Raw genomic sequence first — 72,089 nt, 5'->3', positions numbered from 1 at the left:
CCCATTTTCAATGCCCTGGCTGAGGGAAGGAGGTTCTCACCCAAGATTTGACGGTACATGGCCCTGTCCATCGTCCCTTTGATGCGGTGAAGTTGTCCTGTCCCCTTAGCAGAAAAACACCCCCAAAGCATAATGTTTCCACCTCCATGTTTGACGGTGGGGATGGTGTTCTTGGGGTCATAGGCAGCATTCCTCCTCCTCCAAACACGGCGAGTTGAGTTGATGCCAAAGAGCTCTATTTTGGTCTCATCTGACCACAACACTTTCACCCAGTTCTCCTCTGAATCATTCAGATGTTCATTGGCAAACTTCAGATGGGCATGTATATGTGCTTTCTTGAGCAGGGGGACCTTGTGGGCGCTGCAGGATTTCAGTCCTTCACGGCGTAGTGTGTTACCAATTGTTTTCTTGGTGACTATGGTCCCAGCTGCCTTGAGATCATTGACAAGATCCTCCCGTGTAGTTCTGGGCTGATTCCTCACCGTTCTACTGATCATTGCAACTCCACGAGGTGAGATCTTGCATGGAGCCCCAGGCCGAGGGAGATTGACAGTTATTTTGTGTTTCTTCCATTTGCGAATAATCGCACCAACTGTTGTCACCTTCTCACCAAGCTGCTTGGTGATAGTCTTGTAGCCCATTCCAGCCTTCTGTAGGTCTACAATCTTGTCCCTGACATCCTTGGAGAGCTCTTTGGTCTTGGCTATGCTTTTGGAATCTGATTGATTGATTGCTTCTGTGGACAGGTGTATTTTATACAGGTAACAAGCTGAGATTAGGAGCACTCCTTTTAAGAGTGTGCTCCTAATCTCAGCTCGTTACCTGTATAAAAGACACCTGGGAGCCAGAAATCTTTCTGATTGAGAGGGGGTCAAATACTTATTTCCCTCATTAAAATGCAAATCAATTTATAACATTTTTGACATGTGTTTTTCTGGATTTTTTTGTTGTTATTCTGTCTCTCACTGTTCAAATAAACCTACCATTAAAATTATAGACTGATCATTTCTTTGTCAGTGGGCAAACGTACAAAATCAGCAGGGGATCAAATACTTTTTTCCCTCACTGTACATACTGTATGTCAACATATGGCCGTAATGGCTGCTCCCTGTGCAGTTATTACTCTATGGAGGTAATTTGTTGGAACAGTTGTCAGATGTGTTCATAAACACACAGAATCATGTCACCCACCTCAGGCAGAGGATAACAGGCAGATATGATTCACTGTGTCATTCCATTGTTATTTTCTTACCCCTAAAAACACATGCAACACATCTAATTCTCTCAGCATATTTAATTATTTGCTTATTTTTGCCAGTGAAAAATATAATAACTATGACACGTACAATCACAAGCCATTTCCATGGGATTATGCAAGCTTCTCGGCTGCTAAAGGGATTTAAGACACGATAATAAAGATAAGGAAGAACCATTAAGAATTTTTTGTTCCGTTAATTAAAGGCAAGAGGATTAGTAACAACGCAGAAACAACATGTAGGGGCAACAAACAGGCAGGCTGAGGCTACGATAATGTTTCAGAGCCATTCATAAAATGTGCCTTCTGTCTCTGTTGTGATCAAACAAGTTCATCTGGGAGCCAAAAAAACAAAGATTCTCATTCCAGAAGTGTACCATAAATAAGTTTGAATTCCAGAATCTCAGAGCAAATACAGTCAGTGCACAGAATGTGCCCTTGTTACTTCATCAAATATTATTGTCTAACCATTCTCTTTATCTGTTCGGTTGAATAGGCAGGAAAATTGTCTACCATTGTGGCATTCGCTTGATTGCAGGCTTAGCAACCCCAGAAATTGATCTGCTCCATGTATCATCCCACTAAAACTCACTCCTAATCCCACTCGTGTGATGCTGCTGGGAGCATGACTTCTGGCTGCTGGAGGAAGCCACGCACATAGCCTAGCCATTCAGAGTGTGGGGGCTTTCTCTCTCTCTGCTCTGCTCTGTGCGTCACAGGGATGATGGAATGGGCGCTATAAATACTGTGGATAAATAACATTCACATTAACAGGCTGGCCAATGATGACTCGTAATCTTCAGCATCAGGGCTATGCCAGCACCCCGGGTGTAGGATTGCTGTAAGGCAGCCTCTCTGAGAGAGAGGGAGAGCCGAATGGTGTGAAACTCACACTTCTGTACTTTGCATATTATGCTTTCTCCCTGCCAGAGAGGGGCTGGGGCTGGTATTAGAGTATTGTACTTTTAAAATGGCCTCCATTTTAAGGGGGTTATTGTATCAGGATGTATGAAGTAAATGGTTGGTGTTTGATAAGTAAAATCTGAGGATCACTGTGGAATGGAGCTATTTCTAACGCTACCGGAATGTGTAATAGGTCCATGTATCACCTCTACATTTCATCTCTATAACAGAGTCTAAAGTGAGGGATTTAGAGCAGCCTGTCCATGTGAACCATTACAATGCTCTTCTGAACCATTACAATGCTCAACCCTGCATCTTAGAGGCTGCTGCCCTATGTACATAGACATGGAATCACTGGTCACTTTAATAATGGAACACTAGTCACTTTAATAATGTTTACATACTGCTTTACTCATTTCATATGTATATACTGTATTCTACTGTATTTTAGTCAATGCCATTCTGACATTGCTCATCTTAATATTCATATATTTCTTAATTCCATTATTTTACTTTTAGATTTGTGTGTAATGTTGTGAATTGTTAGATACTACTGCACTGTTGGAGCTAGGAACACAAGCATTTCGCTACACCTGCAATAACATCTGCTAAAAATGTGTATGTGACCAATAAAATTTGATTTGATTTGATTTAGGGTGGCGAGGAGGTGTGTGATGTCTCTCTTACTGTACTCTGGCCCAATCAGAGGGCAGCCTAACAATGACAACTCCTTCTCCTCCTCATTATCACTTCTTCCCTGTCCTCTTGTCCTCTCTCTCTACCCTCTCATTTTCTCTCCCATCTTGAGATGAGAGAGTGGCTTTGACACAGCCTCGAACTCAATGTGACCTTCCATCACAATGCAATGGTGAAGGGCACCAGTGGTGGCTAACAGGGCTCTGTGTTTTGGTAACCCCAGATAGTACTGGATGTTAAAGGGTCAAATATACGGTCAGAGCGATGGACACATATAGTACCTTCAGAAAGTATTCACACCCCTTGACTTTTTCCACATTTTGTTGTGTTAGAGCCTGAATTTAAAATGCATTACATTGAGATGTTGCGTCACTGGCCTACATACCCCTTAATGTCAAAGTGGAATTATGTTTTTAGAAATGTTTACAAATGTATTAAAAATGAAAAGCTGAAATGTCTTGAGTCAATAAGTATTTAACCCCTTTGTTATGGCAAGCCTAAATAAATTCAGGAGTAAAAAAAATGCTAAACAAGTTACATACTAATGTAAGTTGCATGGACACACTCTGTGTGCAATAATAGTGTTTAACATGATTTTTTAATGACTACCTCATCTCTGTACCCCACACATACAATTATCTGTAAGGTCCCTCAGTCGAGCAGTGAATGTCAAACACAGATTCAACCACGAAGACCAGGGAGGTTTTCCAATGCCTCGCAAAGAAGGGAACCTATTGGTAGAAAAATAAAATATGAATATCCCTTTGAGCATGGTGAAGTTATTAATTACACTTTGGATGGTGTATCAATACACCCAGTCACTACAAAGATACAGGCGTCCGTTGTAACTCAGTTGCCTGAGAGGAAGGAAACCGCTCAGGGATTTCACCATGAGGCCAATGGTGACTTTAAAACTGTTATTGAGTTTAATGACTGTGATACGAGAAATCTGAGGATGGATCAACAAGATTGTAGTTTCTCCACAATAGTAACCTAAATTACAGAGTGAAAAGAAGGAAGCCTGTACAGAATAAAAATATTCCAAAACATGCATCCTGTTTGCAATAAGGCAACAGAACTTTATGTTATGAATACAAAGCATTACGTTTGGGGAAAATCCAACACAACACCTCACTGAGTACCGCTCTTCATATTTTCAAGCATGGTGGTGGCTGCATCATGTTATGGGTATGCTTGTCATCGGCAAGAACTAGGGAGCTTTTTAGGATAAAAAGAAACGGAATAGAGCTAAGCACAGGCAAAATCCTAGAGGAAGACCTGGCTCAATCTGCTTTCCAATAAAACACAAGGCCAAATATATACTGGAATTCACAGGAGGTTGGTGGCACCTTAATTGGGGAGGATGGGCTTGTGGTAATGACTGGAGCGGAATCAGTGGAATGGTATCAAACACATCAAACACATGATTTCCAGGTGTTTGATGCCATTCCATTTGCTCCGTTCCAGTCATTATTATGAGCCATTCTCCCCTCAGCAGCCTCCACTGCTGGAATTGCTTACCAAGACGACATTGAATGTTCCCGAGTGGCCTAGTTACAGTTTGGACTTAAATTGACTTGAAAATCAATGCCAAGACTTGAAAATGGCTGTCTAGCAATAATCAACAACCAAATTGACAGAGCTTGAAGAATTTGAAAAGGAATAATGTGCAAATATCGTACAATCCAGGTGTGCAAAGCTCTTAGAGACTTACCCAGAAAGACTCACAGCTGTAATCGCTGCCATAGGTGATTCTAACGTATTGACTCAGGGGTGTGAATACTTATGTAAATGAGATATTTCTGTAATTCATTTTCAATAAATTAGCAAAAATGGCTAAAAACATGTTTTCACTTTGTCATTATGGGGTATTGTGTGTAGATGGGTGATGTGGTGGCAGAATTTGAGGCTAAGCTAAATTGGAACTCTTCCAAGTATTCTGTCCTTGCATGAACTGCATTTCATAGACTCCGACGCCTGTTATCTGGATAGGCCTATGAGAACCCCAGCATCCCCTCCATGTGCTATCCCAGACCTGCATTTGCTAGATGACACTATGATGAAGTACTCTATAGCTCTGACTAACTGTATCCGAGCTGTTCACTCACAGCTGCCCAAACTCCCCCGGACGACAGTCCCCATCACGATCTCCAGCCTGGAGATTGGGTAATGGTCCGGAGGCACGACAGAGGTAAAGAACCTCTAAAACCCAGATGGAAAGGACCACATCAGATCACCCTCACCACCCCAACGACGGTAAAGTGCCTAGGAAAAGACACCTGTATCCACACCTCCCATTGTAATGAAGTAGCTGAGCCGGAAGAAGATGTTGCTCCTGCAACCAAGCAGGGGTACTTTGCTCACCCTGGGGAATGCAGCCACTTTGGCTGTGAGTCTGGTTGGTAGCAAACGTTGAGCCAGAGGCGGGTGAACGTACTAGTAACCTCTCCCCGACCTCTCCCCGACCTCTCCTCTCCAACAATGCCCGGCTTCCAGATGGGGAAACCCAGAAGCAGACGAAAGTGACCTGAACTCCGCTGAACTAAATAGAAGGAAAAGAGGACATGAACATTATGGGGGTTTCACTGGGTCAAACACTTTCTTACAATTAGCTAGTAATGTCTCTGTACTACAAAATGTATCAGATTGTTGGGTTTGTGGGCTATTACCAGATAGTGCCGAGACTATGCCACTGCTCGCAATACCCCTTAATGCTTACGAAATATTGATGTGGACCAAAGCAGGTAACCTAACAGGTTGAGAGCTTGGTCGGGTAGAAGATTAGGTGTTTTATATGAGAGGATTTGATTTGACTAATCACACCTCCCTGCCTAAACAGCCAATCATCATGGCCTATTCGGACCCAGATTATTTGTGTTATATAGCAAATGGAACCGGTCCCCGGTTGGGGGTAAGTCATTGTAAGTATAATCTTTCCATCTACAATAATCTTACCCTACCCCTGCTGTTGAAAAATATAACATTCCACCTTAACATGTCATTGGGAATACATTATAAGTTTAAGTATACCAATGTGTATGCTAAACCTACTTCCTCGATAAATGGAACTATGTATGTGTGTAGGGGGAAAGCTTATTATTATCTGGTCAGGATCATGCTATGCTGCCTATGTTGTTCCTGCTGTTCGTGATACCCCAGAACCCCCAAATCATCCTTTCTCCCACTTGTACAGGAGGACCATTGTAGCCGGCTCTGCATTAATTCCCAATTATGGCATTACAGCTGTGCTTGACTCCATTTGAGAACTGGCTAGAGAAGTAGAAATGATGGGTAATGCTACTGCTAAAGCTATAGAGCTGACTGCTGCATTAGTAGCTATGCATACTATGGTGTTACAAAATAGAATGGCTCTAGATATTCTCTTAGCATCTAAAGGAGGGACTTGTGCGGTGGTGGGTCAAGAATGCTATGCCTCCATCCCTGACCCCTCCACTAGGCTGGCTGAGGCGGTTGCTACTATCAGAAAGGCAGTAGCTACTGTGGCTAAGAGCTCAAGAATGGGTCAAAACTAGCATGGGGAACTTTGGAATGCTCACTTTGCAGTGTCTCCTGGTGCTGGTTGGATTCCTTTTGCTGTCCTTCTGTCTGTTCTCATGCCTGACGGCCTTGGTGAGGGGATTGTGTCAAACAGCGATATCTCCTCCCAACCAGATGGTCATGATCACAGTAGTGAACTTAAATGACCTGACTGATCTCGTCACTGTCTCCCCCTTCATTGGGGATCCAGATTGCCCAATGGGAGACGATACTGCCTACTGTCATTGAAATGAGCCCGATCCCTACGCCCCTCCTTCTTTCCCAGATTATTATTACCTCCCTAGAAATTGCTTGATTAAAGGTTTACTATTATACTCATAGTCTTTGCCTACTCTTTGGATAAGTTTTCCACAACAGCGAGAAAAACATATATTTAATTAATTTTGAATTCAGGCTGTAACATAACAAAATGTGGAATAAATCAAGAGGTATGAATGCTTTCTGAAGGCACTGTACATGTGTCATACGTTGGTGTCAGTCATTACAGTATATTGCCTTCTCGATCCCTTTCTGTAGCTTTGTGTCACCTGACATGACTGTCCATACTCTACTAACATACCTGAACAGCTAATCATGGCTACCCAGACTATTTGCATTGTCCCCCCACCCCACCCCACCCCACCCCACCCCCTCTTTTACGCTGCTGCTACTCTCTGTTTATTATCTATGCATATTCACTTTACCCCTACCCACATGTACATATTACCTCAATTACCTGGACTAACCTGTGCCCCTGCACATTGACTCTGTTCCGGTACCTCCTGTATATAGCCTCCCTATTTTTCTACTTATCTATTTTTTACTTAACACGTATTTTTCTTAAAACTGCATTGTTGGTTAAGGGCTTGTAAGTAATCATTTCACTGTAAGGTTGTATTCGGCGCATGTGGCAAATAACATTTGATTTGATTTGATGTACTACATGGAGGGCTAAAGGCAGATTGAAATGCTAGCTAACTGACGTTACCAGAGATGAATTGTGCAATAGACGACCCACTGTAAGAAATGACCGATTCCACTGCGGCTGCCTCCCTCACTCATGATGTCATGGCTAAATGAAGTTCCACACAGTGACAGTCGCTTGGGGGGCTATGCTGGGGCTGACATATGAGACCTTAGCTGTATGATCCACTCAGAAGTGACCTCAGCATTTGAGGGGTTAATAGTCCAGGCCTGAGCCTGGTGCTTTCCTGCTTGTTCAAGGCTGATTGATATGTTAAATTGATTTTTCATTAGTTAGCATAATGACATGGACTGGTTTAGAGGATTTCGGGCAGTTTGATTATTGACAGTGAATAGCTCATGAAAATTTAACATGGAGAGCTGTGTTTGCTGACCCTTGGAAACTAAGTGCTGATTGCAGACAAAATGGGGCGTCCACCCAAGCTACCCAACGGAGGATTATATCAACTTCCACTGATGACACCACTCCGGATTGGCTGGAGGTTGGAAATGGATGTGCTGTGAGTCACACCAACCCTTCCAAACTGATAATGGCTTCGTGAAGGGCGAAAAACATGTCTAATCTAAAACTCCATTCGGCAAACGTTAGGAGTATCAGATAAAAAAAAGGAGCGAGAGAGAGGAGAAAAAACACATTATGATGAAGGGGCATTAATGATGTTTTGCATGGAGGCTTCGAATATTGGATGCTTAGCAGATTTACATTTCTCAGATGGATTTTGGAACCAGGCTACAAAGACGTGCTATTATGTTTAATTGATTTCATTTATAGCCTGTGGTTCTGTGGTTGTTAAAACTTCACTTTGCTTTATCTTGGCCAGGTCGCAGTTGTAAATGAGAACTTGTTCTCAACTGGTTTACCTGGTTAAATAAAGGTGAAAAAAAAAAAAAAAAAAAAAAATATTATCAGAGAGAGAGAGAGAGAGAGAGAGAGAGAGAAATTGAAAAAATGAATTGAATTGAGAGAGAGAGAGAGAGAGAGAGAGAGAGAGAGAGAGAGAGAGAGAGAGAGAGAGAGAGAGAGAGAGAGAGAGAGAGAGAGAGAGAGAGAGAGATAACGCTCATTCTTTTATTAATGTTGTGAGGAACAACCTGACCCTGGGCCTGTGTGGAGTCACAATGCTGGCAGTGTAGATGAACAGCTGTGCTTGTTCAGAGAACAGATAATGTTATTGAAATCCCATTTACACCTGGGCAGTGGGCGGCCCTCTCCATTTAAGTGGTCTTAATTTCCCTGCCATTTGAATGAATGTCAGAAAAGCTCACTGCATAACACTACTCTCCAGGAATGGAATGTCTGCCTAGCTGGAACAGCTGGCACAGAGTGCTCATCAATGTGCCACAGCTGATTACGCCCGGGCCTCCATCGATCTCCTCTTGCCTTTTTCAAAAGCGTTGGAAAGGAGGATGGTTCCCCCCACATCCCATCTCTGCCTCTGGCTGAACTGCACAATGAGTAAATAGGCAGCACATTTGTCTCCCCACCATGCTATCAAATTCAGGCAGCTAGCCTAGCCTGTGAGGCTGAGAGGAGAGGGCTATCAGGGAGTGGGTATCTGATCATGGAGCACGACACGGTTAATGGTAAAGTTGCTGAGGAGTGGGGCCAAGAAGCAAAGAGGAAATGACTTAATCTTGTGGTGGGGGGAGGTGGGTCCGGTGGGTGGTGCAGCAGGGACTAAAGCCAGATGGTCAGTAGTGAGATGCCCCTCCAGGGAGCAGGGAGCACCCCCCCGCCCTGGACATATCCATAAAATGTATGAAAAATTATTAGGCTGTGACTAATTGCCCGTTTAGTGTCGCGGAAAGTTGTTAAACAGACCATTGGCTTTTAATACCTAAAGTAAGGAATGGGATTAATTAAGCAGAAATGTATTATTCTAGCCTGCCAAGTACCTTTCTCTACACTCTCTAAAAACACTGTGTGATGGGACTCCTCAGACCGGACCTTGGGGAAATAGTTGGTAATGGTCTGAGAATGGATCTCCACCAGTCCAGTCAGGGTGAGGGGATGAATGAGGGAAATAAGTACATGAGCCACTGACACTAAAAAGGTAGAGGAAGCAGAAAATGAAAGTGGAAGCGAAGGATGTAGAATATATTACTATCCATTTCCTGTTCCTGTTCCCTATAATCATAATCCATTAATTTTGATAGGAGAGAAAAGAGAACATGATACACAGAACTGCTTCAAAGAGACAGGCCGGAAATAAACAGTGATTACTTAGGAGAGCATTTTACAGCATGTAAAAATGAACACAGAACAGCTAGGCTAAGATATATTGTAGAGTATATTAGTATTTTGAGGAAACAGATTATTTGGCATTAAACCCAGGTCAGAACATCATGGTGAGAACCTTATGAATTAGACCCAGCTAGCGCATAACATTCTGAGAACCATATGTTTCTTAGAGTTTGGTGAGAGCATGGTTGTCCTATAGTTATTTTGCATACAACCTTCCCACAGCATTCTGGGAATGGTGCAGCATACCCAGCTAGTACATAACATTCTGAGAACCATATTTTTCTTGGTGGGTATTTCAGTACTTAGGCATGACGTTTTCTACAGGTTTCCTCATGGTTCTATTTAAAGTCATGTTCTCAGAACGTTCAGTGAATGTTAGGAAACAACGTTCTTCTGTGGGAATTTTTGTACTTCAGCATAATGCTTTCTTCAGGTTTCCTCATGAAGGAGTGGGTATCTGATCATGAGGGAGTGGGTTTCTGATCTATTTAAAGTGATGTTCTCAGAACATTAAGAAAACATTCCATAAAAAAAAAAACACAAGAGAAAGTGTGTAACATTCAAAGATAGTTCTAAGAATGTTATAAAAAATTATATACACTGCTCAAAAAAATTAAGGGAACACTTAAACAACACAATGTAACTCCAAGTCAATCACACTTCTGTGAAATCAAACTGTCCACTTAGGAAGCAACACTGATTGACAATACATTTCACATGCTGTTGTGCAAATGGAATAGACAACAGGTGGAAATTATAGGCAATTAGCAAGACACCCCAAATAAAGGACTGGTTTTGCAGGTGGTGACCACAGACCACTTCTCAGTTCCTATGCTTCCTGGCTGATGTTTTGGTCACTTTTGAATGCTGGCGGTGCTTTCACTCTAGTGGTAGCATGAGACGGAGTCTACAACCCACACAAGTGGCTCAGGTAGTGCAGCTCATCCAGGATGGCACATCAATGCGAGCTGTGGCAAGAAGGTTTGCTGTGTCTGTCAGCGTAGTGTCCAGAGCATGGAGGCGGGTGCGGTTGCCCTGGGTTCCTCCTAATGCAAGACAATACTAGACCTCATGTGGCTGGAGTGTGTCAGCAGTTCCTGCAAGAGGAAGGCATTGATGCTATGGACTGGCCCGCCCATTCCCCAGACCTGAATCCAATTGAGCACATCTGGGACATCATGTCTCACTCCATCCACCAACGCCACGTTGCACCACAGACTGTCCAGGTCTGGGAGGAGATCCCTCAGGAGACCATCCGCCACCTCATCAGGAGCATGCCCAGGCGTTGTAGGGAGGTCATACAGGCACGTGGAGGCCACACACACTACTGAGCCTCATTTTGACTTGTTTTAAGGACATTACATCAAAGTTGGATCAGCCTGTAGTGTGGTTTTCCACTTTAATTTTGAGGGTGACTCCAAATCCAGACCTCCATGGGTTGATACATTTGATTTCCATTGATAATTTTTGTGTGATTTTGTTGTCAGCACATTCAACTATGTAAAGAAAAAAGTATTTAATAAGATTATTTCATTCATTCAGATCTAGGATGTGTTATTTTAGTGTTCCCTTAATGTTTTTGAGCAGTGTATAACTATACATTACGTTCTCAGCATCAACAAAACTCTCTATCCTCTATCTTGTTACGTGTGTTCAGGTGTGTTGGCCGCGCCCACTAATTGGCCACACATGATCTTAATGAGTGCCTGTTTTCTTTAAAATGGGGTCTGCCTGAATAGACAAAAATGAATAGCTTTGTATGAGTTTTCTTTTTTTTTACATTCTAGCACATTCCTCGTGGCGCAGTGGACTAATTCCATGATTAGAGAACAGAAAATCACAGGGTCGAATCTCACTGATGCTGTAAAAAGAAATGTGCTTATATTTACATTTTAGTCATTTAGCAGACGCTCTTATCCAGAGCGACTTTACAGTTAGTGAGTGCATACATTATTTTTATTTTCATACCTAAGCAAACTAATTTCCATGTGTCCTATCTGTGCTTGGAGTTCAAAACAGTTAACCTAAGCTAGCAGTCTTATTGAAACATTCTCAGAAGGTTATTTAATTACCGTCAAATAACCTATAATTTCCGTTCTCAGAACATTAATAAAACTTTCAGGGAACCATAGTAAAATGTTCTCAAAACCTCAATGCAACCTAAAAAGGTGAAATTTTCACTCCCGTTCTCAGAACGTTTAAAAAACATTCTGTTTTACCAGTCAGGAAACTTATGGCCTCGTTCCCAGAACCAATGGGAAACCAAAAACGTACGTTCCCACAACTTCCAAGGAGCCAAATGTGCTAGCTGGGGAGACACAAAAAAGGCTAATTGAATTTTACTCTGCCTAAAAGTGCTGCCAGTCTTCATTCATTTTGTGATTTGATGTTAGTCTGTAGTCTTTATCCTTGCAGTGAAGCACTTAAGGAGAGTTTTAGTGCAAGCTCTGTTTTTGCTTTTGTGGTGTTGCTGTTGACCTTGCAGTTTCTTCAGCCTCACACTCTGACAGCTCGCCTTTGGTCTTTTCTCATACTTTATTTGTATATGTGGTAGACACTCTGCCTTAAATATTCCCCTTTCTTCCCACAAACTGCCAGTGACAGTTTTGTGACACATTCACAGAGGACTAAAGCTTTAAATGGCACAGTAAACCATTATCCAAAGTGAATGTTCCACAGTGTCAGGAACACTTTGCTTTGGTTTTAAAACCACTACATATGGACTTATGTCGAATTTGAAGGATTGTAAGTCTTGTTTGAATGATCAATGCATGATTGTTAAGTGTCTATTGCGCGTAAAACAATTATTGATCTAATCACTCCGTGTTGCTTGGCATCTAGTGAGGTTGACCTCTCACTGCCTCTCTCTGTGCAGGTGGTAAATCCTAGCTGGAGACATGGGAGATCAGTCAGTCAGCCTCCAGATTTACACCTGACATGCTCTTAAACCCACTGGCCTAACACTGAGGGTGGCAGAGGGCTTGATGCCAAACACCAGGCCTACCCAGACCCACAGAGCAATTTAACTTTATAGGTTTTATAGGTGCATCAGGCTCAGGCTGAGGCTGATGCCGGGGCGCCGCACTGAGCGACGACACAAGCAAAAGAAAGCATTGATTGACCAATTCACTAGAACACACTTTTGAAAGGGTGCCAAAACGCCATAACTTACAGCTGCTCTCTGAATGCCTTTCCTTAAGGTGACATTCAGGGTAAAGCACTATAGTACAGTGCTGGGAGTGGAGACCATGTTGATCATATTAAAATCAGGGGCATTTTATAGTGTATTTTATGATACTATTAGCATTTCACTACAACCCTGTACTAGACGGGTATATGGGTGTATCAGTATTGTCTGGCTGCAGACTCAGAATAGGTCGATGCCTCTGAGTGTTCAAATGTCACCGGTGCTCAGTGGCTAATTATGAAAGAAACTTAGGAGACATTATTTATTTGTTTATTCGTCCCGTTCTATTGAAGCAAGATGACTTAATGAAATCCCACAGCTATTAATCTTTAGACATACCTCTGAGCGACTTTGTCAGCAAGCCACCCAGAGAGTGCGAGCCGGAACCTGACATTTGACTAATTGCTCTCATTTGAGAATAATCACTGCTCTGATGTATTGGCGATGCACAGCAGCAACAACACAACACACAGGAACCCCTGTCAGGCTGGTGACCTGCTTCACTCCCTGAATCCAGGAGAAATGTCTAAAACCACCAAATTACACCAATAAAGAACTGCATTAATTAGATAGGAAAATAGCAGAAGAGGTGAATAGAATGGAAGGGGGCCCTGATGGTGGCCCCCCTGGTTGGCAGTAATTATTGCAATCACTGGTTATTTCAGGGAGATTCTCATTGGAGCCCAGCCTTGTCTCTGTGTGTATCAATGAAGAGCGAGGCTAATCCATACAACAATCATTAATCTCCCTGTAACATCTGCTAGTGTAGAATACTCAGCTATACCATCAACCTTCTTTCTATCTCACCCTCTCCTCTCCTGTCCTTGGCCCCCTGTCGATCACTTTATGTTTGATGAAGACCTCAACGATGGCCTCTAGAGCTGGAATGGAGGACACATTAAAATGTGAGGAGGCAGTAAAGTAAATGATGTACTATAGAGAGGGACAGACAGGGGTGTACAGGAAAACATTTGAAGTAAGAGATGGGGAAAGCCCTCTCCTTCGAGGTGAACATAAGGTCCACTAGGGGAGTGCATTGTACATAGCATCTGTCTTCATCATCATTTAACTCTTGTTTGCTGGTCTTACTAAACTGTCAGCAACGCTCTGCCCTCCTGGCCTTTACCTGTAAATGCCATGAAAATGCTGACAGTCTGCCAAAGCAGAGCTCCCAGGAAAGAACTGCTGCCTGCGTCGTCTTAGAATTCTACAGTGCTTTGTCAGAATTAGAGTTGCCTACCTGCACTTACTATAGCTGCTGCTGCACTTAGCTGGTCTGGGCATTTATATTCTGAAGTCATCTATTCCCATGGGCCTATTGAAAATTAATTTAGTAGTGGTTTTCTGTTAGTGAAATTGACTGTGTATTTAGGTCATCCAGGTTCCACTCTTTCTCATTCAGGCCTAATACAGGAAGTTACTGGCACACATTACTAGACCACCATATAGTTGTTTGAGTGTCATCCATTTCTCATCTATCTCCTCTGTTATTTAAAGTCAAGGACGTTCCATGGGGACTGTGTGTCTGTTCTTTGTTGCAGTTGTACTGTTTTTTCATGATGTCATCATGCAACTGTTGCCTGGCTGCTGAATATAACATTATGCCTGATTTTTTAGCAATTTCATGCAATATATAACTTATATGCATCTGTATGGCTGGATAATTTGAGCAGGTACTGGGGGTTCATCAGTTGCAATCATCTTTCTCTCTCTACAGGAAATGGCTTCTGTAAATGACTCCCCACTTTTCTCTCTTACTTGCTTATTCTGAATCATAAATGCACTGCATGTGATTTTTTGGAATTGTCAGTCAGAGAAGGTCCCAGTAACTTTCAAACATGAAATAAATTATACCGGTTCAGTAAATATATTCATGACAATCAATTGATTACGTGCAGATGAACTATCCAGAAAGAAACTGAAGTCAGTGCCTAGTAGAAATAAAATGCATATTGTGATTGCTTTGAGTACTCAGTTGATTTTGGTACTCACTTTACTTGACACCTAGCACCATAACATGTTATGACACGGTCATAACCATGTCATAATATGGTCACAACACTGTCCTGACACATATATGTAAACCTATATTGCATTATTTTATGGCTGGTTATAACACCTACATAGTTCAGGTTCTGAGGTGTATTTTTTCAGTCCTTTGTTTTGTGGCTCTACTGCTCTACTGATGCAGTCCATCTGATTGAGTTCTGTTGGATGGGTTTTAGGCTTTGGGTCCAACATACTGTAGTGATGAGGCTGAGAAAAGCATGGTTGGGGCACATTGTTTTTTTAGAGCTCAGTCTCTCCACTCCCCGATGCCAACAATTTTTCTGCCATTCCACCACTGAGCTGAAATGACACAATTTAAATCTATCTGTGTAACAGTGTATTTACAGGACTTCTGGAGTGATGTCTTTGACAATATACTTGTGGGAAAAAAGTATTTGATCCCCTGCTGATTTCGTATGTTTGCCCACTGACAAAAAAATTATCAGTCTATAATTTTAATGGTAGGTTTATTTGAACAGTGAGAGACAGAATAACAACAACAAAATCCAGAAAAACGCATGTCAAAAATGTTATAAATTGATTTGCATTTTAATGAGGAAAATAAGAATTTGACCCCCTCTCAATCAGAAAGATTTCTGGCTCCCAGGTGTCTTTTATACAGGTAACGAGCTGAGATTAGGAGCACACTCTTAAAAGGAGTGCTCCTAATCTCAGTTTGTTTTGTTACCTGTATAAAAGACACCTGTCCACAGAAGCAATCAATCAATCAATCAGATTCCAAACTCTCCACCATGGCCAAGACCAAAGAGCTCTCCAAGGATCTCAGGGACAAGATTGTAGACCTACCAAGGCTGGAATGGGCTACAAGACCATCGCCAAGCAGCTTGGTGAGAAGGTGACAACAGTTGGTGCGATTATTCGCAAATGGAAGAAACACAAAATAACTGTCGATCGCCCTCGGCCTGGGGCTCCATGCAAGATCTCACCTCGTGGAGTTGCAATGATCAAGAGAACGGTGAGGAATCAGTCCAGAACTACACGGGAGGATCTTGTCAATGTTCTCAAGGCAGCTGGGACCATAGTCACCAAGAAAACAATTGGTAACACACTACGCCGTGAAGGACTGAAATCCTGCAGCACCCGCAAGGTCCCCCTGCTCAAGAAAGCACATATACAGGGCCGTCTGAAGTTTGCCAATGAACATCTGAATGATTCAGAGGAGAACTGGGTGAAAGTGTTGTGGTCAGATGAGACCAAAATAGAGCTATTTGGCATCAACTCAACTCGCCGTGTTTGGAGGAGGAGGAATGCTGCCTATGACCCCAAGAACACCATCCCCGCCGTCAAACATGGAGGTGGGAACATTATGCTTTGGGGGTGTTTTTCTGCTAAGGGGACAGGACAACTTCACCGCATCAAAGGGACGATGGACGGGGCCATGTACCGTCAAATCTTGGGTGAGAACCTCCTTCCCTCAGCCAGGGCATTGAAAATGGGTCGTGGATGGGTATTCCAGCATGACAATGACCCAAAACACACGGCCAAGGTAACAAAGGAGTGGCTCAAGAAGAAGCACATTAAGGTCCTGGAGTGGCCTAGCCAGTCTCCAGACCTTAATCCCATAGAAAATCTGTGGAGGGAGCTGAAGATTCGAGTTGCCAAACGTCAGCCTCGAAACCTTAATGACTTGGAGAAGATCTGCAAAGAGGAGTGGAATAAAATCCCTCCTGAGATGTGTGCAAACCTGGTGGCCAACTACAAGAAACATCTGACCTCTGTGATTGCCAACAAGGGTTTTGCCACCAAGTACTAAGTCATGTTTTGCAGAGGGGTCAAATACTTATTTCCCTCATTAAAATGCAAATCAATTTATAACATTTTTGACATTCGTTTTTTTCTGGATTTTTTTGTTGTTATTCTGTCTCTCAATGTTCAAATAAACCTACCATTTAAATTATAGACTGATCATTTCTTTGTCAGTGGGCAAACGTACAAAATCAGCAAGGGATCAAATACTTTTTTCCCTCACTGTATATATACTTTTTTTTATGGGCAGGGTTTTAATTATAGTGTGCCAATTTAGTAGAATTGTAATCTCCCCCCCCATCGCCACCACCACTACCACCACAGCCCCGCCACATGTCCTTCATCACCTGTGAAGGTCTAATCTTATCTGTGGCTGCTCCATGGCTGTTCATTAATCACTCAGAAAGCCTGTGGCCTTGTCCAGTTCCCCCTCCCCATATAGGCTCTGACTGGGCTGGTTGGAGGGAGCCCTCCATGTATGGATCCAGTGCCCCATTGTGGCTGTCAGATGCATGCCCACCTCCCCACCTCCTGGTTCCTCCCCTATATGGGCTCTCTGTATGCCAATCCTGTGCCCGTGGTTATCAATCCAAATGCCCTTCCTTGGTTCCATTTAATGCGCTACTGCAGCCCTTATCCGATTAGTATGTAGTATTTTCCAAGATATGGGCCTAGGGCACTTTATATTGGAAAATTACCTGCCACACGGGTAGCTGTCTGATAGGAAGAGAAGGTCTTAAGTTGAAAGCTTTCCCTCGTTCCAAACTCTTTCCAAGGCTTTTCTCCAAACTGTAGGCGATATCATACAACGATATATGAATTGGACATAGTTAAGGGGCTCTGAATTTGATGGCTGCTCGCTGACACATTGCAATGTCTTTGTTCTTGTTGGACCAACATTGCAGTCTCAATTATTCTCTTCTCACTGGTGAGGAGGGTAAACGTGAGTCGTGCGGTGACTGAGTGCCAAATTCAAAGATGTCACAAATTGGAATGGGTGGGCGGCAGAGGAGGATGGAGGGAAGAGGGAACAGAAATAGTTTGTTCTGGAAGCAGCAGGACATTTATGACACAGAGATTAAACAAATCGACCCTCAGTATCCCCAGCCGTTAGCCAATCTATAGTAATCAGTGTGACTGTATTGAGCGCTCCACTTCATGGACCCTTACCAATCAGAAAAGAAAACACAGATCTGTCATCCGTTTTCTTCAAGGGACCTTCAAAGAGAGAGAAAGTGTGTGTGTATGTGTGTGTGTGAGATATATCTGTGTGTGTAATTTCACTAGGGTGGCAAGGTAGCCTAGCAGTTAGAGCATTGTTGGCCAGTAACCAAAAGGTCGCTATTTTGAATCCCTGAACTGACAAGGTGAAAAATCTCATGATATGCCCTTGAGCAAGGTACTTAACCCTAATTGCTCCAGGGTTACTGTTGATAATTGCTGGCTGTGACCCCACTTTTTGAGGGTGTGTCAGGGCGAGTTGGGATATGAAAAGAAAAGACATTTCCAATTCACATGTGTATAATACACACTTGTACATGTGAAATCAGACAAATATAAGCACCCACCAAATGAGTATTATTAAGATCTACAGTATCACATCCTATTCAGATTGTCTTAAAATGGTCAGGTCAAATATTTGCATAGTGAAACATGGAGTAGATTTATCTTACCCCAGTGTAACAGTGCTAATTTGTGAGCTTGTGGTGATCATTGAAACAGAAACAGTGCCCTCTGGGCAGTGATTAGAGCATTGATCAGGGTGCTGCCCGGCTCTAAGATTGATCTGCTGGTGACGTCAAATCAAGTCCTGTGACTCGCGCACACACACACACACACACACACACACACACACACACACACACACACACACACACACACACACGCACAGTATCGCCATAATTCCTCACATTCATTAAACATCACCTCAGAACAACCTCACCTGCTTGTCCAGGAAGCATTGGCATCAGTGTGCTTACATTCTTTAACCTTCGGATGCCGCCGCAGTTTGTCCTAAAGAGGACCAGGGACGATGAGATGCCCTATTATAGATAAATAATGAGCCTACTGGCAAGAGAAACATTCCTAATGTTTTGTCCAAATATCTAGCATTCATCCTCAATGATAATGTATTCCGCTCCAGTGCCAAACAGCTATATACTTGCAGCCAGGGGTGATTTCATCATGGATATGATTTATAAAAGACTAGAAGTTCAAATTCCCTCCATATAAATGAAATGTCCCGGGGCTGTATAGGCATTACAATAAGGGCTTAGTTTGTTTTGGTCTGATTGATGCTTTTTCTGTGTACCGCTCCAGCTTTGTTTGTTTATGCTAATGAGTGTGATGACCTGTTGGTGTTCCATCTAGCAGTGAAATGGCAGCCAATGCTGCGGGAGTCATCCATTGATCTCTGTTCAATGCATCTTTCTCATAGACAGACACAGACTGTTTCCTGGATTAACAGAGCAAGACGGAATGTGAAAGCGTGCCACAAGACAAGTGCGTCCCTGCTGCTTAGATAATTTATACATGATTCCATCCTCTCCATTTTCTCTCAGCATCACATTTGAAATGATCGTTGCACCGATTAAAGAGGCTAATTTCATTTCTCACTCATCACCAAGATGTCTGTGCCCGTTGCCAAGTGGGTTTCAAATGTATCCTGACCTCAAGGAGAGGATTCCCATAGGGAGAAACTGCTGTGTTTATACTGTATGCTGTGGCTATCACCTTCATTTAATGCAGTGCTTATCAGCTGATATCGGGTTTAGAGTAAAGACATAGGCCTACTATAAACTTATATTTTTCTCAGTCAAAACCCACAACCAAAATCACTGTACGTGTGTGAGCTTGGACAAAATACCTATGCATTCTTGCTGGACTCAGACTCTAACTGATAAATATTTCTGCATTGCATTATGCAAATGCTCATTTTTGACCTTACCTTGCAGTCACTCAAAGTATTCTCAGCTGATTCACCAAATACAGGGAGGGCACTTGTATGCCATATAATAATTATTTTAATTGACGTTTTGCCAGAGAGTGTATTATAATGGGTAACCATTTAAAATAGCATGATATTGTTTCCCTTATCTTTGATTATTACGCTGCATTACTCACAGTCTGTTAAGTGTGGCAAACTACAGTTCAACTTTCACTTGCTCACCAGCACAGCGCTGAGACTAGAGGCATGACCATGTTTCTCCTAGCAGGGGACCAGCCTAGATGCTGTGCTTCACCGAGCAAAATATTTGTTTTTGTCTCAGGCTATGCTTCCTTTACCCCAGCCTACAGATCAATAATCAGTCTTTCTTTAGTAGGAAAACATTATAGATGTGTTCATTATGTGTGTTTTAACAACATCCCTTTACAAAAAGATAGTGAGATGTAAAATATGTGATAAATACATGGAATGTGTAGCCAAGGATAGGCCTTGAAAGAGTCCAACCCAGAATATGTGCGTGTTCTCTTCTGTAGCGTAACCTGGGGCCCAGGGCAGTTGGGGGCCTATTGACAGTAATAGATCTGTATCTGAGAGGAAAGTTCTCTCTGGCCATCCTCAGAGACATGAGTCAGCACCTGGTGATTAGAGGGGAAATGATTGTGTTCCGAGGGTTGATTAACAACAATCTAGCAGCACATTTTCTTTGTGAGGTCAGCCCTTTACCCTCTCCTGCATTCTCCAATGCGTTCACTCTCCCCCCTCTCTTTCTTCCTCTCTCTCCCCCCTCTCTCTCTCTCCATCTCTCTCTTCCTCTATGTCTGCCACCCACACTTTTACGTCCTGGTGCACATTTCTTAAATGCCAATCTCTTTCTTGAAGGCTGTGTCTGTCCATGTCTGCCACTAATAGCAGAGGAAATAGATGGAGGTCTAACTGTGAGTTTTTGTTGTGGGCCCCCAGGAGCAGGGTCTGCCTGCTCAGCAGAGAGACCTCTCACAGCACTCTCTCCATCAGCCCTATTGATCAGCACTGCTATTGGCATAATCCCTGTGAATAAAATGCTGCTCTATTGAGTCCAAATCCCTACTGGGATTCAGAATGGAGAGACATAACCTTTTGCGTCTTGGCTTTGTGCACTTCTATTCAAGTCGTCACCCCTAACAACCTTGCAGAGAGGAACAGATAGATAAAGTGGAAATGTCACAATGTGGAGTTGGAGTACAGCCTTTCACAAAAATACCTGTTTTTTGCCTTACTTTCCCCAACTACAGTCTCAGCAGCAGACCAAGAGATCAATTATTGAAATGATTAATAAAATCAAGGGCAGGTCAAACTGTGTTTTTCTGGGCCTTGACTCACTAGTGATGACATCAAAGAGAGAAGAAGGCTTGACTTGTGCATCTAGATACACTCCCTGTTGTTACACCAGGAACCCCCTTGACATTTATAATCATTGGAAGATGAAAAAGACAATGTTTATACAGATTCTCAGTGTACAGAATGTGCAGTGTTTTTTAACCACATCTTAAAGAACAAGCATTATATCTTCTTATGATTTATACTGGTGTACGAGGAGGGAAATTACCTCTTCACACTTACTTTCCGATTTCAGAACAATTTCAACTTCCTAGAAAAAAGATTGCTTTAGTAATCTCAATAAGTGTTGCAAATGATTATAAATAGGGAATCCATTCGGTCCATTTCGTAACATTAGCAGGCTCTAGCCCTTTGGTCCTTCAACATCCCTTTTCTTTCTTTATCCTTTTATCTTTATTTCCCTGAGCCTCAAAATGACTTTAGGTAGTCGAGTCATTTCCCATATCATGTATTTATTTAGGAATTAATATGTATTTATTTATTTGTGTATTAATCTATGATCTATGTATTTAATATTAAATAGTACACAGTCCTTTTTCATTAGTTCTGTTGTTGTAAAGTTACTGTTTCTCAGTGGTCCTTTGTTTTCTGTTTTGCTGGAATATAGGGCAGTACAGTTTGGGTGCTTTTATCTGAAACAGTCTGTGTGCTACTGTTCCGTAGCAGTTTTTTCCGGCAGCTTGCCGGATTGAGAAGACCCTTTCTGGGCAGCGTGTGAGTCCCCGCTGCCACGATCACTGGGAACGAGACATAAGAAGGGTCCAGACAGTTCTGGAGGACGGAGTGCTCTGAGGAGGAGAGCGGCGGTGTGGGCGAGCCGGCTTGACTAGGACTGGGCTCACTGTCGTCAGTGTCTGGGGTCGCACAGCCGCCCTTCTTCTCCTCTCCCTCTTCTTCATCCTCCTCGTCATCATCACAGCACAACGCGTGGTATAGGATCTTGTCACTGAAGCGGACCCTCTCTCTGGTGCCGGACGTGCGGGATGTCTTGTGGCTGTACGTGGAGCTGGAGGCCTCTTCGCTGGCACTGGACGAGTCTGGGGTGACTATGAGAGGTCCGTTAGGGATGGGCAGCCCCCCGTTCATTTGGGAGTAGGCTGAGGCGGTTGTGGGGGGCGGGGTTGGGGTCTGGGTCTGGGTGGGGATGCACCCACGCCCCGCCCGCTCCAGCCCTGCATCCTCGGGCTGCTCCGTTGGCGCTGCTTTGTGGGCGGCGTTTGCTGCAGCGACTGAGGCCTCCAGATAGCTGCAGAACTCCCAGCTGTCTGAGAGCACGTCAGGGTTGAGGAAGTCCAGCCTGAAGGCCTCTCCCAGGCCCCTCTCGCTGCTGGACGTGCTGCTTGCTGTGGCCACCGTCCAGTCATCTGGCTCCAGGTCAAAGTCAAAGTCTGACGTCAGCTTGTCGATCTGACCCACCACCTAGAAGAGTAGAGAGAGTAGAGCAGATGTTTAGAAGATATGGTCTACATCATTATACATTATGTAGTTGACTTAATATGCTGTTAACTATACATGAACATGCTTTCCACTATGAAGACAAATACTTTACACACCACCTGTGACAGCAAAGAGGGAGGCGAGACGGGGTGAACAGATGATTTGAAGTTATAGACATGTTTTTAAACACTACTTTACAATAATGTGATGTTTTAATGTCCACTATGAAGACATACAGTGGGGTCTGAAATTATTGAAACCCTTGATAAAGATGAGCAAAAATGACTGTATAAAATCAATAACTCAAATACTGAGCTATATTGTATTGTTAAAACAATTGGGAAATTATATTATTTTATACTACTAGAAATGCTCAGAGAAAGAAATAAATCTCTAAAAGGTATGGACACCCCTGGTTTCAATACCTTTCGATACCTCACCTTGCGAGGATAACGGCACTGAGCCTTTTTCTAAAATGTTTTATGAGTTTGTGAACACATTGGGAGGGATCCTAGACCCTTCCTCCATACGGAATCCTTCCAGATCCTTGATATTCTTCGTCTGCACTTATGGACTACCCTCTTCAATTCAAACCACAGATTTGAGTCCGGAGACTGTCCAGAGACTGAGATGGCCATTGCAAAATTTTGATTTTGTGGCCAATTAACCAATTATTTATGAATTTTGTTGTGTGCTTCGGGTTATTGTCTTGCTGGAAGATCCACGGCCAAGATACAGCCTCCTAGCACAGGCAACCAGATTTTTTGCTAAAATGTCCTGATGCCGTTGACCTTAACAATGGCCCCAGGAACAGTGGAAGCATAACATCAAAGATGCCCTGAACCTTAAGACACTGTCACTAGGTGCCTACCACCCGGTACTATACCCTGCACCTTAGAGACTGCTGCCCTATGTACGTAGAATCATTGAACACTGGTCACTTTAATAATGCTTACATACTGTTTTACCCACTGTATATGTATATACTGCATTCTAGTATTGGCTCATGCTGTATAACTACTGCTGTACACACCTTTTTGATTAATATACTGTCTATACTGTCTATACACACCATTCACATACAGTGGGGAGAACAAGTATTTGATACACTGCCGATTTTGTACGTTTGCCCACTGACAAAGAAATGATCAGTCTATAATTTTAATGGTAGGTTTATTTGAACAGTGAGAGACAGAATAACAACAAAACAATCCAGAAAAATGCATGTCAAAAATGTTATAAATTGATTTGCATTTTAATGAGGGAAATAAGTATTTGACCCCCTCTCAATCAGAAAGATTTCTGGCTCCCAGGTGTCTTTTATACAGGTAATGAGCTGAGATTAGGAGCACACTCTTAAAGGGAGTGCTCCAAATCTCAGCTTGTTACCTGTGTAAAAGACACCTGTCCACAGAAGCAATCAATCAATCAGATTCCAAACTCTCCACCATGGCCAAGACCAAAGAGCTCTCCAAGGATGTCAGGGACAAGATTGTAGACCTACACAAGGCTGGAATGGGCTACAAGACCATCGCCAAGCAGCTTGGTGAGAATGTGACAACAGTTGGTGCGATTATTTGCAAATGGAAGAAACACAAAAGACCTGTCAATCTTCCTCGGCCTGGGGCTCCATGCAATCTCACCTCGTGGAGTTGCAATGATCATGAGAACGGTGAGGAATCAGCCCAGAACTACACGGGAGGATCTTGTCAATGTTCTCAAGGCAGCTGGGACCATAGTCACCAAGAAAAAAATTGGTAACACACTACGCCGTGAAGGACTGAAATCCTGCAGCGCCCGCAAGGTCCCCCTGCTCAAGAAAGCGCATATACAGGCCCATCTGAAGTTTGCCAATGAACATCTGAATGATTCAGAGGAGAACTGGGTGAAAGTGTTGTGGTCAAATGAGACTAAAATCGAGCTCTTTGGCATCAACTCAACTCGCCGTGTTTGGAGGAGGAGGAATGCTGCCTATGACCCCAAGAACACCATTCCCACCGTCAAACATGGAGGTGGAAACATTATGCTTTGGGGGTGTTTTTCTGCTAAGGGGACAGGACAACTTCACCGCATCAAAGGGACGATGGACGGGGCCATTTATTTACATCCGGACTCTTACATTGCTCATTTTGATATTGCTCATTCTGATGTCTTAATTTATTGTTCTGGGTTTGGCGTCAAAATAATAATGTATAATCAGGAAATAACCCCATACCTCCTAGAAAATATGATGGTGGATCTTTGATGTTATGGGGCTATTTGCTTCCACTGGTCCCAGGGCCCTTGTTAAGGTCAACAGCATCATTAACTTTATTCAGAACCAGGGCACTTTAGCCAAAGACCTGGTTGCCTCTACCAAGAGGCTGAAACTTGGCCACAAGTGGATCTTACAGTAAGGCAATAACCTCAAACACACATCAAAATCCACAAAGAAATGGTTAATTGGCCACAAAATCAACATTTTACAATGGCCATCTCATTCTCCGGACTTTAAACCCAATGAAAACCTGTGGTTTGAATTGAAGAGGGCAGTCCATAAGCACAGGATATCAAAGATCTGGAAGGATTCTGTATGGAGGAATGGTCTAAGATCCCTCCCAATGTGTTCTCCCAAAAAAAATTTAAAGGCTCAGTGCCGTTAACCTCGCAAGGTATTGAAAGGTATTAAAAACAGGTGTGTCAATAATTTTGACCCCTACCTTTTTTGAGAAATAAAATTATTACTTGTTAAACAAAATCTCTTTCTCTGAGCAATTGTATTAGTATAAAATAATATAATTTCCCAAGTTGTTTAAGCGTTTGCCTACAATTTAGCTCAGTATTTGAATTATTTATTTTATACAGTCATTTTTGTACATGCCACGCTAGGATGATTCGATTTAAGAGACCTATACATTCTACTAGTATGAAGAAAATGTACTTCACACTAAATCAAGCCATAATGAAGCTTGACTTTCACCCACTGTACAGGGAGTCCAACTAGCAAGGTGGTTTATCAACCTGGCTTGGCAAAATCAACCTCAATACTCCTCATCAGCACCCACCCATGCTGTATGAGTGTTTATGGTCTCATGAATAGAAAGCACTTGAGCCCACAACACCATTGATTTTGTTGATTTGCTGATGGCACATAAAATTCGAGCCTCGAACACTTGACATTTGAGCACCTTAATCAACACATTGCGCTCTCATAAGCAATCTATTATAAAATGAAAAAATGCTCAGCATTCCTGTAGTTTCTAAGTGATACATTTCCCCAAACCGTTCCACAATTAAGACTAGTGTTTCTCAGATCATGTAAATATGGAATTGGAACAAAATTGTTGTTGAAGAGCTAAGAAGGTGTTAGCTGTACCTTGAGATTTGCTGTAAATTATCCCTTTTTTCCACCACTATAATTCTGCTATTCTCTATTTGCCTCTGTGCTTTCAACTGCTCATTGTGACATCAAATGAGCAGTATCAGAAAAACAATCCCCTGTCTGCATGAGGGATTAAAACCTTAATTAATTATTTCAGCACAATGACTTTAAATGAGCTATTAACAGTCCCAAAGACCTGACTACACAAATACCCTGATTAAAAACCCAGTATCATTCAGCTGATGTGCTAACTGATTGCTCAGGTGATTTCTAGTGCAAACACAGCCATTTGGCATCAAAGAGCTTCCTAATCTCTGACAGATCGCGACAGGACTGAATCGTACATAAATATGTACAGTGTGTATTTAGAAAATAGAAAAAGAACAAAGCCTTGCATTGCCCACCAACAACTCTTCACAGATGGAGGAAACCATTTTTGAAGGTCTCACAGGGACTATCTGGAGGCTACAGTACATCATACAGCAGAGGAGGGATGGAGGGTATTTTATTTTATTATTTACAAACCCAAAGCGTCCTGTTCTTAACATACGCCATATCGTGGTAGTGAATTCAACCATCTGCATTTGAACCAGTCTTGGAACAGCCCATTCTCATTTTCCTGATTTCACTCATTCTGTTTCTTTGTAGTATATCTAATGCAGGCATGTGACGTGTGTAAGGGCTTTGGGTAAACAGATTGCCAGGTTTGTGTATGGCGTGCATAGGTTTCTGTGTGGGTGTGCCAGGCCTGGCCGGGCAGCATTGCATGCCACAGGAGCTTCAGTACCCGGGCTATGTTTTCCTCTATTGACAGTCAGCCCTGTGGGAGCAGATTCTCTGTGGGGGCGCTAAGCAGTGAGCTGAATGGGTAAACCAACCTGTCTGTTGAATGATTTGCAGACTTTAAACTAATGCAAGATGATTCTCACACCCAGAGGGAATGGAATGGCTTTGTTTAGTTCATTACTCATCCTGAAAAAAAAGGGATTTAATTTAATCAATGTGTTTAGAAAAGTATGGTCTGTCAGAATCATTTCACGAGTCCGCCTGAACGCCTGACACTGACCTAATTTAACTGCCTTAATTGGGTATCAATTAATAAAGCACCCAATAACAGAGGCATATAATTTTCAGTCATAATATGTTAAACAAATCCCTTTTGTAAAAAACGAAATGGATTTGAATACAAAATAATGGCAAACACTGACTAGCAACCAAAGCCCTTTTGAGTGACACACATCCGCTAGGATAAGGTACTTGAAAATTGTACAAATTACGTTCATAGTCGTTAAACATCATTTGAGTTTTCATCTCCATCTCCATGGTGACCCAGCTCACATCCTATCATGAGATATTCTCCCCAGGGTTAACCCACCGTGAGCCCTCTCTCCCAGGCACTGTTACACCGTCATCAGCCTCCAGCATGTAGGCTAATTTAGCTTGATAACAGTCTGAGCTTGAAGGGTCTGCTAAACATTTATAGGTCACAGATGGCCTCAATGCAGCAACAATGATCAGTAATCTCTGTCTTTTCTTCCAGGAAGAAGAAAAATGTGTGATGAGTGAGCTATGGAGTGAATTATTGGGTAAACAGATTGCCTAAGCGTAAAGGATGAATGAACACATCAGGAACAAGTCATTAGCGAGGGACACACTGTGTTTGAAATGGAAGGAGCACAATGAGTACCAGCAACAGTAATCACAAGCTTTAGAGTAAAATCACATCCTTTTGTTGGGTTCCATAGCTCATGATGTCACAGCAGATTGCAACTGGACCACGACACAGAATCGGCTTTGAAACATTGTTTGCCTTAACACCTGACATGATGTAGGAGTAAATGCACTGGTAAAAGAGCACTTTTTCTCTTGAATAGAGCTAGACACGTTTCATATTTACACATAGAATTTAACAGGCAACCTTGTGGCACAATTGTTGGACCTCCGGGTGCAAGGTCACTGGTTTCTATCTATCCCTCGCCCTTTTCTACAGAATTGTTATTTGGTCCTTTGTAGCTCAACTGCAATACAGTTGTAGCTACAGTGACCTATCCAGGCCACTTATTACTGTATCAGTAACAACATAATGACTACAGAGAAGATAGATGAGTTGTTTTCTTTCTTATTTCGGGAGATGCATCCACACTCTCATTTTATCCGTTGTCTGTGCCGGCATGATTGTGGCGGCCTGTGGCTGTGACTGACTCAAAACAATCCCAGCTCGGCTTGAAGCACATGATCGTAATTGTGCCAAGTACTCAAAACTGAGCCTAGTCATTTTGGAGTGCTCAAAGGTGGTTTTGTGAGAGAGGCTGTGTGAATGTCAGCTGAGGTTTACCACCCCGACTCTCCATCTGCCATGATTGGCCTGCTGGGTAATTGATGGTCAGGCTGAAGAAGGGCACTTGCAGCACAGCCTGTGACAGAGCCTTACAGTGAGGAGGGGGAACCAGGAGGAATGTATTGGAACATGGAGTGATGGTTGATGATGTGATTCTCTGTTAAAGCCTTAGCTCTGCTCTGTTCTGCAGAGAGCTGTCCGAGACAGTGTAGCGGTGATCTCTAAATTAGATTCAGTAGTGTCCTCTATTAAAAGGCCAATCTTCAGTTGAAACAATGAACAAAGTGGACACCCCGCCTCTGTTTTGGTAAAAAGCTGAGGGATTTATAGACAGAACTATGGAAGCAAGGACCAACAAGCCATGATATCAAAATTATAGTTTTAACCATGTTTTGAATCTATGCAGTGTTTGTTTACATTTACAATGTTTGCAAACATTTGAGTAAAACAAGCTTATATTTGGGGTTTGGCTGTAGCTACTGCAGATTTCTCATTTAAACCTCCCCTGCTTTCCTAACGCTTCCCGCTTCATGTAATGGTAGAGTAGCCTATTATATATCAGTGGTGTTGAAGCTTTATTACTTCTACCTGTCTGTGTGTAATGTCCTGTCTCGTAGTTGTGCTCATTTTGAACAGTTTGTCTTGTTGTTCCGATCATTATATTTGAAGTAGCAACACGACCAAGCTATTGAGGTCAAAACCAGCAAATGTGATAATGAGTGTTTGAATTGGCTGTTGACAAGGAGGCTGATATTTACCGCGTGCTCTTATCACTCCATTGATGTTTAAACAGATGTTTAATGAGGTACGTTTGCTTCGGTATGCATTGGTGGTTTTAATGTAGGAAAACATTCCAGCTAGCTGTCTGTCTAGCAAATGGAGGAAATCCCTCATCTCTTGTAAGTACTGTGAATACATGTATTCTAAATAGGTTATACTGTATGTGTTAGTTTTGTAATTCACTTCATAGACCAATATGAATAATTCCAATGTAATGTCTACAGACCATTTTGTATGATTGTTGGTAGTAGCAGTGTAGAATGACTTACGGAGGTCAGAGTCTGGAAAAAATTATAGTGGCTGCCAGCTACTGCCATGTTTTCAACCAAAGGCATCATTCCTCTATTAATTTATCACTATAATATCACTTCTATAATCTACTACTACTACTACTACTACTACTACTACTACTACTACTACTACTACTACTACCACTACTACTACTTCAAGTGCCAGTTTTATTGCAACTACTGTACTACAATTGCGGCTATGCAATCAATGCAGCATTCTTTTGAGACATGCAAAAACACATTAAATGTAATAACCATCTCTGAGTTTTCATGAGACAGACACGCATGCTGTATCAGTGAATTCTTCCTCTGTGATGCAGATTGTCTGTCTTGAAACCATTACACAATATTTATGTGACCCTCCATCTGTTCCTGTGTCTCTCTCTCTGTATTTCCCCCCGTCATTTTGAAAGTTTACTGAGAAAAGTTTGCAGCGCTTACTCGTTAATTATGCTACATCAAGCGTCTGGCATCGATTTAATTTTCCAGAGTGAAAATGTGAAATGTGTTCAATAGCACAATTAAAACATCTCAATGTCATTTTATTCTCAACATGTCACAATGGACTCCCAGCCTGTCCTTGTGCAGCACTTCTAGTGTTGGGGAGCAGTTCATGCCAATTAGAAAGCCTCTGCAATTACCAAAATGGCCTAGCATGCTGGCTCTGAAGTGAAACGTTTGCAAATATAGTTTTAATGTATTTAGCTCCTGCAGCTTCCCAGCTCCTCCTCACCAAGTGCCCCATGCCTGTTTCCACTTAATTTAGCTCTCCTCAAGACAAGGATCGCCGAGCGTCCTGAAGTCGGAGTATCTCTGAGATACTGTTTGTCACATCCCACTGAAACTAATTCATCATCATAGCTCCACTCTGAAAGGACATGTTTACTGAATTCCCTTGAAAAATTGCTTTTCATTGTCCAATGAAAATTGTAGGTCGCTGCCATTGCTGTGCTTCTGAAACATAAATAGTTCTGTATATCATAAAAAAAACTCCTAAAGGGCACCTTACTCACAATCTATACAATCTAAATATTTACTTTTCTCTGGTAAAGTATTTTGTCAGCAAAATGGCATAATTGACCATGCAAAGTGTGAGGTTTGATAAGGAAGAAGTCACAACAGCCATGTCAGAAGGACCTGCCTGATTTAGGTCAACCTGATTGGTGAGACTGTGATGTCACTTGGTGTTGGCGCCCACGGGATAAACAATGTCTTTGAAATGCTCTCTGCAAGCTGTAATTATCCTGTCATGAGAGAGGACTATACGCCTGAAAGTTCACATGCATGCATGCCACCCTCCCTCCCTCCCTCCCTCCCTCCCTCCCTCCCTCATTACACTTTTTAATATTTCCCTCCAAAACACTCATCTTCATGGAAGCCTTAAAGTGGCTGTGCATATTCACAAACAACACGGTCGCCGTGATGAGGATGAGCGCAGAGCCGGTGATACTTCCTGACAACTCGCTAATCAAAAGCAGCGTCACAATCTCACTGCATAATGGACATCAATCAAGACAGAACAGAACCAAGCTTAGGATTCCGACTGCAGCCAGAGTGCAGTCCTGGAGGGCTGATACATCACATCAACCACAGTTTTTACTCTACTGCTCTCAATAGCTCAATCCAGGTCATTATTTTGGCCGGCTGACTCCCCCCATCTGCCGTTTGGTATGTAACTAATTGGGATGTTTCTGTATAAACATAGTGGGAGATTGTAGGGACCAGAGATGTAAATACTGAAACACTCTGTGGAGGAACAGACCGTGCTTTTAGTAGTACCACAGAGTAGTGTGTTCCACCGACCAAGGCACGGCAGTGTAGCAATGCATGCTGGACATTTATGGAGGTTCTCCTTCATTGGTTCTATCTTTGAGGAGCCCCAGCGCTTGTAATGACCTGAAATAGATGGAAGCGCCACGCTACGGGGCTTCTCACTCTGTCTGCTTCCCAGAGATAGCGCTTGGATTAAGCACCAGGCAGCCTGTGTGGCATCAGGTCACGCTAGGAGCAGCCTAGGAAATGAGTGTGCTGTGAGAAGCAGCCAGGCCAAGCTGACACTTTTAATGACTTGGTTGCCGAACAGTTTCTACTGTACCAGGCAGACACATCACAGACACTGTCTTTCTGTAGGAGAGACAGTAAAGGCCTGGCTGTCAGTGATAGTTTGGGGTGTGTTGGACTAGAGACATAGGGGATGTAGGGATAAGGCAGGGTGTTGTTGGTAGAAAGGACGATCAAGCCTATCTCAAAACTAGCTCAGTTTAATGGTCTTTCGATGAGAGAGATTGTCTGTGGTGGTGGGTACTGGGTAATATTTTTACATTGTTTACAGTACAACAGTGTGTGAGTGTGTACGAGTGTGTTAATTTTTCAATGTAAAAACATCACCATGAGAAAACATCTGATCCATACATTGAGCGTCCCTAACCCTATTCCTCAATGAGACCCTGCTCTGTGTGTGTTCTCATTGTTCTCGGGTCACAGGGGGCTCTAGGAGCCATGCCCAAGAGAAAGACAAGCAGTATGCACTTTCCTCTAAATACAGGGCACACGATCGATATGCTACTGGCATCTCCAGGTTTCCTTGGCCCGCTGCGCTTATCTTAATGGGAGTGCGGTCCCATTTTATTTTAATGTGTGAACCCCATATATCATTACCCGACAAATGTAGCCTGCTCGACCATACCGAAGTAGAAATATTGAAGCCCAGAGAAATACTATTTATGCAATTTATTTTTTGTTTCACTGTGCACTACTACATATCTGTGGTGAATCCATTTCTATTCCATCTTGTTTGTCTTTGTTGTGTTCTCTCAAGTAAAGGTCTCTCTAGTCATTTCCACGGCAACACTTACAGGAACATCCTACAATCAATGATATGTCACTAGTCAGAGGAGCAAGGCATGGTTCCCATACTAATCAGATGAGTTTCCATCTAGGCAAATACGCTTATGTTTACAATGCCTCAGTGCCTTTTCCCATCAGTTCAGAGAGTTCTTTACCAGCCTATGAACATGAGTCTCTCTGCATGGACAGCAATTAACTTATTGGTGGATAGATTGATAGGAAGATTTGAACATTCAACAAAGTGTAGATACCACGATGTCCAAGAGGTCATTACAACAGAAAATGAGGCATGATGGGTACTCTGCATAGGGAATTCAGAGCTCTGCTAGATGGTGCACTCCTCACCATAGTGATGTAGGACATGGATATATTGGAATGACTTGTTCGTATTTCTATTTCTCAAAACAATTTGTCTTTGCTTCCAGCTTTCCTCCATTTCTATATGTGACAATCTACAGTGAGGGGAACAAATATTTGATCCCCTGCTGATTTTGTACGTTTGCCCACTGACAAAGAAATGATCAGTCTATAATTTTAATGGTAGGTTTATTTGAACAGTGAGAGACAGAATAACAACAACAAAATCCAGAAAAACGCATGTCAAAAATGTTATAAATTGATTTGCATTTTAATGAGGGAAATAAGAATTTGACCCCCTCTCAATCAGAAAGATTTCTGGCTTACAGGTGTCTTTTGTATAGGTAACGAGCTGAGATTAGGAGCACACTCTTAAAGGGAGTGCTACTAATCTCAGCTTGTTACCTGTATAAAAGACACCTGTCCACAGAAGTAATCAATCAATCAGATTCCAAACTCTCCACCATGGCCAAGACCAAAGAGCTCTCCAAGGATGTCAGGGACAAGATTGTAGACCTACACAAGGCTGGAATGGGCTACAAGACCATCGCCAAGCAGCTTGGTGAGAAGGTGACAACAGTTGGTGCGATTATTCGCAAATGGAAGAAACACAAAATAACTGTCAATCTCCCTCGGCCTGGGGCTCCATGCAAGATCTCACCTCGTGGAGTTGCAATGATCATGAGAACGGTGAGGAATCATCCCAGAACTACACGGGAGGATCTTGTCAATGATCTCAAGGCAGCTGGGACCATAGTCACCAAGAAAACAATTGGTAACACACTACTCCGTGAAGGACTGAAATCCTGCAGCGCCCGCAAGGTCCCTCTGCTCAAGAAAGCACATATACAGGGCCATCTGAAGTTTGCCAATGAACATCTGAATGATTCAGAGGAGAACTGGGTGAAAGTGTTGTGGTCAGATGAGACCAAAATCCAGCTCTTTGGCATCAACTCAACTCGCCGTGTTTGGAGGAGGAGGAATGCTGCCTATGACCCCAAGAACACCATCCCCACCGTCAAACATGGAGGTGGAAACATTATGCTTTGGGGGTGTTTTTCTGCTAAGGGGACAGGACAACTTCACTGCATCAAAGGGACGATGGACAGGGCCATGTACCGTCAAATCTTGGGTGAGAACCTCCTTCCCTCAGCCAGGGCATTGAAAATGGGTCGTGGATGGGTATTCCAGCATGACAATGACCCAAAACACACGGCCAAGGCAACAAAGGAGTGGCTCAAGAAGAAGCACATTAAGGTCCTGGAGTGGCCTAGCCAGTCTCTAGACCTTAATCCCATAGAAAATATGTGGAGGGAGCTGAAGATTCGAGTTGCCAAACGTCAGGCTTGAAACCTTAATGACTTGGAGAAGATCTGCAAAGAGGAGTGGGACAAAATCCCTCCTGAGATGTGTGCACACCTGGTGGCCAACTACAAGAAACGTCTGACCTCTGTGATTGTCAACAAGGGTTTTGCCACCTAGTACTAAGTCATGTTTTGCAGAGGGGTCAAATACTTATTTCCCTCATTAAAATGCAAATCAATTTATAACATTTTTGACATGCGTTCTTCTGGATTTTGTTGTTGTTATTCTGTCTCTCACTGCTCAAATAAACCTAGCATTAAAATTATAGACTGATCATGTCTTTGTCAGTGGGCAAACGTACAAAATCAGCAGGGGATCAAATACTTTTTTCCCTCACTGTATAGGGCAGTCTCCTCAGCTAGTGACAAAACCTGTCACAACGCGTCTCCTTCACGCTCTCCCTCCTACAAGCAGCAGGATGTCTTTGAAGCTGCAACACCTTCATCAGACATGGCAGTTCCTAAAGCTCTCTCTCCCTATAATACAGGGTTAAGCTGGAGGGGAGAAGTGGGAGATTTTACAGAGGGCTATTTGCAAACAAAATCAGTAAGAGACATCCTGCCGTCCCCCGCGAGACACCATCTGGCCACCACATACCTGCCTCACCTCCACACAATCACTGATTTCTACTACCGTATATAGAGAGCCTGTAACTCCCCACTCACACCACACACTGCGCCTGGAGTAAATTAAGTCCTATAACCACATACGTAAGTAGGATCTCATTTGAACAATGAATCTTCATGACGACCAATGTCAGGTGAAACACGCAAACAGCTGATTTCCAATACCGCACTGTATGTCAGTACTAGCTATAGACAACTCTTCCTCAATCAACTCCTTGGGGAGGTAGAGGACCTGTCAGCCAATCAAAGACCTCCCTGGTCCTTTCTGAAGGTTCTCATGTGTTCTCAGGAACCTCACCCAGATGAGGTATTGTATACAAATGAACATTGAGATAGATTGATGACTCTCAGTCAACTAGGGTGCTCTTGCTTTATGCATAATCAAAACGGTTGGCGCTGCAGGTGAGGTGTCACAGTGAAAGCAGTCGTGTAAGCCATCAGTGGGATGTCAGAAATATCCATATGTAATCTCCAGGGGGTTTACCTAGGTTATTAGGGATTATGTTGTAGAACAAGCCAACCTTTGTCATCAAGGAAATAACACAAGGCCCCATTTTGACAATACAAAAAAGTGGGTCAAAATAGACTGTATTACTCCAAATAGTTATAGCGACATTTATTTCATTGTGTGCCAACCTACAGAGGGTGAATTTACTGTGTCTGGATTTAAAATTAAACTGGAGATTCATGATGCGTGTTGTACACAATATAGTCATTTACGTTGTCTGTGACATTTCAAATGTGTTTCGAAATACGAGCTACGCTGAGAATTCCAAGAGTTGTGTTCTTGCTTGACAACAGCATCACTTTAATTGCACTGTCAAAAAATCACCCATGAACTGCATTGAAGGATATGGAAAGTCAAATGTGAATGCGAGTACTACCACTACAGTAGCTGATATCATCACAGCCAGTCAGAACCAGATTTCTATTTCAGTTTGTGTTAGCACCATTGAAATGTTTTCCCATTTCTCTTTGTGTCTCTCTCTGTATCCAAGGTTTCACACTTGGAACAAGAAAAAACATTTATTTCAACAAATAATTGCTGGATGTAAAACGTTATCCTTCCAATGTGAGAATTAGTCGTTAGTGATGCCCATGTGTGCTGGCTCCATTGTGGTCTGTTAATTTCTCCCCTGTTTTGTATGTATTTCATTGGAGACCTCTCCTGGTGGGAGTCATTAGTCAATGTGTATGGATCCAGTCATACTCCTTTAATTATATGTTGAAATATGTGGATGCTATGACCTGATGCATATTAATCACTTGCAGACTTAATATCTTTTGAGGATATATACATGCTCATTCACAGAGAAAACATCTTAATTACATAGCTCCCTTTTGGCATTTTTCTCCCAACAATTCTCCTGATTTGTTTTGTTTAGTGTGTATGTGTGTGTGTGCATGTAAGTGTGTCCCTTGGTAATTACAGGTTGCAGCGGTTGGCATGGAGGTAGTTATTATAGAATAGAGGGGGAGAAGGGGAGGGGGAAGTGGTTGTGATCTCTGCTTGCCATAGTGTGTGGGAAGGACACCAGCACTTTGACTTCTTCTCCAGTGCACATGAATAACTCTGGTCTGATATGACAGAGTGGACCAGATAACACTGGCTATATGGTGAGTAAAGTAGCCTAGCTAGCAGGCTAAAACACATAAACACATCATCTTATAGTGGGGCAACCTTGTGTGCATTCATCAGCTTCTCTGTCTTAAGCCTGCTACATTATATGTTTCTCTCCCCTCATTACAGATAAGGAGAGAAAACACGGCATGGAGTCCTCCTCCCTTAGCCTGTATGTGTATTCTGTAGGAATGTATTTAAAGTGGGCAATTAACAGAGAGAGATAAGCAAGAAAAAAAAGACAGGAGAAGCCATTTTCTGTCTCTTCTCCCTCACTCCATCTTCTCGCTTTCTTCCTCTTTTAAATTGTGAGTACAGTCCATGAACAGTGGGGCTATTGTTGCCGTGCTGTTGACCCAAATTGGAAGGAATGAAGAATGGAGATGTATTGTTCCATGTAAAAGCGTATTCAGCTTTTCAATAAAGTCAGCGTTGGCACAGGGAAAAGTGTGAAGCCTGCAGCTAATTAGCAGGTAGAAGGTAGCTAGCTACGAGACTTCATCATGCCATCTGAGTGTTGGATGTTTGTGTGAGGCACTCTTGGGATGAGCCTTCCTCACATTCTTTCTTATGAAGTGATCTCTTTTTCATCTCTCCTTTCTCTGTGACCCTAGCCTGTCCTCAGCCTGCCAATGAAAACGTCTCTCTCCAAACCCGTGCTGCTCCACAACCAGTCCAGATGATGCAACGCCTGCCTTTCTCTAAGGAAACACCGATGCAACCTCCTCACTCACTTATCATACACTGTTCTGCAGAATGTTTCTAGAAATATTTGAAAAGGCAGCATGAATAACCAACGGAATCCATGTCCATGCTTTATGTAGAAAGCAGAGTAACCAATCCTCCCAATGCTGCATGGTTCTGCAGTCGGCCAGTTGTTTTGACTCCTCTTAGTGTGTGGAGCACTCGTCTCCCACTCAAGGCAGCCTTGTCTCTGATTGATGACAACTATTGGAGGGGGCAATCTGGGGGCTGGGTGGAGAGTTTACTGACTAGATGGGCATGAGTCAGTCTGTCTGTATCCAGAGAGTGAGTCCCAGCCAGTGGGAAGGGAGGCGAGGGAAGCGAGAAGGGATCACAGGGTAATTGAAGCCCTGCAGTTTGGAATGGCACCATGGGATGTTCAATACGCTACACCATCCTAGCTTCGTCTAGGAGAGGGTTGAGTTTGAATGGGCAGCTTCGCCCAAGCAGAGAAAGCCAGCATCTACCCAGAGTGATGTGGCCAACCACTCAGCGGGACTTCGCTGACAGCATTCTATCTAATCAATCTACCGTGGGACGAGGAAGGAGAGGGTGCACACATACACACACGCACGCATGTACGCACACCATACACCCAGGCACTCTCACACTTGGCAGATACACATACACCCGCACATCTCAATCATCAATCAACTTGCTCTCTTTTTCTCGCACATATAAACTTTGTGCACTGTCATGAACACACACACAATATGGATACATTTTATAGACAGTATATATAGACACTGCCTGTCTGCCTGCCTGCCTGCTTGTCTGCCTATTTGTCTGCATGCCTGCCTGCCTGCCTGCCTGCCTGCCTGTCTCCCTCACTGCCTCCCTCACTACCTCCCTGCCTGGCTGCTTGGCTACCCCTTGTCTAATCCTGGTGTGAGATAGCTAGAGATTATTATAGTGGCAGTTTATTCCATCTGTAACATAAAAGGCCTATAGTTTTATTAATAAGTCAACAAAACTGCACATGTGCAGTTCTGCTCTGCTTCATCTTAGTCACCAGCCAAACCCACATGTTTGACCTCAGCTTTTATTCACTGACTGTACACTGCAGACATTGATGCAACATGCCATGCAATGTGATCAGGTTACTCATGCCCACGGTGGAATTATTCACCTTCTCTTTCCTTCCAGTAATTTATGCCTCATGTTTTTCAATCAAAAGCTGATGGCCACTGATGATGTCATGATGTAGGAGGGGTTGTGGTGTGTGTGTGGACAGTGGTCGTCGGTGTATGGCGTTGGTCGAGGGCTTGGCGTGCTCTCCCTCTTTAAATAGCCCCAGATCTAATCTGCAGACAGCAGCAGAGTTCTGACAGCTTCTGCCTCCACTCCGTGCCTCCTCCCACTAGGTGACACATTCTTTATTTATTTTCTCTCTCTCCTCTGCTCTGGTATTCACTCCATGGAGCTCTGGCCCCTGAAGCCGTTGTCAGTTCCATTCTCCCTCCATGTCGGAAAAACCCAATGGATTTACAGGGTTTACTGTCAACCATTTTCCCCGTTGCGTGGCTCTATGAAGCTGGCGTGCCTCATCTATTTCCTGTCTTTGTTTCCACGCCACCTCCTCCTCTTGGTGACATTGTCATTATTGTCATTATGGTGCTCTGCCATGGTGGCTGTGTCTCTGTTTAAAGTGTGTGTGTGTGTGCACAACTGCATGGCACTGTACTGCTGGTGTGTGTTGGAGGGTCATGCTGCACTGTGTTAAGAGACAGAAAGCAGAATTGAACAGCTTGAACATACTGTCTGATCTTCCTCTGAGCTGAACTGAGCTCTATGGAGCTGCTTTAGACAGGCTCAGGCAGCTCCTCCAGAGGAAAACTGTGATCCACCACTCAACTGTACCGACTCCTCAAAGCCCTACCAACTGTGTAAGCTGGCTCTCCTTTAACACCCAGTGACTCATATTCACCTGCTGGAGAGCTCATTTAGTTTAGACTTAATTTGTGTAATGTCAAACCAACAAGTTATTGATTTAGAGATAAATGTCTCTGCTCACTAGAGTAAAAAAGCGGAACAGTAGAGTGTGGCATATTTCAGTTCCGTAATAGAACTAAGGGAATGTATTGGTGTTCTATATCCTCCAACGTGTTGAAATGATGCCCCCACCTGGAGATGCAAGGCCTCTTGTAAAGAAATGACTATGTAGGCTATTGAAAAGATGCATCAATCTGAAATCAAGTGTGGAGCATGTGGTTCTCTCTACAGTTCAATTGTTCAGATATGTTTGTGTGCTTTTGTCAGCTATATGTGAACCTTGTTGCTCTGTAGCACAAGGGCAGCTGTACAGTAACCATCAATACAACCCTCACACTAATGGTACAGTAGTCTATGAAATGTGACATGCCATCCCCCATCCCCACTGAGGTGACTCCCAAGCCATAGACACACAAACACACACTCACAAACTCTCACTCACATGGTGTACACTACATTGCTGCACACATCACACACTGTACACACATACTGCCTGTCTGGGGAATTCAGCTGAAAAATATCAGCAAAAAGGCAGTAGGAACACTATGCAGGAACATGCACAAAAGTCATATTTAGGGAAAACACAAAGGTAATTGCCAACCTTTTTTGATATAACACTCAGGGAAGGTTGACAGTTTCAACTGAGGTATCTACAATTCCTCAAAGGGAATAGTCAATACTGCAAAGAAAATAAAGAAAAAATAATACTTGGAAACCGAAAAGACACATTCTGTAAAGAAAAACAACACGGTTGTCAAATAGGGTAAAGGCAACGCATTAATAGACAAGTTGACTTGATTGACATTGCTTCTACATTACTTGCTGAATCTTTTGTCAGGGAGAACATAGGGGAACATGATATCTCGGTACATGTTGGCTCATTACACCTACAACTCAAAGCATTATTCTATAGAGGATTTCAGTTCTTATTATTGAACCCAGCAGAAAACATCAGATCAATGCTGCAGGTGCACATCAATTCCAAAAAAACAGTATGGCCGACTTACACAATTGCACAATTACCCTTCTAGTGCACTATGTGTTCTGAACACTGTCCACATCAATGCAAATGGAGTCATTTCCCATGTACAACTATCCTGTGGAACTCAGGTTGATGAGTCAATGTAATGCTAACCCACACTATATTTCTGCATTTCTTTCACATTTTCTTTCACTGTGGACTTGTATCTGCTGAGAGGAAGTGAATAAAGAACACAGAGTGAGCCTATTTTTATTTAAATGCGATTTTATGATGACATGGTGAAATCCATTTCTATGAGATATTCTCTTGACCCTCCTCTCTCTACGCACAATTAGTTTGATACAAGCTGGGGGTATAAATCCTAGATGATTATTCTGTGTTCAGGAGGAGAGCATTGAGCATTTTCATCCTCTCTGGAACAGCAGGCCACAAGGAAATGATTTTTGTTGTATTATGCAGAGGTTGATACATTTTGCACCATCGCCAAGATCCTGCGAGGGGCAGGGAGCGAGAGGAGGGAGTGTGGGGGGGATAAGATATTCAATTAGAAAGTGGATGACATAATATATATTACTTGGTCTTTGATGATGCCTCCAAAAGGCAATCCATTTATGTTTTGCGTTGTAGCTTTCACTTAGAATTGCAATGCTTTAACGATGGTGGGCTTTTCACCACCAAGGTTGCAGTGGTTGTTTTTTTATCAACAATAACTTTGGAGCTTCTCCTCTCTCTGGAGATGAGGCTCTTCACTCATGATCAAAATGTAAATGAATCGAAGCAGCCCCTCCAGAACACAAACGTAATTAAAAGTGCCGTAGCCTCCCCTGGATGTGGGCCAGCAGCTGTTGTTGTTGGTGGGATAGAGGACAGGATAGATGGGCTTGGCCAGACGTCTGAGTGGAGCGAGGTGACCGCTGGCAGCCTGGCAGCCTGCTGCTTGCTGTATGAGGTTGCAGATTGCACATGGACATGTGCTCCGCTTCCCTCTCTGTGTGCTACGCTTGTCACTAGGGATGATGAAGCACCCTGACACTCCCCTTGCTCTCTCTCTTCCTCTGTCCCTCTCCATCTTTAGCTTCCTCTCTCGTCCTCTCTCTAACCCTCCTCTCCCAATGGCCAGTGTAATGGTACTGTTGAAATGTAGGGAGGGAGCATCTCTGCTGACTCCGGAGGAGAGTGCATGTTTATTAAATGGAGTCAGGGGAATTCAAGGACTGTGAGACAGTGGAAGAGGCCAGGACTGTGCTCTCTTATGATAGCTCCTTCTACCTGCCTACCATATGTCTGAATCCCCCTGGCAGGCAGGCAGGCAGGCAGGGGAAGATGCACAATTGCCATCAACACATCCTGTCACTACTACACTGCACCTCTCACTCCAGCAGTAAGCCTTCTTCTTCACTGGAACCAGGAGGCATTCTCCTCTGTAATGATAATCTATGACCTGAAATGATGTAAGATGACATGCTAAAATGCGTACGTTGCTCTAAACATTCACTCAGAATGTCCCTGATGCAGCCTCGTTCTTAATTCAGCACTGCTCTGCCTAGTGCTTTCATTTGGCATCTGGACTCACTTTGAGAGAGAAAGGGAGAGGGAGAGAGAGGGGGAGAGAGGGGGAGAGAGAGAAGGAAAAAGAGAGAGAGTTGGCCAGCCCTGTAAGCTGTGAGAGAAGCTGTGTTATCCCTGTTCAACAGTGGTCAGAAGGCAGGAGAGCCAGGCGCTAAAGATGCAACCCATTTCCCCTTGCCTGCCGTTTGAGTTCACATTCCCCCTGCAAGCTGCTCAAGATACCATTAATTATCCATTTGACGTGTTATTAAAGTATTTACTCACTCTAATACATAATGGAGAGTAATGATGAGAGTGGGATGATAAATAATAGGCAATACTTGCAGAGGAGGCTCGTATTATTAATTATAGATAATATTATAGATCCATCCTGTTCAGAGGCCATCACGTTAAGGGATATCATTGGTATGAATATTGAATAATTGTTTTATATACTCTCTCTCTCTCTCTCTCTCTCTCTCTCTCTCTCTCTCTCTCTCTCTCTCTCTCTCTCTCTCTCTCTCTCTCTCTCTCTCTCTCTCTCTCTCTCTCTCTCTCTCTCTCTCTCTCTCTCTCTCTCTCTCTCTCTCTCTCTCTCTCTCTCTCTCTCTCTTTCCTCTCTCCTCTCTCCTCTCTCAGTGGCCTGATTAGCACTCTATCTGCAGAGAAGCAGACTAGTCTAAATATAGCCAATAAAAACAGAGAACAGCCTCACTATTCAGCCAGCACCTGATGGAGAAGGGAGAGGCCGTGCAGACTGGACCATGAAGTGGGCCTACCTGCTGGGGGATCATGTTTTTGTTTCATGCTTCTGGCGGGCAGCTAGCTAGCTTGGCACTTAGACAGAGAGGACCGTGACTGTTCTGTGCTGCTGTGTCTGGCCTTGATTAGACCCTCCTAATGACGTGCCTCAGTGCTGCCGGCAGGGGGCTGGAAGCCCACACTCACACTCAGACACTAGAACACTAGAACAGCCTCCCTACCGCTGGGCCGCTGGGGAGGGGACACAAGCTCATCTCAGGCCATCCTCCTTGTGAAGGACACTTCTCCCTCTAGTTCACTATGACAATAACTACCACTTTAATCAGTGAGGTAAAATAGACTCCACACCCGGGCAACAATGAGATTACGTAAAGGACTCTCATGCCGGTGCAGAAGCCTCTTGATTGATTCAACATGGTCCCTATTAACTACTAGGATTTGCATAAAATCATGCCCTTCAGTCTAGAACAAACAGTTGGTTAATCATACACTTGGAAATGGTTCCGGGAGAGTAAACAACAACAACAACAACAACAAAAAGGGAGAACAAAGTTTGCTGCTAGCAGTCCCAGGGCTGTGGAGAGCTAGGAGAGGATGGCAGGTAGGCAGCCTGTCTATCTGGGATTTGTAATACATGACCAGGAAGCGGAAGGTGCCGTCCATCATCGCTCTGTCCTCAGTGTGGATGATGATGATGTCCTAGATGTCCAGAGGTAGCAGGCAGAGGCTCACACACACTAGAAGCCACACAATACATTTATTCGCCTCAAGATATTCATCCACCACAACTCACAGCAGACAACAGCAACACTCTGTTCCTACTAATGAAAGTGGAGACAAATGGATAGCTATGTAGAACGAACCCCCCCCCCAAAAAAAAAAAAAAAAAAAATATATATATATATATATATATATTTATATATATAATAGTTCTATCAAAGGAATGACATGAGTGTATGCTGTGTGTGGTACATTTGGAGCATCTTGACAGCCTGTTTACTTCTCTAATTGCAGATCATTGAGGGATGGGCCTGGAGAAATGTAACTACTCTCAAATTCATAGACAGAGCTATGGATGCAAGAACTGCCTATCCAAGATATCAAACATATCGTTTTCAGGCTATACAGTGTGTGCTTACATTTACAATGTTTATCAAACATTAGAGTAAAACAAGCTTATATTTTGGGTTCTGATGGGGTACAACAGTTGAACTAAGCTCATGAGACATTTATAAGTAATATCCTTCAAGAATCAATGGGTATGTACGTATCATTCATTTATAAATCCATAAACGGATAGCAACTGCAGATTGCCCTTTTAGATCTGTTTTAATGGCTTAAAGTCCCTTCAAGAGACGTTGCCTGGGGCAGTGTCCCCACTCTGTTCTCTGGCTGATGATTGCTCTGACATCTCTTGGCTGTTGGTTTGTTTGTCAATTCAAACCAAGTCAAAGAAGGAAAGATAAATATTTGTATTGTGATATACAGTAAACAGAACAAAATCCACATTTTGAAGCTGTGTGGGCAGGTCTTTATCAATAAAACGTCACAATAGCGTTCAATTTGGCTGCTAGGAATAGAGCATTTCATTTGCCTGCTGGGGGGCAAGGAGACCCCCAGATCAGCTAATACCATTGACAAGGGATTGTTAAATAAATGTTATAACTATTTGGTTTTGATATTATCACCTCTTGAAGAGCATAGTCAGAACTACACATTTCCGATTATACAGCAAGTAACTGCATGCTTTTCACGATCAGTAAACATCAATTGATCATGTATTTTCAGATGTGTTATTTAGCTTGCTTCATCAGAGATTATGCTTTTAGAAAGAGCTTGAGTCCTCATTCTTGTAAAGTTGTCAGTCAGACTACTGTCATCACCACTATAGATGGCATGCAAATCAAACAATATTTGGGTATAGCTTTCTAGTTTATCCCTTGAAAGTTAGCTTGTTAACTATCCATATTGATGTGATCTGTTATTAGCTAGCTAGCCAATTTGACGTGATCCATCAATCAATGTAGCCCATGTCTGTCAGCAGCAATCGTGATTAAAGACTCTTAAAACAATGTTTTTAATGGGGCTAATGTTAGCTAACTTCGCAAGGTAGGCCTACGTTGGTTGGAGAAAAAAGTACAATAGGTCTACTTACCACTATGTTTAGCCAACTGTGCAAAGTTTCTACCGGTAGCTTGCAAAGTAAATATTATCAGCTAACAGTACATCGGCAAATGAGGCCTTCAGCTGCTTGACAGGAAGAGCCCACAAAGGATGGGAAATTAACTTAAACTACTCATACTTGTCTGGTATAGTTCACATTTATTTTATATCACTCAAATATCCAATTAATGGTGGCCAATGTTTACGTATCATGAAAAGCATACAACCTTCCCCCAACTTTCTTGGAATGGTGCAGGATAGTTGCTTGGCTTTGGAACATTCGCAGCACATTTAAGGAACTTGACAAAATAAAAACTTGACAATATTTCTATGTATTTCATTACTTTAACAGAACGTTTCCTAAAAGTTCAAACATGTCCTAGGAGCATTCTCCAACTGGTTTGATATTGGGAATGTTCTCAATTAGTTCAGAGAATGTTCAGCAACAACCTTCTTCTGTGGGAATTTCAGTACTTCAGCATAACGTTTCCTACAGGTTTCCCCATGGTTCTCAAATTGTTCCGAGAACGTTACAAATATTTTTGATAAAAACCACAAGAAAACTTTTGTAACATTCAGAGAATGTTCTAAGAAAGTTATTTAAAAACATATACATTCCGTTCTCAGCATCAACAAAACTCTCTCTATCCTCTATCTTGTAAAGTGTGTTCTATCTAATTGACCACACCTGATATTAAGGAGTGCTTGTTTCCTTTGAAATGGGGTCTGTTTAAATAGACTAAAATGAACAGCTTTGTATGCATAAAAAAACATGTCATGCTAGCTCCATCCTGGTGGTGCAGTGGACTAATTCCATGGATAGAAAACAGAAGATTATAGGTTTGAATCTCAATAAAAATAAATGTGTTTGCATGATTAATGCCTAAGGACATTAATTTCCATGTGTGCTTTTGGAGTATGGAGTTCAAAAAAGTTAACCTTAAATAAGCTAGCAGCGTTATTAAAAGTCTTATTGAAGTTATTAAAAAAACTCAAAATAACCTATAATTTCCATTCTCAAAAATTAATAAAACCTCCCAGGAAGACAAGGAACCAGAATAAAACCTCCCTGCAACCTAAAAATAAACCTTCCAAGAACAGGCTAAATGTTCACTTCTGTTCTCAGAATGTAAAAAAAAAAAGTTCAATTTTATCGGTCAGGAAACATAAGCTTTGTTCCCAGAACCAATAGGAAACCCTAAACATACGTTCCCACAACTTCCAAGGAACCAAATGTGCTAGCAGGGTTTATTGCAGTGTTACATACTGGCTGTGGTCTGTGTGATGTTTTAATGCACATTTTTAAAGGCTTCACACAGCGGTGGATGCTGTCTGGTCTTTGATTTGCAATTCAAAGATCCACTACTGTTTCCAAACATGGCTGTTAGGCTATTAGACAGTGTGAAAAGTTAAGGGTTGAATGTAACTTTTGGCTATCCAAGTAAGTTTGTTATTCCTCAAGGATACTCTGCGGTGTCCTGGAGTCAGAGATCAATAAAGTATATTCTGCCTGAACTAGCCTCCCAGATAAAAAAGAACATCTTTGTGAATAGAAAAGTAGGGTATATTGATCTTGGTTACCTTTTTTCTATGTTAAGGTTGGATATAAATGCATCACTCATAAAGCTATAACTATTACAAAGGTTAGTTCAGATCAGTGTGTGTGTGTGTGTGTGTGTGTGTGTGTGTGTGTGTGTGTGTGTGTGTGTGTGTGTGTGTGTGTGTGTGTGTTTGACGTTGCCTGGACATCAGAAGAGCTAGTACACCATCAGAATAAAACAAGCTTGCTGAGAGCCATTGAGTCATTAAAAGGTAAATCTGAAGATGAAAGATTGGTATGCAGAGGGATTTTGGATAGAGACTCAGGGGCACTGAGTTATAGACATCCTCTGATGTACATTATAACCCATTAGGCCAGTTTTGTCACGAAAGAGTGGCTCTGCAGCGACAGGGTATGGGTATGACAATAGTTTGGCATTTGGATGATTTCTTTAGTCCCTCCCTACATTTCACCCTACAAGTCATACATATTTATTGTGCTGAGGCATGCAGGCAAGCAGCAATGGGTTGAGAACAGCGTGAGGTGGCCTTGCTCTAACCAGATAATAAGTGTCTCCACACTAGGCCCCATTCTACCCAGCTAGCACATAACATTCTGAGAACCATATGTTTCTTAGAGCTTGGTGAGAGCTTGGTTGTCCTATGGTTGTTTTGCATGCAACCTTCCCGTAATGTTTCCTACAGGTTTCCTCATGCTTCTATTTAAAGTAATGTTCTCAAATTGTTTAGAGAACGTTAAGAAACAACGTTCTTCTGTGGGAATTTCAGTACTTCAGCATAACGTTTTCTACAGGTTTCTTCATGTTTAAAGTCATGTTCTCAGAACTTTCAGAGAACGTTAAGAAACAACATTTTCTAAGAGAATTTTATTACTTCAGGGTAACGTTTTCTACAGGTTTCCTCATGGTTCTATTTAAAGTCATGTTCTTCGAACGTTCAGAGAACGTTAACCCCTAGAGTCGATGTCCGCGCCCGCGCAAAAATCGAATTAGCAATATAATAAAAGAACAACAAAATCTGTCTGTTTCAGCTAGAGATATCTGTTTTTTTTTGCATGGGCTATGTCTCAATCCACTGCATCTGCCAATGTCGGCCTTCCGCATCTGCGGTGGAAGCTGGCAGAGCTACAGCGGTATTTGTCAGACCATGAGACATCCCGAAAACCGGTCTTCTCATGAAAACGTCTGTAACGTTGGAACCGATTGGGCTACAAACTAATAATACCCCTCTATGGAAAGATGAGACTCTCCGTTTTGCACTACGACCCCCACAAGTGTCACGGGACTTGTCTAAAGTCGGTACCGCCGACTTTAGACAAGTCTGTCTGTAGCATCTAAACAGTTTGGGCTACACACTAATATGACCCCACCATCGAAAGGTGAGACTCACGAACACGTACGTACATGTTGGTTGTTTTGCTCTAGGACGCCCACAAGCCTCACAGTTCTCGTCTAATGGTAGCCCGGTACCAGTTAAAAAAATTAATGGAAGTACAGTATATATGGAAGTAATTTAGTGCCCCAAAAAAGGGGTTAAATATGGGTACAAATAATGAAAATAATTTCCTGATCTTTCTTTATTTTGATTATTCTTTTGACTATCTGTTTTGCCGTGTATGAATATGTTATTCAATGCATTTCTATGGGCTAATAGCAGTAAGGCCAAATTCAATGTTAAATCCCCCCCCAAAAGTATAAAAAAAAATTTATATCTACAGGGGTCCTAAAATGTTGTCTTTTACAAAAGGTATTTTCACACTGTATTGTTCTTAGCCCCAGGCTAGACTGGCTCCGGGCTAGCTTAGCCTGTGTTCACACAAACATTTGTTAACCCTGGGCTAAGCTTTAGCCCTGGGCTAAGGATTCACACTTGTATTCCAAAGCCCTGGGCTAACGGACAAACACAACATGCAACCAACATTCTATCTCTGATACGCGACCAATGTTATAAGCAATTTAACACATTGTTTCTTCTTGCTTCTAGCCTAGCATTTTATTTCCAACAGTGATGTATGAACCTTGCTGTCTGCTTGTCAGACCTTGGAAACAATGTTTCACTTTTAAAATTCGATCTCGCCCCTGTACAGAAAATGCTGTGCATGAACGAGACATGAACATTACTGATCCAAGTGAAAACATTATTATCATGGATATATCCAATTAAATGTCAGTGGGACGCTATGAAAAAATACAAAAATTGAGGGTTTGCTGCCCTTCCAGCTGTAGAGTTTGTAGCTTTAGTTGGCTAAGTGAGAAGATATAAGCCAGCCTGCATAGCAAAAACATTTGTTAGGCATAGCAACAAATGTTTTTGTATAGATGAAAGTTTTAGTTTTTATACTCAGATGGAAGGATGAAATAGTATGAATTTATTTATGAAAATGCATTACAGGCGTCACCAGTATATGTAAATTAAGTTACAGTACAGCTTTTGTGATTGGACAGTGAGCATTCTAGGTATTGTTCTTGACCCTGTTTCACACTGGCTATTTTGGCACCGTGTTTCTGGGGCTAACCCCGAAAAGTCGGTGCTATCCCGAAAAGTCGGTGCTAACCCTCCTCCGGAGCAGGGCATGTCATGCCAAATAGTGTCACAATGAGATTAGATGAGTTCTAGCTTCTGTTGCTAGGGCTGTTGCTAGATTTCGCAACATTCTAACCGGATTACATAATGAACCAAAGCGTCCGTTGCTATGCTGGTTGCTTGGCTCTATTTTAAATAGGAATAAATAATTTAAGCTGTTTTTAGATTGACGTTACTTATATACCTCAGCCTGCTTAGTCAGCTAGCCAGCTACTGTAGCTGGCTAGCTAACCAGCTAGCTAGCTAGACAGTTTTATTTAGCTACTGTAACTGTTTCTATGTAGCTTGCACTTCAATGGCATCACTCAAGGAGATTTTATTTTATCTTTCCAACCAGGCGAAGTATTATGAAGGCACCCCTGATCTCTACAAGAGGCGCAACATTCAGAGAAATTCACAATTCAGGGTAAGCAGTTAACATCTATTAGATAACTGGACGGATTTAGCTATGTACAACCATTTTTCAACAACCATTTTCCATCTAGCTAGTTGGTCATCTACATGTTGCTAGCTATATATATAGTTCAGTGGAGGCTGCTGAGGGGAGGATGGCTCATAATAATGTCTGGAATGGAGTCAATGGAATGGTATCAAACACGTGGTTTCCATGTGGTTGATACCATTCAATTGACTCCATTTCAGCCATTATTATGAGCCATCCTCCCCTCAGCAGCCTCCACTGATATCGTTTGAGGTATCTAGCTATAAGTTAGAGGGGGTGAGAAAGAAAATATGAAAGTGAGAGAGGGAGAGAGAGAAACAAAGAGAGAAAGACAGCAGTTTGTTTTATTTTTTTACAATTTGTTTTAGTTTTTCCATGGTGCATAATCAGACATATTTCAATATCTTACATTGTCAATAGATATCGCTTTCCTACCCCCTCCTCCAGGTTTGGTGAATGGACCAACCAGACCTTTGGTTGACATTTGAGAAAGCAAGAAATGGTAGTTCTGCTGAGCTTATAAAAATGTACCTCTTCAATTTACGTTCAGTTTTAACTATCAGGTAATTTATGGCTTCGTTCCAAAACCAATGGGAAACTAAAAACGCACGTTCCCACAACTTCCAAGGAACCAAATGTGCTAGCTGGGTAACTAGATACTCTGTGTTGCCACACTAGGCCTTGTTCTACCTAGACACTCTCCACACTAGGCCTCATTCTAACTAGACACTAGAGTTATGCTCCACTCACCAACCCAGAACCCAGAGCTCTTAACCTCGAGAGCCCTGGGGAGGGAGGGCCCCACACGGCCCCTTCATCCCTCCTTCCTGCAGCTAGGAGAGGCCAGAGTGAGACCCTCTATCATCTAGTCATTCATCCAGAGATATCTCCTTCACTTTAACGAGTCTGAGAGCATGGCTGCCAAAGTCTCTCTGCCACATTTCCTGCAGAATTTGGGTTAAGAACACTTTGCGTTGAGCTGGGCTGAGCTTTAGAGAGTCTTAAGACACTCCCTGCCATAGTCTCTCTGCCACCTTTTCTACAGCATTTGGGGCTCAGGACACTTTTGAAAGGAGACAAAGTTTTGTCCCAGCAATTAGCAGTCAGAAGAAGTAATGGTGTCACCCTGGTCCAGGTGTCTGGCTAGCTGTCCTGCCTTCGGCCGCTGGTCCAGGCAGCGGGGGAAAGTTTTTGATGGTGTGTGAACTCCCCACAGGTGCATGTATCTTTGCGTGCAAGTGAAAACTATCCGCAAAGGTGTCATAGCCTACAAAGCTGCAGATTCTTTTTGCCACAGGCATCAATTAGTGTTGCTGGAAAGGAGTGTGTGAGACACTTACAGCTAGCATACGTGCAAAGGGCACAGTGTCTCCTGTTGGTGTCAAGGTAAAGCACTGTCAAAAAGCTTTTCTCCTGACTGTCTCTCACCTTGTGTTTTTTCCATTGTGCAGATGTACATCATCCCTACATCAGCACCACTGTCTTGTTCTTCTAAGTCCTAACCAGAGACCAACGCCTTTATAAAAATACCCAAAATGGCAGCTTTGCTGTTCATTCATCACTCTGCGGGACTGAGCTCCCAAGAAATCTCTCATTGATCTTTCCAACGTGGTATGATAAGTAGAAAGCTGAGGCTGTAATTTACATAGCAATTGGGAAAAGATAACATTGCTGCTCACATCAAGGCTTGTTAAGGAACACTTTAATTAATTGGGGAATGTGGGCACTTCACTGAATGTATAATGCTCCATGAGTAGAGCATGCAGGACAAGTCAACAACCCAAACTAACCTTCAGTTCATGACCACTTCCTGATTTACCTGATCAGCACGACTACAGACACAGATGGAGATAGTTTTTGAGTGTTGATTGGGTAACTTGCATTTATGTCACCACTCCATTGTCCCCTCACACACCAATTAACCTGCTTTCCTTATGGTCCATAGCAGATGGGAAAGGACAGAGTTATGCTATTTTTGTATAATCAACCATGGCACACACAATTGAGATTGAGACTAAATGGATGGGTGGATATGGATTTGGTGCTCTGTAAAAGTGAATATAAAGCATGCATGTAAAGGCATAACAAAGTATATCTGCCCTCAATACTTGAATAGCTCTACTTAACATGAAAAACAATCATGTTTTTTCAGTTTCAAATATGTGAGTACATTCATACATTCATAAAGACCTTAGTTTTGTCAACATCAACAGTGAGATTATTTTGGTCTACTAAATCTTGTATCAGGGAGGCAGCGACTACTGTGAATTCCCAGTGTGGATGCAGGAATGACAGGTGTTTAATAGCCAGTCCCAGTTTTTATTGTCATGCATCTGCCACTGACTCACATCCATAGAACTGTGGACTGAACCACTGACCCTCCCTCCTGGTCCCAGGCGTGGTTCCGGGAGTAACTGCTGCCTGCAGCCAGAGATAAGCTTCTCTCGCTCTCCTTCTATCTCTCTCTCTCTCTCTCTCTCTCTCTCTCTCTCTCTCTCTCTCTCTCTCTCTCTCTCTCTCTCTCTCTCTCTCTCTCTCTCTCTCTCTCTCTCTCTCTCTCTCTCTCTCTCTCTCTCTCACACGCACACATTGTCTTGTCCTTTCTCTGTATTTCACAGTTTTCTGCAACATACACATGTATACTGTGTGCAGACTTGCAGACTCATTCAGTAGCTATATATCTCAAATACACGTGTGAGAAACTGAATATAACGTATCATAGAGATGGCCAGTCTCTCTCTCTCTCCTCTCCTCTCACTCTCTCTCTCTCTCTCTCTCTCTCTCTCTCTCTCTCTCTCTCTCTCTCTCTCTCTCTCTCTCTCTCTCTCTCTCTCTCTCTCTCTCACACACACACACATTTTCTTGTCCTTTCTCTGTATTTCACAGTTTTCTGCAACATACACATGTATACTGTGTGCAGACTTGCAGACTCATTCAGTAGCTACTGTAGGTTGCAGGATATCTGATGCTGTGCCATTGTCCCCCTGTAGCCTGCTCTTTGTTTTTTGTGCTGATACAAACCGACCCCCAAACACAACAATGTTTTGACCTGCGTGTCTTCACATTAGCCAAAAATCCTGACATTGGGCAAAGCACTTCATCACCCTGGACTTTCTGCTCTGCCAACAGTAATAGCTGATTCTGGGGGTTATAATTCAACCCATGGCCTTGATTAGCACAGTAGAGAGCTCCATTGCATCGCTGCGGCCCGCCCCAACCCCCATCCCTCCATCCTTTATTTCATCCCATGTCAATTGCAGCAGCTCTCAGCCAAACAAGGACAGCTAGACTTTAAACACTCTGCCAATGAGTCATGTAGTTTGCCTTTTGGCAAGTGACAAGCACACAGAATTAATAATAAAGTGAAAGCTCTGGGTCAGGGGCTGAGACTGATGTGACAGGGGGAGAAGATTTAGCTCTGTGAGGGTCATTGTAGTCATGATACCCCTAAACTCCATCATCCCTCACCCTCACCACTACATCTATCCATATCCCTATCTACTCTCACTGTATTGATTAAAGACTCAGGCAACCTAATGCCACGGACGGACATTTTAAATGTAAGAACATGATCAGTGATACTACAGGAAGAATGGGAAACGGTTGGCGCACTAAAAATATTATTGTACATCCGCTTCACTTGCTGACACGTCTGCAAAGTGAGCGACTTATCATTTGTTCCACCCCCAAAATCAGAACACATCATTCTTGCAATATCTCCATCAGCTATCTATTTAATTTCCACTGAATAATCTCTGCACCAGAACTAGGAGCAAGGAAAGGGAGACGTGAGTCATAGTTGAAATGAGGACAGTGGAGCTGCTTTTGTTGTCAGTCTCTTGTCAGCCTTTGCAACTTTACATACAAATAGGGATGTCACTTTAGCAGGGGGTGTGAGTACACCCCCTAGAGACTCTGCATAAATTCTGCCATGTCACCTGGAAGAAAGCTCAACTCACCCTAGACTATTAACAACACAGAGACAATGTGACCAAATATTCACTTCCAGCCTGCAGATGTAAGAGTATAGGTAGAGAGGAACTTGGTATGGAGGCTGTGCTCGTGGCCCTGTTGCGGGTTGGGGTGAGTCTAGGTTCACTGAAGGCGGAGGTGAGCAGGTGACAGTTAGAGGGTGACTGAGTACACACGCAACCCTAATGCCCTTTCATACCCTCACCACCACTGTTAAATGATCCGGGACAAAAATATTAATCATCAAAACAGTTTGTTGACACATCCTTTCCCCCCTGTCTGCTCTTACCTGTGTCCCTGAATAATTCATCTGTCCCCTCATCTGTCTGTGCATCTTTCATCTCCCTTCCCACCGCCCGCCCGGTCGCCTGCCTGCCCGCCTGCAGCTGACGCCTGCGTCTGAACACTATTGACAATGACAGTGGTGGCAGTCATCCATGCAGAGCCAGGTGGCAGGCTGAGTGTGACTGCTACCACAAGGTTACAGCAGCATATAAATAGTCAGAGAGAGAGGGGGCTTGGATCTCTCTCTGGGTGGAAGGAAATGTCTGGCTGAAGTTCCAGGCCCATGCTCCTGCAGTCAGTCACCAATTGCACACCTCTCTCTATCAACTGATCTGAGGTGGGTTTCTCAAAACGTTTGTGCACTAAGATCATTCATCAATTGACTACCAATGGATTTAAGATGATTTTAGTGCTACAGAGGTTTTGGGAAACTCACCCCTGCCTTCTAAAACCCTACGTAGATTAAATATGCACACAGGCTACCCAGGAAAATAAATTAGGTAATGAATGACATTTTAACATAACACGTGCCCCAGACTAGTTGGTGTTAATTAGAAGGATTAAAGAGAAAGCTCAGTAATACAACTGTTTTCACCATTTTGATGTTTGGGGATTCTGGGAATGATGCTGCATTCATAACCAAGTGGAAGGTGATAAATAACAGTTGTGAAGTCGTAATTGGGTGCATTCACCTGCTTGAACTGGGAAATACCATCAAACATGAAGTTCATTGAAAGGCTTGTGATTGTTTTCTCTTTTTTGCCCATAAAAAGCTGCTTTCACTTTCTAAATCAAAAGGAAGATGAACGGAATCAATTTTGTATCAACAATTTGTATTTTGTTCTTACCATAAACAACAACTACTGAAGATGCCGCCAAGCTTGCTGTCTTATTGACAAATTATGTCAGAGGTCACTAATAATTACCAGTTGGAGGGGCGTTCAAGTGGATGCTGGTATTTATGAAATTACGAGATGTTGTGAATGCGGCATTATTTTGTTCATGGACATTATGACAAGGTATTACAGTATTGTTGGCCTGCTAAAATGAAAAAAAAAAAGTAGAATAGTGGACCATATGTTCTTGTCAGGAGGGTGTGAAGCATTAGGATTCAGATGCCGACGAAGATGGCGGCCTCGTGACTAGCTCTTAGGAAACTTTGTAGTATTTGTTTTTTTATGTATAATTTTTTGGATATCAGAGCGGCGGTAACTCACCAGCATTACGACCAGGAATACGACTTTCCCGAAGCAGATCCTTTGTTTGCTCTCCAGCAGGGCAACTGAACTGATTCCAGCGGCTGACTCAAAACATCGCCGGCGGAGGAGAGGCACTCGGGGCGGCCTGCTGGTTCAACTTAGCAGGCGTGCACACCACCCACCGCTTCCAAGTATCCTACTCGCTAATGTTCAATCTTTGGTTAACAAAGTCGACGAACTGCTGGCAAGGATTTCTTTCCAGAGAGACATCAAGGCCTGTAACATACTCTGTTTCACGGAAACATGGCTCTCTTGGGATATTCTGTCGAAATCGGTCCAACCAGATGGGTTCTCAGTTCATTGCGCAGACAGGAATAAATATCTCTCCGGGAAGCAGAAGGGCGGAGGTGTGTGTTTCATGATTAATGACTCATGGTGTAATTGTAGTAACATACAGGAACTCGAGTCCTTATGTTCACCCGACCTAGAATATCTCCCAAGATAATTTTCATCGGTTATAGTCACGGCCGTGTATATCCCCCCTCAAGCTGATACCACGAAGGCCCTCAAAGAACTTCACTGGACTTTTTGCAAACTGGAAACCACATATCCTGAGGCTGCATTTATTGTAGCCGGGGATTTTAACAAAGCAAATTTGGGGACTAGGCTGCCGAAGTTCTATCAACATGTCGACTGTTGCATTTGCGCTGCTAAAATCCTCGACCATTGCTATTCGAACTTCCGGGATGGTTATAAGGCCCTCCCCCGCCCTCCTTTCGGCAAATCTGACCACGACTCCATTTTGCTTCTCCCTTCCCATAGGCAGAAACTCAAACAGGAAGTACCCGTGCTAAGGACTATTCAATGCTGGTCTGACCAATCGGAATCCACGCTTCAAGATTGTTTTGATCATGCGGACTGGGATATGTTCCGGGCAGCTTCCGAAAATAATTTAGACGAATACACTGAAACAGTGACTGAGTTTATCAGAAAGTGTACAGTGAGGGAAAAAAGTATTTGATCCCCCCCCCCCTCGATTTTGTACGTTTGCCCACTGACAAAGAAATGATCAGTCTATAATTTTTATGGTAGGTTTATTTGAACAGTGAGAGACAGAACAGCAACAAAAAAATCCAGAAAAACGCATGTCAAAAATCTTATAAATTGATTTGCATTTTAATGAGGGAAATAAGTATTTGACCCCCTCTCAATCAGATTCCAAACTCTCCACCATGGCCAAGACCAAAGAGCTCTCCAAGGATGTCAGGGACAAGATTGTAGACCTACACAAGGCTGGAATGGGCTACAAGACCATCGCCAAGCAGCTTGGTGAGAAGGTGACAACAGTTGGTGCGATTATTCGCAAATGGAAGAAACACAAAATAACTGCCAATCTCCCTCGGCCTGCGGCTCCATGCAAGATCTCACCTCGTGGAGTTGCAATGATCATGAGAACGGTGAGGAATCAGCCCAGAACTACACGGGACGATCTTGTCAATGATCTCAAGACAGCTGGGACCATAGTCACCAAGAAAACAATTGGTAACACACTACTTCATGAAGGACTGAAATCCTGCAGTGCCCGCAAGGTCCCCCTGCTCAAGAAAGCACATATACAGGGCCGTCTGAAGTTTGCCAATGAACATCTGAATGATTCAGAGGAGAACTGGGTGAAAGCGTTGTGGACAGATGAGACCAAAATCGAGCTCTTTGGCATCAACTCAACTCGCCGTGTTTGGAGGAGGAGGAATGCTGCCTATGACCTCAAGAACACCATCCCCACCGTTAAACATGGAGGTGGAAACATTATGCTTTGGGGGTGTTTTTCTGCTAAGGGGACAGGACAACTTCACCGCATCAAAGGGACGATGGACGGGGCCATGTACCGTCAAATCTTGGGTGAGAACCTCCTTCCCTCAGCCAGGGCATTGAAAATGGGTCATGGATGGGTATTCCAGCATGACAATGACCCAAAACACACAGCCAAGGCAACAAAGGAGTGGCGCAAGAAGAAGCACATTAAGGTCCTGGAGTGGCCTAGCCAGTCTCCAGACCTTAATCCCATAGAAAATCTGTGGAGGGAGCTGAAGGTTCGAGTTGCCAAACGTCAGCCTCGAAACCTTAATGACTTGGAGAAGATCTGCAAAGAGGAGTGGAACAAAATCCCTCCTGGGATGTGTGCAAACCTGGTGGCCAACTACAAGAAACGTCTGACCTCTGTGATTGCCAACAAGGGTTTTGCCACCAAGTACTAAGTCATGTTTTGCAGAGGGGTCAAATACTTATTTCCCTCATTAAAATGCAAATCAATTTATAACATTTTTGACATGAGTTTTTCTGGATTTTTTTGTTGTTATTCTGTCTCTCACTGTTCAAATAAACCTACCATTGAAATTATAGACTGATCATTTCTTTGTCAGTGGGCAAACGTACAAAATCAGCAGGGATCAAATACTTTTTTCCCTCACTGTATATATTCTTAAATCCCATTCCTTACTAGTTTTTTGTGTATTGGGTATATGTTGTGAAATTGTTAGATATTACTGCACTGTCGGAGCTAGAAGCACAAGCATTTCGCTACACCCGCTATAACATCTGCTAAACACGTGTATGTGACAAATAACATTTGATTTGATTTGAGGTCCATAATTATTGGCACCGTTGATAAAGATGAGCAAAAAATACTCAGTAAAACAACTAATACAAATACATGCAAAAAAAGAAATAAAATTATATACTTTTATACTAATGCTATTGCTCAATTAAAGATATTTTGTTTAAGAAGTCATTTTAAAAAATCTCAAAAAGATAGGGGATATTGGCACCCCTGTTTTCAGAACTCCAGCACCCTAGCCTTGTGAGGATAACGACACGGAGCCACACATGTCACGAATACAGCCGAGGCTGCCCCTCCTCCTTGCTCGGGCAGGCTTCGGCGTTTGTCGTCACCGGAGTACTAGCTGCCACCGATTGATGTTTCTGTGTTACACTAGTCTTGTCTTTATTTATCACACCTGTTACCCACTATGCTTATTTGTGTCCCTATAATTACCTCTGTTTTCCCTCCTGAGTTTGTGCGTGATTGTCCGTTGTCTTACGTCGTTTGGTGAGCTGTTGTTCTGCTCTTCCCTGCGTGGAGGGTTTGTTATGGTTTACTTTTGTTTAGTAAATCCATTCATTTTCTCAGTTCTGTGTCCTGCGCCTGATTCCGTTTCACCACTTCACCCAGATGTTGACAACACAAGAGTCGTTAGAAGGTAAGCGGTTCGTCTACATAGAAGATCATAAGAAATACCAGGACAAAGTGTCTATAATACTGTAATAAGCTCACGTAGTTGCTGTCACCAACTCCAAACTTCACACAGTTGTCACTGACTAGTTGGATATAATGTTTTTCTTGGCAGACCTTATTTGCTTATTGACATTTGTCAATAAAACTCATGAATGCAACTGTTTATGTCAAATTGTTTTGTGTTCACCTTGTAGCCCTTGTTGTCCTTAAAAGAAAATGGACCAATGGAGTTAAGGTCAACAGCATCATGAACTTTACCAAGTACCAGGACATCAACATTTTGCAATGGCCATCTCAGTCTCCAGACTTGATCTCCATTGAAAACCTGTGGTTTGAATTGAAGAGGGCAGTCCATAAGAACAGACAAAGGATATCAAAGATCTGGAAAGATTCTGTATGGAGGAATGGTCTAAGATCCCTCCCAGTGTGTTCTCCAATCTCATAAAACATTTTAGAAAAAGGCTCAGTGTCCTTATCCTCGCAAGGGGGAGGGTGCTAGAGTATTGAAAAAAGGGGTGCCAATAATTTTGACCTCTATGTTTTATTTAATTTTTTTAATTACTTCTTAAACTAAATCAATTTATCTGAGCAATATGTATTAACATAACATAATAGAATTCCCAACATTTTTAGAGCATACAATATAGCTCAGTATTTGTATTAATTCTTTTTTGCTCATCTTTACCAAGTGTGCCAATAATTATGGACCTGACTGTATATTTACAGGTGGAGAAGGTGAATAAAGCTTGATCCAAAATATGTACAAGATGTTGACAAACATTGACATAGACGTAGACTTAATAACAAACAGATAAACAAAACTGCCCATTCACTGAAGCTAAGGCATCAAATTAGATTGAATACCTGTAGACGAGGCAGAGAAAATTCCTTGCACAGCTGAGTTTTGCAGAACCCTGGGACAACATGTCACTCCAGCCTAAACTCTCTTAAAAAAACCTAAATCTAAGCCTTGATGAAACATTGAATTTGGCCTTAAAACCACATTCATACATGGCAAAACAGATAGTCAAAACATTTATCAAAAGGAAGTATGTTTGGTGGGAGGGATGTGGGGGATTGGGCGGAAACATGTTGGGCTGGGGGGAATGGGATGGGGAGTTGGGGGTGTAAGCCCACCTCTTTTTGTTTATTTTTCTTTACATACCAATTTTATTAGTACAAAATCCTGGGTGATCAATATGATAATTTCTCTGTATGTATTTCTAACTTTTTTTTTTCTGTAGAGTGGCAGCCTATGGGTACATGTGGTATAAAATGTGTAAACTGCCATGAATATTGTACCTATAATTACAAAGCAAACAAAAACGATAAGAAAAGGAAGTATGTTTTGAAGTGTCTGTCCTATGTTTGAGAGATATAAAAAGCTCAAGATTTGTTTTATAAAATACAGTTGAATGACCCGTATACCTTTGACGTGGAAATGCCTTATCCAATTCGACAAATTTTTCGGGCCGGGTTACATTCAGACGAGTCTTGTGGGCGTCGTAGAGCAAAACAACCTCCATGTAAGTGTTCGTAAGGGGCTCAACTTTCGATGGTGGGGTCACATTAGTTTGTAGCCCAAACCGTTCTGATGATTCAGACAGAAGTTGGCACATCGGCGGTACCAACTTCAGACGAGTGCCGTGAAGCTTGTGGGGGTCATAGAGAAAAACGGAGAATACCATCATGTTTGTGAGAGTCTCAGCTTTCAAGCCCAAACCATTCGGACTCTGCAAACGTTTCCATGAGAAGACCGAATGTCCTGGTCTGATAAACACCGCTGTAGCTCTGCCACCTTCCACCACAGAAGTGGAAGACCGACATCTGCGGATGTGGTGGATTGAGACGCAGGCAATGAAAAAATATATCTCTAGCTTAAATTGTTATTATGCTAATTCGATTTCCACACGGACATCGACTCTAGGGGGTTGAAACTGAGTACCTGAACACATTAAAAGCCCTAAACAGTTATTTAATCAATTAACAATTCCCTTCACAATGAATACTTCTCAATAGTTGTCATATTAATGACCAATACATAATACATTACAACATATCAGGACATAATATCACATAAACATTAACGAATAGCCTATGGATATTAGGAAAACCTGCTGTATATAGTATGTGGACGTGGACGTGACCGTGCGCACCTCCAGGATAACACCTGCTGGTTTTAGTGCTATCCGGAGTCCTTGGAACGTCCAACTCTGACATCTCCCCATTGAAGTTGACATTTAAAATGGTTAAGGTAAGGTTTAAGGTTAGGGTTAGGGTTAGGGTTAGGGTTAAGGGTAGGGTAACAGGTTGGTGACACAATGTAAGTTAACTTAAAAAAACAACTATTTTACAACTTCTTCTAGTGTGTGATATTCTGTATAATATGCAATGCATATTAGTCTACAAAGGTTTCAGTAAAAGGAATATGCTTGAAAACACTTCAACATTTGCAATCTGAGTTTGGTGCCAAATGAGAGGATATGAATGGAGTGGAATGTCTTACTTAAAGGGCACTCCAGTGTGAATCATCAAAAACATTAATAGAACCGAAAAAGAACCAGACAGTGCATGCCCTGTGAGGTAGGCCTACAACAGAATTGCCAGAATTGATCAAATGAATCAAATGCCTGATTTAAAGGTTTGAGGCCACAGATGGTTGATTGCCTGCTGTTAAAGCTTTTGATATTACGTTGGGCTTCTCAGAACAATCACATTATAGGCTCATTCTAAACTGGGTCGATTCATGATACCCAATCATAGCGAAGCAGTTATTAATAGTTTGGCCAAAACCACATGAATACTGTAGGTTCCTCAGTCTGTCACAATGAACCATAATGTAATAGTGATCTAGCTGCCCTGAGCGTTTCCCTGGTACAGCCGATGGAGAGTAAAATTGGTCTCTTGAGAAGTAGGTCACCTACTGTATTAATTTGGGTTGCTATTCATACTTTTAGACGCATTCATAACCTACATGTCTCCAATTTCTTCTTTGGTATTTGTGCCCTTTCAGTGCAGTGACATTCAACCTTACAGACATTTCACTGGAAGTCCAATGAAAACGGTGTTCTCAGTGTGTGTACATTATGCGCAGAGACAATCAAGTAATGTAGCTATTCTATTCCTGGGGCCTGCTTGTGCACTTCAATGGATGCCATTTTTCACACCATTAACTACAGCCCACTGGATTTATTTACAGCTCAAAGATAGGCCAAAAACAATCCTAAAAACGCCCACCAGCACAATAGCAACAATTGATCTAAGCTGTTCCAATCAGTCTGTCGCCAGCCTGTACAGCAGGAGGAACCATTATCTCTCTCCGCCCCCCCCCCCCTCTCTCTCTTTTTCTCTCTCCCTCCCATCTCTCTCCTTTATCCTCCCCTGGAGGAAGAGGAAGGGTTGCAGCTTCACATTATGTACAAAGATGCATAGCAAGCCCCCTCAATCCTCTACCTCATGTAATGGGATCTAGTCACAGATAGCTGGCATTGTAGAAAATATATATGGCTTACCAGGTTGATTTGATATGATGACTGCTTTGATATAAGAGCCCATTTTGTACCTCGTCTGGGCTCTAACCAGGAGCTTTCATTATCATCTATGCTGAGTGCAAGGTCCACAGAAAAGGAGAGGTGGGTGCGGGGCGTCTGAGCTCAAAGGGCCAGCTAATCCACTGGGTTTTACAGGCATGCTGGGCTGGTCAATATACTGGCCCTGCATCTTAAAGTAGCTGTAGCTCCACAGCAGTGCTTGGTAAAAGAGCCTCAGGGGAACGGTATGCCTGCCTGGTGCAGTTTTCTCTGTCTCTCCTCTCCACAGCTCCCTCTCAAGGTTAGAAGCCACTAAAGATGTAACTCTTTACGTCCCACTGCTAACGTGTCTCTCTGTTTTATTACAAGAGTGTTATGGGTCATTCTGAGGAGGAACTAGCCTGGCTACTGGTCAATGAGGTCATCCAAAGGTCACTCCCATGTCACGTGACACTGACTGAGGCACACAGGTATGGAGATGGGGGGGGGGGCGGGTTGCTGACTGAAGTCAATACAGATGATACAGAAGTGGCTCTGTCATGTTGTTCATGTGTGGAATTTAAGGAACTTTGCTGGAGGCGTAATATCACCAAGTTAAATTGGAAAATTTAATTTCAGCACACAAAGGAGGTCAGACAAGGTGGAACAAATTGACCTAGTATTGTGTCACTGCTGTTTTATCTCTGGTTGGATGTGAAGCTATAGGAAACCATTTGGCCCAGTTGTGGCAGGTTTAGTGATCCTATCCCATCTCAGAGGTGGCGATAAGCCTTCAGCATAGCCCAGTGAACTCCATGTGCCCGCAGGGTGGCTGGTGAGCGTTTCTCCAGCCCCTCAGCTTGGCCAAATCCTGCCATTAATCTGCAGTAAATTGCCTTGCTAGTCGCTACCAGCGTGCTGGGCTGGGGCACCCTCACTGGAGAGCACTAGAGCAGGCCAGGGTAGACTGGGCAGTCAACGTAGGGAACTGGCAGGGAAACAGTTGCTTTCTGGGAAACGGTCCACCAGGGCACAGAGACTGATTGTAATTTGTGATAAGTGGGCTCAGGTAGACTAAAGGAAACCAGCATCACCACCTGCAGCGCTAACACATGATTGGTTTGTGGCCACAGGGGCATCTTTTTAACACATACACTGTAGATGTTTTTTTTTTTATTCAACAAAAACCTTTCCAATTAAGGCACCTGTTCTCACACTGATCATCCAATTTTCAGACTGAGCGGTTGGGTTGGTGCACCAATTTACAATTGTCATAATTGTGCTGCTAGGCAAGGAGTGTCACTGTGAATGCACACCTAGTGGCCAACATTTGACACTACAGCTGTCAGGTGGCCTCATCCCTGGCTAGCCTGCCATGATGGAACTGTCGGCTGGAGAACAGAGAGCAAACGGAGGAGAGAATAAATGTCCCCTGCAGAAACAGCCGCGTTTGATTTGGATTTAGGGCTTCCTGTGGCTACCTCTGTGTTCTGACTAGATTTAAGCGGTGCTGAGCTCTGTGGCGGTTAGCCGAGTGTGCCGACTCCCTTGCTGTCCCCCACCGTGGTGCTGGGGCCCGGTCCAGACTGGATCAGGACGGAGGCCCAGTGGCTCTCTGACTGATCTTCAGCCAGCTGTTTATATTTTGTATTCCTCCCACCACATCACACTGGGCCCAAACAATGCACCGTTTATAGTATGCCACAAAACATAAAAGTGCTCCCCTGGAAACTGCTTTCTAATCAGATCATTTACATGGCATTTTCCTTTGTCCGTTTTTATTTTTGCAATGATCCCTTGATTGTTAATATTGAATCAGAGGGGGCTCTAGCTGCTCGGGGATCATTGAGCCACAGTGAGAATTGGTAGCTTCTTTTACCAGCCCTGTATAATGCAATATTAATATTCAGACCCAGTCTGTTAGTGCATGTGAATGGGCATAGTCCAGTATAGCGAGCTTAGCTTGTAGAGCCCAAAACTGTCCATTTGTTAGAGAAACAGACACAGCTTGGGGGAGAAGATGGATAATGACGCTGCTGATGCAATCGTGCCCTGTCTCTGGTACAAACTAGAACTGCACAGTAACAGCCAATCTCCACAGCCACGCTTATGAAGTGGATCTGCTGTGAGGCGAGCTAGCTACCCTACCATGGACCCTCTGCTTATCACTTATAGAGACGGCTGTCCTACTCTCCCAGATCAATGATTGGGCAGCCAGACTCTGAGTTCTAGGAAATGGTGCACATTGTACTCTGCCAGTGATAATTACTCTCAGTCTTTCTTTCTTCGCTCCTCTCATTAGCTACGTTAATTCTCGCTCCTGGTTTTCATGGCCGCCCTATTTGCATTTTCCTCTCACTGAGCATTGAAATCTTCCATCCTCTGCTCTTCGTATGATTCTACATAATGACTAGCTCCACATAATAACACTTCCCTATTCCTTTTGGCCCACCAGTCCTCTCTCTCTGTGTTGCAGCCTGCCTGCTCTTCCCTTCCACTCTCCAATTGTTCTGTCCTTACCGCCTCATTTAATGCTTTCAATTTACCAGTCTTGTATCTCTCTAATACCCAATATGGATGTTCTCTTACATTTGCTATTCCTCAGCTATTTGAAATAACTTTTTATTCATTGGGATTCAGTTTTAACAAAAATTATATTTCATACTGCAAATAGCAGTGGATGCTTTGATTTTCATTTGGTTCCATTTCTTTTGCTGTCAGAGATTCTAAGGGTAATGTTGACATGATACCACAAATTAATACATTCCTCTACAGCTGCTATTGCTGATGATGTGTGGAGAGTATATTATCAATGTTTTTCATTTTGGAGTCCTTTTTTTAGATTCTGTTTCATTCTTTCTGTGATATTGCATAATGGGATTCACAAATGTGACACAATTGAATGGTAATTCTGGAACCATCATATCATGAAGCGCGATGAGTAAATAGCTGCTGTAATACATTTCTCTTTGGGATGTAAATAATATCAATGGCATCTCTCTATGTGATTGCGCTGCCTTTTAAACTGACAGTTGTTATGATGACTTCTTCTTTACGGCTTGGTTTAGTTTTATGTATAGTATGTAACGTTGTTCTATCATGCCTCCATCTCCTCTCCTGTCTTCACACCTCCAGCACAGACCAATGGCTGAAGTGAGATGAGGCAAGGCTGTGGGTCTAGCGCTACTATCATTTTACAGTTTTAGATCCACTTCCAAAAACACTCTCTGTTGGCTGTGCCTTGGTGCCGCTACTTTAACCCCTGGTACAATAGCCTCCCCTGCTGTGGCCCTGGAGCATGTCTTAGATAACCCACATATGTAGGGCTGGGCCCAGGACCACGTACTGTCCTGGTCCTGTATGACCAGGGTTCAGGCCTGGCTGTGGAGACAGTCACTTATGAGCTGTTGGTACAGTATGTAGACTGACGGGAGCTCTGCTTGACTTTAACCCTGAGAGCTCTGAAATCAGCCCAGCTCCCTATGGACCTCTAGAGATAATCCTATCTTTATCTCGGATGCCTCCGGATCACCATACACCATCAGGCTTTTCCAAACACCATCCTCCAACATGGAGTGATGATCTACCACCCAGTCAGTCCAGTTCAGTTCACATTCACTCACCACGTTACCCTGACTCCCGTTATTGAGTTATTGATTAGTTTTTTTAACAGATCCAGTAATTCATCATTTATTTATATGACAGATGTTATCTATTATGTTATTAATTTCATGTGGCGAAGAATTAGAGATTTTCCGGAACATTAGTCAGCCATCCATCTGCCGGTATATTGAGCACTAATACATTTTTTCCCTTTTTTAAAAGTTTTTCCTTTAATACAGTCCACAATGGAATAAATTAGCAAATTGCACAATATTGATACTACTGCCACTATTGCTGTTGTAGCTAATGCAATCTCTTGCTACCAATTTTAATATTTCTATTTGTGTTCCCTTTAGAACGGATGATGCATCGGCTGCTGTATAGAAGCCTTTTTGGGGCTCTGAAATAAGAACCATAATACTGTATATGTTAGTGCTGGTAGAGGTAGCTAGTGTTTTTGTTTATAAATAGCTCCAGCCAGCATTATTCCACTTGCAGGCGTCCTATAATCATCCATCACTAGAGCACCCGGTAGGTTTTTCTGGGCTCAGAGGGAAACGTGAGCTGTGTGTGAGCGGTGTGGAGCGATGTGAGCCGTGCCCTTGCACCTCTCCCCATGTGAGTACATAAAGGGTCTGGTCGGACTCTATCTCTCTGTGGGTCTCCAGGTCACTGGGTGTGCCCCCGGCACCCCGCTCCTGGCCCCCCACAAAACACATACACATCTATCCTCCATTCTAATATCAATGCATTTTCGAAAGTACAGTAGACATTCCATAGAGACCCACACACTGTCACACACTATATGTTCCATACACATATTCTTCCTGTTCGTTTATCCCTTTTTGATGCAGACACACACTTTGATATTTTCATGGCGTTACCATGGCAGTTGTGAAAATACAGTAGAAATCCAGCTGATAACAAAATGGTTACATAACTAGTGCAGTGCCAAGTCCTGTGTCTTACCTAAGCACACCTCTTCTCTCCCCTGTGTTTCTGTTTCAGCCCAGATTCCTGGCTTTGCGCTGCCTCTTCTGCAGCCTGTGTTACTCTTTATAGAAACACTATTTAAAGAGGGTTTCATAGGATGCTGAATACATCTGAACTACACTTATTGTTGTGTACTTGACGATATTTGACTTGTATGCTAAAAGGAAGATGCCATTTATAATTACGGAAGCAGAAACCGATGTTCTCCTGCCACCTGCATCAAAGCCAAAGTGATGTCATCTCGTTCAAATCCTAATTTAAAAGCATATCTATTTAAAATGCATTCTATACACTTAATTCAATTCAATCCTCTCAAGGAGTAACTCCCCCAACTACCTCCCCCCTGCAGCCCCCCACCCCCACCCCCCGGAGCCTCATCCCCAGTAAGCTAAGACAGTGGCGCATGCTGCCCGCTATAGTGCCTCACCTCCCGGAGTTCCTTGGCCACATCCTTGAGCTCTTTGAGAATGTCGTCCAGCTGGTTGATCACCATCTTCATGTGGCTGCGTATGCGTTCTCTGGGGGTCTGGCTGGGGGTCTCAGAGGTGTCCCGGGCCGGAGCTCTGCTGAGGGACATCCTTCACAGGGCAACGTGGGGCCAGTGGCCGGCGGGCTGAGGCTGAGGGCGGGGGCGGGGGGGAGCCGAGTCGGGGTCCATGTCTCTGGCCGCGAGGAGCCTCAGTGCTACTGATCCGAACAGGGGCCCCGGCCACGCAGGGAGACCTCAACATCTTAAAAGCACCTGGACAGCCAAAAGACCTTGCCTGGCCTGAGCGCTCAACCCCCTGGCCTTATCCTCTGCCATCCATGGCTCCAGAATGGATAGTACCAAAAATGAAGTGAAAAGAAACATGAAAAAACTCAAGTTAGATCCACGGAACAGGAGGAAGAAGAAAAGAACATGCGTTAAAATGGTGTGTGTGAAAACACCTTATGTAATATTGTTGAGCCAGAGAGCCTACTCATCTCATGTGTCAGTGTGTACGTTTGCATCGGTCTCTGAGGAGGATATTTATTTAGATCATCTGTATGAGGAAGTTGCTCTTTTCCACTCCCACTCACCTTCCTTTACAATCTTATTTAGCGGGTACGGTGCAGTGACTTTGTGTCAGCCAGGTTACTGTAAAAGAGTGCTGCCCAGGTTGTCAAGCTGTTCAACCTCCCTTGTAGATCAGAATATCCAAGCATAATAGAAAAATAGAACTCCCAGCAGTTGCTCATTTTTTGAAATTATCTTGTTCTACATTATTGGTAGGCAGTAGAGACAAGCTTTGCCATCTAAATATACTCCCTCAGTTTGGCTTCTGTCTTTTTTAGGGAGAGAGAAGGACAAATCCGTTTTGAAAACAATAGATATTCCTCCTGTGTCCTGTGCTGTGCAGTGTTCGCTTTCTCTCAGAAGTGACGGGAGAATAAATTAATCTTGAAGGAATAAAGAAATAGCCCACTTCAAAAGCAACTTCTGCACACATCCATTTTATGCTCAGACGATGACTGACATGTGTTGTTCACTTCTCATCAGAGAGGAGGAAGGAAGGTATGAGGAGGGATGAGAGTCTCTCTGTGCTTATTTGTGTGTGTGTGAGTGTATGTGTGTGAAAAATGTCCAATCTTTTCTTCAACGGCAGGGCTTATTCCAGGTGGCAGGATTGAGGATAAACAGACGTTTTAGCGAGTAAAATGTGACTAATGAATAGAATGTGCAGGGGAAGAATGACAAACAAACATGGTGATGAACCGGAGGAGGAGAAAGAGAAGGAGGAAGAGGAGGGTCCTTCCCCTGGCATTAGGGTGACTGGCGTGTCCTTCGTGCCCATGCAGTGACCCTTGTCCTGCCCTTTCAGTTGGTCCACTCTGGTCTGCAGGGGTGCACCCAGAAACCGGACACCAGAGAAGAAAAGCAGAGATGATTCACTTCTCTCTCTCGCTCCCTCAGTTGTTGCTAAGGGAATCCAGCAGTCTGCCTGGTTGTGCTGCTGATTGATTCATTATTTTTGCTTCTTCTTTTTATCAGTGTATTTCTCCTTCTGTGGACAGTTTTCAAAAAGGCAGAAAGCCCTGCGCCATCTCCATCCAGCAGTAAGAGGTAAATCCCACTAGCGCGTCCCCAGGGACAGCCGGAGCCCAGGTACAGGCAGGGGGGCGAGACACACACTGAATCCAGGCTGATGCTACTGCCAGAGGGCAAGCTGGCCAATCACACATGACACCTGGAGAGACAGGAGGGTGTCGTTCCCTCTCTCTTTTCTCCTCTCTGGGCTCAGCAGCACTGCAAATAGAACACAACAGCAATATAGCAAGGAAGAGAGAGAAGAGGGAGGGAGGCAGGGAGATAGACAGGAATTAACTGCGGTGCTGGAACTTGCCGATATCTAGTCTCAGCAGGACTCTCCCACCTTCCTCTCATTAACACACACACACACACACACACTTACCTTCTCTCTACATCAGAAGCTGTAGTTGTGTCCAGGGCTTACAGTCTATGCTCCTCAGTGTTACTGACTGATTAAATGCACAGGAGGATCATCCAAGTCACGCACATCCTGCTAGTTCTCTTGCAGTCTCAATATCTCTATCAAAACGCACACTGACACCCTCTCCCGCCCTCTCTCCCTCTCTCTCTCTTTCAGTCACACACTCACACGCATATTATACTCACCCACTTTTTCTCTTTGTATCTCTCTCTCTCCCTCCATCACTTACTGTCTTCCCAGAGAAAGCAGCTCCAGTCAGAGGGCGAGGAATTCATTCAGTGCCGTGGCTCAGCGGAAGGAAAGAGAGCATGTGGAGGACGGAGATGTGGAGGAGGAGGCGGGATGGAGGAGGAGGCAGGAGGAGGCAGAAGGGGAGGTGGGCGGGAGGAACGGCCCTGACAGCAGCACTCTTAGACACTAGAGAGAGGAGGCGGCTGAAGAATAGGGACGAGCAGCAGAGTGTAGATCCGGCTGCTGCTGCTACTGATGATGCTGAGGCTGAAGCTGTTGCTGCTGTAGATGCTGATGCTACCGTTACTCTAGTGACGATGCTGTGGAAATGAAGAAGCCACCCGCCATCCTCATCAACCCTGCCGGCGTCGGGAGACCGCAGAAAGAGCTGAGCTACTGTGTACAGAGCTGTGGAGAGGAGCTGTATCAGTCAGAGCCCTCTGGAGGCTGCTCCTGACGCCACTCTGTCTCTCTCTCTCTCTCTCTCTCTCTCTCTCTCTCTCTCTCTCTCTCTCTCTCTCTCTCTCTCTCTGTCTCTCACTGTCTGTCTCACTCTCTCTCCGTCCCGTCTCTCTGCCCCTGCGCCCTGAAGTGTCCTCACCGACTGCCGGATGAAGGCAGGCTGATGCCAAGGTTTATGGTGGGGCTCAGGCTCCTGCCAGCACAACTTGCTTTGCTGCTCCACTCTGACTGTGTGGAGGGAGGAGGGGCCTGGCGCTTTAAAGGCACAGCACTAGTTAGGTAGCTACAGTCTCCTCTGCCTGGATCCTCTCTCCCCTCTCTCTTTCCCCTCTATGTATCGCTCTATCTCTCTTTTCTCAGGATGGACTCTTCCTCCACTCACAGACAGCCGACCCTTCACTAGGGAACGAGTGTCCAAAAATTCCTGGTTGTTGCATCATTAACACACAAAGCAGGTTGGGGTTGTTATGACCTCATCAGGGAGGGACTGCATTACCTTCCTTCTACCTACTCTCCTCATTAGGATGTTTTGATCATAGCATCTATCTAAACTCTCCAGAGGCAATTATCTTAATGTGAAATTTGTAACAACATTTCTTTTAGCAAAGCAACAATGGCATGTTTTAGCGGCAGTTGTCAGCAGGTAGTGAATGTAGGGTTCCTGTGGGGTGTTGTGGGTAAGTGTGCTAAGAAGCCTTGGCATTCTTTTGCATAATTGTTAAGGGAGATGTTCTGTGGATCCAGGTCCAGATAAGTCTGTAGTGAGGACCAGTTTGGTTTGGACTGCCAGGATCACAGACAGTGTACCGCTTCTTTGAACGGCTAATTGGGAGGATTCTGCAGTAGAACATGTATTCCCTTTGTACATTTGCTTTGATTAATAAAACATCAGGTTTGGCATGTTTTCTTTCTCCTTTTGAAAACATCAGTGATAAATTCTATACTATATTGGAATATATCTCTGTGTTCCTGTAATGGTATATATCTTAGATCAATTCTTAATTTACATATGGTTATCACAGTAGTGACTCACTCCTGCAGGTTCATGCTCTACAATATCCGTAGAGTACGACCCTAACTCACACAAGAAGCGGCGCAGGTCCTAATCCAGGCACTTGTCCTCTCCCGTCTGGACTACTGCAACTCGCTGTTGGCTGGGATCCCTGCTTGTGCTATCAAAACCCTGCAACTTATCCAAAACACTGCAGCCCGCCTGGTTTTCAACCTTCCCAAGTTCTCTCATGTCACCCCGCTCCTCTGCTCATCTGCACACTCCACTGGCTTCCCGTCGAAGCTCGCATCCACTACAAGACAATGGTGCTTACCTACAGAACAGCAAGAGGGACTGCCCCTCCCTACCTTCAGTCTATGCTCAAACCCCACACCCCAACCCGAACACTCTGTTCTGCCACCTCTGGTCTCTTGGCCCTCCCACCCCTACGGGAGGGCAGCTCCCGCTCAGCCCAGTCCAAGCTCTTCTCTGTCCTGGCACACCAATGGTGGAACCAGCTTCCCCCTGAAGCTAGGACAGCAGAGTCCCTGCCCATCTTCCGAAAACATCTGAAACGCTACCTCTTCAAACAGTATCTTAAATAATCCTCCTCCTCACCTCGACCACGTAATTTCAATGAAATTACATTGAATCAACGTGGAATAGACGTTGAATTGACATCTGTGCCCAGTGGGTCCTGGCAGAGGCAGCCAGGTTTTTGACTACAATGTCCTGGTACTGGGTGAAGTTAATGATGCCGTTGACCTTAACAAGGGCCCCAGGACCAGTGGAATCAAAATAGCCCCATAACATCAAAGCTCCACCACCATATTTTACAGTAGGTATGGGGTTCTTTTCTGCTGATGCATTCTTGTTTCAACACCAAACCCACCACTGTTGTGCGTGGCCAAACACTTGGAGTTTGTTAAACGGCATTGGCACTTGGATTGGAACCGGTGCTTTGGTCAAATGACATGAAAATACAATGCATAAAATAAATAATTCAAATTCTGAGCTACAGTGAGCTCCAAAAGTATTGGGACACACACTTTTAGAGCTCGTTGTATCTCATTATTTGTACTGTTTATTTTATACAGTCATTATTGCTCATCTTTATCAAGGGTGTCAATAATGTTTGACTCCACTGTATATGGTTGTACAAAATGCCCTGTAGTGAACCGGAAGAATGTGTGTGTACGTGCATAAGTGTGTGTGACAGGTGAATCCGTCCATTCACACGTGGCACAGCATTGCGTAGAGCCAGGATTCTCACTAGCAGCTCCCTTATAAAAAAAGCAGGTGTCCTTGAACATGTACAGTATTTGACTTGGATGGGTTTACTCTTAAATGCAATAACTTTTTTCAATTTTAAATCAATAATAATTGAATTTGTTATGAACAGTGACCATATTTTGGATTTGTCACTAGTGGAATTCCAGTGGGTTGAAGATAGTTCCCTCTCAGGGATGCCTTCATTGGAAAGAAATGGCATTATTTCCTGCTGTAATATATATTTTAACGGTAAGGTCATCCCGACTATTGGGTTTTACTATGAATCTGGAGCGAGTCCAGAGAAATATTGGTTCCACTTAATATTTCTATCCTGGATTTATTGTGCCTGGCCGTTTATGGAGACGTTTTATAGAACACAATATTTTTCTTGAGGGGAACACACAAAGACCTGCTTGAGTGACCGTTGGTCCAGGGAAAATCAGCCTGTAATGTAGACCTATAACGGGTCTGAGTCTGGGTGGGCGGGTCTTTATTTGACTGCCACTGTTTACCTCACTCATACACTACTAATATGATACTTCAAGGATCAAGGCTCTTTTTATTACAGTTCTTTTCTTGGCTGTCTTCCTTGGCTGCTGTCTACACCCCAGCCCCCTGGCTGGCTCTGCTCAGGACGCGTGCAGTAGGATTTATTTTTCCTAATAAACCTGAGAGAGGTGAACACAGAGGATCAATAAAGGTAGTATATCCTCCCTCTCCCTCTCCTGCAGCCTAGACCATGTTAAAGTATCTGTCCAGTAAAAAGTTAATATTCTGTTAACTCATACACAAATTATGTTGTTGACGCATCCTATACTCTTATGTGTGGCAAAAGCATAAATTGGGGTAAAAACACCACAAAAACCCCACCTCAAACTTGTATCTCAAACAGACTGTTTGAAAAATGCTTGCTATTTCCTCAGAGAGGATGATGTCATCCTCCTGAGGAGGATGAGCTGGCCAATCAGCGTTCAACTCGCATGACCGGTATACACCAACACCATTCTGTTGTTGGGGTACGCCCACACCATTCCAACATAGAAAAGCTGCTTTTTAAAATG

The 72,089-nt window shown here is 43.3% G+C and overlaps 1 protein-coding gene across 1 annotated transcript; it reads right to left on the bottom strand.

Annotated features, from left to right (window-relative positions):
- Positions 1-21,517: 21,517 nt before the first annotated feature.
- On the bottom strand, positions 21,518-66,175 carry LOC311111146 (inhibitory synaptic factor 1-like; the record flags this gene model as incomplete). Its single annotated transcript, XM_084153834.1, has 2 exons — positions 21,518-22,366; positions 66,026-66,175. 2 exons carry the CDS (start codon positions 66,173-66,175, stop codon positions 21,518-21,520), a joined length of 999 nt encoding a protein of 332 aa, XP_084009960.1.
- Positions 66,176-72,089: the final 5,914 nt, after the last annotated feature.

The sequence above is a fragment of the Coregonus lavaretus genome (assembly GCF_964263955.1).
Source record: "Coregonus lavaretus genome assembly, chromosome: 37".
NCBI classification, from domain to species: domain Eukaryota; kingdom Metazoa; phylum Chordata; class Actinopteri; order Salmoniformes; family Salmonidae; genus Coregonus; species Coregonus lavaretus.
This window is presented reverse-complemented; position numbering and strand designations above follow the sequence as displayed.